This window comes from Salvia splendens, chromosome 7 (assembly GCF_004379255.2).
Source record: "Salvia splendens isolate huo1 chromosome 7, SspV2, whole genome shotgun sequence".
In the NCBI taxonomy this organism is placed as follows: domain Eukaryota; kingdom Viridiplantae; phylum Streptophyta; class Magnoliopsida; order Lamiales; family Lamiaceae; genus Salvia; species Salvia splendens.
Window position 1 is genome coordinate 16,833,407 of NC_056038.1, and position 71,943 is coordinate 16,905,349.

Below are 71,943 nucleotides of genomic sequence, written 5' to 3' on the forward strand. Positions count from 1 at the left end.
GCTTTTCAGTAACAAATTCGTGACTCTGCTCCGTCCTTGCGTCTCATGTATCAGCACGTGTCTCCTTCTAGAACATTGTCCTTGATAACAGAATGTTGCGCACCATCCAGCTCATAGCCTCGCGTGTCCTTCTTCTGACATCCAACGGTCCCCTCCTTAACTGCTTGATTACTCCCCTTGATCAACTTCCCCCGAAATCTGGCCTTTTTCACCTATTGTACTAGCTTGATCAGTTTGGCCTTGTTGCCTTGGTCAAGCGGCATTTCTGCACATTTAACACTTGTTTTGCGTGATAAAACCGATCAAGTAGCGTACATTTTACCCTTAAACCGATGCATGAAATGAGCCTTATCAAACTGCTCACGCTTAAAACATACTTGCCCTCAAGTATAAAGGAAAAAGAAAAGAAAAAGATAAGGCAAATTTCAGGGATGGTTTACTCATTTCAAAAATAAAAGAAGACAAAAAAAGGAGAACAGGTCTTGAAAACAAAAACACATATTCACATGTATGCATTAGACCGAATAAATTTCCAACAATCATACCCGAGGTCGAGGTCAATCCATTTGCCAGTAGCTTATGTTTCTTATCTTTCGCGTTTGCTTGATCAAGGTGTCAGTTCGTCAAGATTGCTCAATTTAAACCACTGTTGGATTCACTCAGTCACTCATTTCTCACCAGAGATGTTAGGACTGTTCACTCGGTATTGCCACAATTTCAATACCTCGAATCGGACTGCACAAGATAGTTCCTTAAGGTCTTTGTTTCGGGTGTAATGGGGCTAAAGGGTAGTAGTGCGTTGAGGTAGGGTCCTAGGGGTTCTAAGTTTAAAATTTTAAACTGACCTAAACACAGAAAAAACTTGGCTAAGAAAACAGACAGAAACCAGAAGACACCAAAAAAAATGTAAAAACACATAAGTGCATAAACTGGTATTTTTCCTAGCAGCCATCCCCACAAGTTTAAGGTCAATCCAAGCATCTACGGCCTCAGATTCTTCCCCCTCCCTTCTTCTATCTAGTCAAGTTGTCAGTTCGTCAAGATAGCCTTAATTTTTTTTACCATCTATTGGATTCACTCGATCACTCATTCCTCACCAGGGATGTTAGGATCATTCACTCTTTATTTTCCATACCACTGATGCCTTAAGATCGATGCCACAGAATAGTTCCTTAAGGTCTTTCATTCGGTTGTAATGGGGTTAGGGGATTACAGTGTATATCAGTGAGAATCCTAAGGGGCCTAAGTTCAAAAAGCTCAAGTGAAAACAAGATTCGGACATGTGAACTTAAGGACAAAACTTGGTAACAACCTCCCGTGTGTAATTTTATCTTTCCCAACATTTTGGAGATGTTTCCTAGCTACTTAGCCTTATTTTCCTACTTGATCTTCCCGGGGCCATAAAATTTTTTTGCTGCCCTTTTCTTTTTATCTCTTTTTTATATCTTTTTTGTTTTTATATCTGTTTTTTTTCTTGGATCAGGTAACAATTGTTCCTACCCATTTTCTTTTCTTTCTAATTTTTTTCCTGGGCCTGATAACACACACATATATATATATATCTATTTTTTTTGCCCATATTCTAACATTTTTCTCGGGTCAAGTTACAACTTTTCTTACCCGTTTCTTTTTCTAACTTTTTTCACATTTTTCCCTTGTTTCTCAATCTATCTTCTACCCCTACCATCGAGCTACTCCATCCCTGCCCCCTTGTTCACATGAAGGATAAAGGTTCCAAAAAAAATGGATTCAGTTTAGTACAGGCCCAAAGAGTTCACTAAGGGGCGCCCTTCCAATGAGGTAGGTTCAGTAAGTTCGAAAGAATTAAGCTAAAAATGGTTGTCCCTATTGCCTTTAGTCCTTACTATCTGTGTCACTTTTCCCTTAGTATCAATGGCAGCCACTCTATTCTTTTTTAATGTGTTTAGTAGAAAGTGTTCTACTCTAGGCTTATAACTCACTTTTTAAGAGAAAATATGCAAAAAAAAAAAAACTCACTTTTTAAGAGGGTTTCACAATTAATTTCAAATTTAGGCATTTTCTATCGTTCTTACTTCATCCAACTGACTTTGATTTATTAAGGAAAAGGGTTTCACAAATTGGCATGTATTCTCTCTTCAATTACTCTCCCTAAGGGGCTTTTGTTATTTATTATACCAGTTATGCATACACAAACACAAAACCTAAAAAAACTACAGACTCTTAGACCTAACAGATTATTTACATGCTCGACACTAACTGCTCTCCCCCTCCCACTTCATTCATGTTTGTCCCCAAGTAATCCCAATGAGGTGGAAAACAGGGCAGTTAGTGACTACACATATTAGGAATCACAAAAATAAAACACACACTTCTCACACTTAGACCAAGAATTGGACTAAGTGTAAGAAGGTAAAGACAAACAAGACATATATACATAACAGTCTCCTCACACTTAGGCCAAGCCATGGGCTAAGTGTGAGAAGATACACAAGAAACACAGAAAACAACACATGCTAAGCACACAAACTTCTCACACTTAGGCTAAGCCATGACCTAAGTGGGAGAAGGCATAGAAACAACAGAAAGAAACAGCCTAGCATGCATACTACCACACGAAATAGAAACTAAAAACTAAAACTGAAATTTAAAATTTACTTGGTTTATTGGAGGGTGGATCAATTCTGACCCTGGTTCCTTTGGGAGTCAGCCTTCCTGGGGGTGCTAGTGGTGCTTGCCTTCTTGGTCCTCTTGCTGATCATGGGGGTTGCATTCACATTTGCTGGTACATTAACATCAACAGTTCTGGAGTTTGTAGAGCAGATTTGGCCACTCCCTACTGGGCGGAATCCCCTGTTTCCCCTATTTCTGACTTGCCATTCTGCTGGGTCAGGTAGTCGTCTTCCTTATTTCCTGAATTGGGAGCTTCATCATTGGAATTCCTTGGAGGTCCCTTGTACTCTCTTCCCAACCTACGAAACTAAAACTTGAAATTCTTAAGCAAACTGGTCAAGTGGATGTAAGATCCAATTTTTTTTTTCATTTATAAACTTCTTTCCCAGATTTACTTAGAATTTCAATAATATTTTTGGGATTAAATTTTTTTCCTTGTTTTGATTTTAATAAGGAATTTCAGAAAAACATATTCACACTATGTACAACTTTTGCTCAAGTATTCTTGGGAGTATACTGGTTCAGTCCAAAAATTTTAAAATTCCTTCCTATCTACCTGACCTAGAAGATTCCCGAAGAGTACTTAGCAAACTGACCAGTTATGCAATAATAAGGTGCATGCGTAGTGGAGTTTCTTCCATTACGCGTAACTCCGAATTATCCCTAATTTTAATTTTTTTCTGAAAATAATTTTTTTTAAATAAACTTAATTAGAAAAAGGGATTTAAAAAAACTAAAAATCTTTTTGCAATTTTCTAAATTTTTAAATTTTTTTTAATTAATTTTTTTTAAATGTTTTTGGATTTTTCTTAGAAAACTATTTACAAGAATTAAAAGTCGACTAAAAGTATTTACAAAATGAGCTTCTAAAGTATCCAAGGATCATATATGCAACCATTAATCATAAAATTGAAAGAACAAGAAAACTCCCTGGCCCCATATGCATTCTTTCAGCCACATGTAATCGGAGAGCTTTCCTTCTCCACTTCAGCCTTGATTTTTTCAACCTTGGAAAACACCTTGGATAAGAAGTCATGTCTGGACAAAAGAAAGCGATCAAAAATAGAAAATTAAAGAAAGCCGAAAGCTATTTACAGTGTTAGAGAAACAAAATCAAGTAGATAACACCATAGTCCCCGGCAACGGCGGCATTTGAAGAGAGGGATTTGGCACGTGTGTCGTGTGCACGTGTCCCTCCTTTCAACAAGATTTATAATTTCCCACTAATGCAACAAATATTACAAAGTATAAGCGGCAAGAGCGGGGTCGGACCACAGAGACTAGGGACCTACTCGAGATTGTTTCTACGACACAATCGGAAAAGGGATCGGCTGCTGCCACGCATTCATTGAGTGGGTTAAGACTCTAATCTACTTGACCTGGGGAATTAAACGGGACTCTATCTAACTGACCTAGGAGACTGAAGAAGTACAGAGGGAAAATAAAACACGAAAACATTTTTGATCATTTTAATAAAACATGAAAGCAACTCAAGAAAACAATTGAAACTTACCAACCAAGCTAAAGACTTTCCTAAAATAGGCAGACAAAGATGCAAAGGCAAGTGTGGACCATTTTTCCTAAACTGGCTGGGGCTGGCAGAAAAGCTGTAAAAGCAAAAAGAGGACAAGCAGATACAGATCTGATCCTAACTACCAGAAAACTTCATCTTCTTCATGAATCCAACGGAAAATACAGAACAAAACAGAGCATTAAACACCATGAAAACATAGCATGCTTCAAAACGAGACGTAAACACGAAATTCAAGCTAGAACTGCCAGATATACTCTCCTGGGTCAAGCAGAAAGCGGAATAAACACAGATTAACCTTGCATGCATCACCTAAACTAACAAATCTCAGAAATCGAACACGTGAACAACTAGATCTCAACCTCTAAACTACTGGAAATCATGTAAACATCATGGATCTAAACATCTAAGCCACCAATTGCGAAAAGCATCCAAGAAACATGCGTAAATAGCACCATCAACATGAAAATAAACACCGAAGCTTCATAAAACCAGAAATAGGTCGAGATCCAAAGGCGGAGTCGTCAATTCCTCTGATGAAACTCAAGATCTAACTACATCGTCTCAAAAGCGGTAAAGAAAGCAAGGATCCAACGTCAGAGTCGTCAATTCCACCGTCGAAACCATTGAACTAAGCTAAGAAAGCAGTGAACTATATAAACTAACCTAAGAAATCAGCAACTCAACTAAACTAAGCTAAGAGAGCAGTGGCGTTAAGCGCCTATGAGAGTTTCCTACCTAAACTACGAGAATGGTAGCGTTAAGCGCTCCTAGGGCATGCTCTTCATGATTTGACGTTTGTACCCTTAAAATAGGATCTTTTAAATCTGCTCATTTCTTCACTTTTTCTGTTCCATTTTCCCCGCCCCGGGTAATTTGTGTACGTTCCTGGGTCCGACAGATTTTTCACGCACCTGCTCTCCTGTTAATTCTCTTTTGACCTAGCGGATTTTTGACACTTTTTACTCATTTTCTGCTCATTTTGCATCAGCTCGGTCAATTTACAGCATCTACTTGACCCAACAAATATCTGCACACTTAATCTCAAATTTGCGTATTATCTCCCAAAAAAAGCATGTAATATCACCCAAAACCAATGCATGAAACGAGCCTTATTAGAGTATATGAAAATGAGTCATGCAACCGAACAACACTTTAAAGATCTATTTATTGTTTTCTAAATTAGATATATTAATTTTTGAATTAATTTATAAATTCTGAGAACTAAAATTTTTGAAATATTCTTAGTGAGTCTATACCAAAAACATCACATAAATTATGGTCTAGTCACAATAGTTTATACGAACGTGAGACCCAAGGCCAAGGGGCACGCGACCACGACTCCTCTAAGGATGCCCGGAAGGCCCGTCATGAGATCTATGAGGTAAAAGCTTCGGGAAGACGTCTCACATACATGCGGAAAGCAATGGAGAAGAAACAAGAAACGCCCGGGTCGGGCGTTCCAATCGCCCAACCGAGCGTCTGCATGATGAGCACAGTTGGAGTTCCAGAGAGTTTGCCCGGCCGGGCGAATTCACCTCTCGAAATTGCCCAATCGGGCTTTTGAGAAGACCGACCGAGAGATACAGAAAGTTCACCCTTGCGGGAGAATTCATCTCTCGAAAACGCCTGACCGGGCGTTCTGGAAGACCTGCCGAGATACAGAGAGTTTGCCCGGGCGGGCGAATTCACTTCGCGAAACGCCTGACCGTCCATTTTACTGCTTTTAGAATTTTTTCACTTATTTTGGGCCCTTTTCTTGGGATCCCAACCATAGCTATAAATACTATTTGTAAGACCTTTATTTGCAGACTTTTGATAAATTATATTTTGAAAACTCCTTTGAGAGCATCTCCCTAGTGAGATTATTATTCAAATTCCTACTTGTAGGTTGCTTGATTTTGTCTATTAGACTAGGTCAAATATAGGTATGCATTTATGGTGGTGTATCCATAATTGTGGAGCCAATGGAGTGTTTGTCTTGGTGAAAGTAGCCTAGGTTTGCCCTCATTTTCTTGTGGGAGGTCTTAGGTCCCAAGGAGGATTCCTCCCTCTATACACTTCTTTCATTTTCTTCCCTCTCAACCCAAATCCCTTTTGAGTCTAGTTTTTAAAGCTAGGCTTACCTATCTATCATATCTTTCATTAAAATTGAGGGTCAAATACTATTTGTGGCATATCTTGGGAATATGGATGGTTCAATTATAAGAATCCTTATCAATAGTAATATCTCAAAGTGTGGGGTTGTCCAACACATATAATGAAATAAAAATCCAAGTAAATTAGATCGAGAGACGGATGTATGTTTATTTATTGGTTATACCTAAAATTTTCATTGCTTCAGAGAGTCTTCTAACTCAGTTTTCGGCCTAAACAAACTAGACCCATAGAATTTCAATGAGGCCATGCGCAACAAGGATCAACAGTCTTGAGAAGAGGTGATAATGTGAATCTTAAGGATTCAAGACACATATATTTGCCCCGGTCTTGTTCTTGCAAATTACCAACAACCCAAGTAAACCCAACAAGAAATGAAACAATAATAATGGCAGAAAAGGAAGAAGATGAAGGAGTTGTGATTTATATAGATGCTTGGAACCTATAGACCTTCTACAAATGAATGAAGACAACCCAAGGCAACTTTCACCAAAGCAAGAATCGAGTGGCTCCACAAAACTAGCAACACAAGAACTAGAATTGTATACCTTAACATTTAATCTAAGCCCGACTATAAATTAAGTGAAACCATAAGAAATTTTGATAAATCTTCAATGATGAAGAAGGATGCTCAATGTGAATACGTTGTTTGTTTACGTTCAAAGCTCCCTCAAATAATCTCTAGCAAAAGTATTTATACTAGAGGTAAAAAGGACTAAATAAAAGAGCCAAAAAGAGTTCAAAAATGCAAGTATCACAAATAGCCCAATCGGGTGTTTTCCCTCTTGCAGAAAAGCCCGGTCAAGCGAACCTACTGGAATTCGCGACCAAAAATAGTCAAAACGCTTGGTCGGACGTTTTCCCTTGAAAATTGCCCAGTCGGGTGTTCTTTCTGGAATCCTCCAAATACATTGTGTTTATCTTCGAAAGGGCTTTGCGTGAGTATATTAAACGCCCCAATCGGAGTCTGGATGAGAGAGTTATGACCATTATACGAAAGTCACGCAGTGAAGAGCGGATGACTCCAAATGAAACACCCGGACGGGCGTTGCTTCGCTCGGGTCGGGCATCGCTTCTGTTCCCTCCTCCCACGAGGCCTTGAGCACCATTTTTAGCTTCCGTTCGTCCCCCACTCGAGCACTCTCTTCAGAGGAGCTTATTCCACAGATGAATGTGCTTAAGTTGTCTTGCATCTTCTTTGTCATTCCCCTCGTCATTGATCGATGTATGTCCTTGGTGGGGTTGATCAAATGATGTGTGACTTGTGGATTCGCATCAGGTGATGTTAGCTGATTGCAATATATTCTTGTCAAAGAGGTTAAGACCTTGTAGTTCTACATGGGGCTGCAAAATCATTAGGAGCAAATCAGTCTACCAGATGGATGTGTACACGTCAAGGCTAGACTTCTAGTGAAAGGTAATACCCATAGTGAAGATATCGATTATGATTAGATCTTCTCCCCAGTAGCCATGTTAGAGGCTAGACTTCTAGTGAAAGGTAATACCCATAGTGAAGATATCGATTACGATTAAATCCTATATGAAATGGAATGTTTGGCAGTTGGATGTCAAATAAACTTTCTTTTCTTAAATGAAAGTATGAAGAAGACTATCTATATAGAACAAACTAATGAATTGAAAAGTCAAATATAAAGAATACCTACTATGATTTTGTTTTAAAAAGTCCATTTGTGGACTAAAACAAGCTCTAAGATATGGAACCTTTGTCTCTTTGGTAATCAAGTCCTTTGGATTTGAATAGTGCCCTGATCAAAGTTGGTAGTACAAGAAGTGTAATGAAAATACTGTGGTTGAAAACAACAAGAAGGTGTTGTTAGGCGTTATGACATGATTATCCAATCAGCTTGAGATGAAGTTTAGAGCATCCGCAGCGGTGGCGGTTGGCGCCACCGCCGTCCGTGCCAGCGGCAAGGCGAAAAACCGCCGCCGCTGCAACCGCGCCGCTGGCACGGCGCTGCTCGATGTATCGAGCACGTCCGTGCCAGCGGACGCACACGTGTCACTCTCCCATTCGCCAACGGCATAGCCGTTGGTTTCAAACAATTTTTTATTTTTTTTTTTAAAAAATCGGTTTTTTATTAAAAAAACCGATAAAAAATAAAAAAAAAAAATTTCACTTCCCCAAAAAATTATATCCGTTTATAACCGTTTTTCCCCACTTTTTAATTTTTTTTTTATTTTTTTACCCCAAAAATACACACTTTCATCTATAAATACCCCCAATTTCACTCCCAAAAATTCACACTTTCACTACACAATTCTCATCATCATTCTCTCATCTCCATTCTCATCTTCAATCTCTCATATCCATTTTCATCTTCCTCTCACACCCTACAACACCACTATGTCCGGTAACGACGACAACCCAAGCGGCTCTCACGGTTGGAACCCCGAATGGTTCGGTTCGCAACCGTTTCCTAGTCCGGAAACGGAATATTCGGCCCCTCCTCTCACCCAAGATTCGGGCGTTCCGAGTGGCTACCGGCCATACCCAATCGACGATCAAGGTGCCTCCGATGGGCGCTACGGGTGGACACCGGAGCCTAGGCCTCGCGCCCCTTCCCAAATGCCGAATCCTCCATCTCGCGCCGGTGTCCGCACACCGTACTCACCGGCGGAGATGGAAAGATTGTTCAAGGCGTACTTGGAAATCTCCGAAGATGCGGTGGTTGGAACGAACCAATCCGGCGATCACTTTTGGTGGCGCGTCTCTAGCCGGTACAATGCACACCGGCCGCCGGGAACGATCGAGCGCAACGAGAGTATGGTGCGCAACTGCATCGGCCGAGCCAACGAAGAAATTGGCAAGTTCAACGGCTATTTCATCCAGGAGTCCCGGAATGCCGGGAGCGGCCAAAGCGAGGTCGACATCATCACCGCCTCGCTGAGCACCTACCAATCCATGAACGGTAAGTCGTTCAAATATCTTAACGTTTGGCAGGAGACGCGGACGCACCCGAAGTATAAGGGAGGCATAACATCCTCCTCTAGCGGCTCCTCCAAACGCTCACGGTCAGTAGCACTATTCGACTCCGGCTCGGAAGAAGTGGCTAGCCAACTCGCCGGAGCTAACTTGGGTAGCCCCGATGCCGGACCAAGCGGTTCCCGACGCCGACCGCAAGGTAGGAAGAAGGCGGCGGCCGAACGACGTCGCGCCGCGACTCCATCTGCCCCTGCTCCCGAACCCGCACCCTATGTTCCACCTCCACCCCCGAACAACTCGTTGTGGGCCCTTTTGGCCCAACTCAATATGGCCGATAGGTCAACTATGACCCCCACGCAACTTCAAACGCACGAGTCCATGATATTGGGTCTCCAAAAACAATTGGGGTTGGTGCCGCCGGATGCGTAGTCTTCCTCGGGTTATATTAGCCAATAATTATGTAATTTTTAATTTTTAGGAGTTTAATTATGTAATTTTTAATTTTTAGTATTTTAATTATGTAATTTTTAATTTTTAGGATTTTAATTATGTCTTTTTATTTTATTTGTAATTTGTAATTTTTATTGTGGTTTTTTTAATGAATTTTAGTATTATGAAAATGTTGTTGTGTAATTGAATTTTATATTAATTGTGCTCGTCCTTGCGGAAGAGCACAGTTGTGGGTGTTGTGCTCTTGCCAGAGAGCAGGCATGAATAGTACCGCCCGGGCCCACAACCGTGCCGCTGGCAAGAGCACGGTTGTGGATGCTCTTATGGGCAAAGCAGGTCACATCTTTTGAATGAAGGTTATATAAGTTGTCAGGATAATATGTTAAGCTTATCTCAAGAATACATTGAGAATGTTAAGACATTTTCGCATGAAAAATTCTAAAAAAAATTATACACCCTTTCACATTTAAAATGTGTCCCAAAACAAATGAATATAAAAAATAAATGATATATAGACCATATACTTTAGTTGTGTGAACTGTGAAGCCTTATGTCTGATGTGATGTATAATAACCCCAACATATGTTTTGATATAAGCATGATAGCATCCATTTTCCTTAAATAGCACTCCTTCCATTGCATAAAAGATGTTACATTTATTTTTTTCACTCGTTTTGTAAAAATAATACTTAATAAATAGTTAAAATATAGAGAGTAAAGTAAAAGAGAAAATAATTTAGTGCAAAAAAAAGTGTGACATCTATTATGAAATGGAAGGAGTACTCTCCTTTGTCTTAATTTAGTTAAGTAGTTTCAAATCCAGAATAATCCAACTTAGTTGAGTAATTTCTGATAAAAAAACAAATACCAAGTTCAAAGTTCGTGGGAAAAAGTAATTTTTTTTGAAAGTGTTGTGATATTATGCACCAATATTCTATAGACAAAATACTCCATCTGGTTTTGAGCATGAGATTTTTATGTAGTATAGTTTTGTGAATTAATAAGGGAGAATAAAGTAAGAGAAATGTAAAAGTGGAGATAATGTTATTTCTATTTTAAAAAACATTTCATTTTTAATAAGAAACCAAAAAATGAAAACAGATGGAATATCTAATTATGTTAGTATTTTTCTATTTTATTCTATCTACTTTATTTTATCATAAATTTATTAATTTTCGTATAAAAAAAATGCCCAACTAAGTTGTGACATAGACAAGTAAACATGAAAAGAAAATGAAACACAATGTCTACAGTGTCCCGTGTGTTAAAGAGAGATCCTTGTTAGCGTGGCAAGGTTGGATTGATTTTGTTCCGGCAATCAATTCCTCCTCCGAGTTTGTGATTTCTTGAATCTAATCCCAAATTTTTTTCACGCCGACAACTGATATAGAATGGCGAAATCCTGGTCATCAAGATTTATCAGCCGTAGTTTTCATCAAATTGCATCAAAGCCCTCTTCAAGCGGCACTCCCACGACCAGCGCCATCTCCAATTTCATCGCTACCGCCCCTGCGGCAACTCAAAGCCCTAGTTTTTCCTCGTGGCTGTGGAATTCCCCAAAACCCCAATTATCGTCACCGGCTGGTGTTTTTGGGAGATTGTATCGGCATCACGAACTGTTGCAATGTAGGAATTCTCTAGGGTTTAGGTATTTTTCGCTTAATCGCGGTGAGATGGGTTCTAAGCTTTTCGCTTCAAAAATGGCGAAAAAGCCTGCTGTGGCTCTTAAGAGTGCGTTTGACCGGTACAAGGAGGCGGTGAGGCTGCAGATTGAAGCATTCTGGAAGAGGAATTATATGGTGGTGCTGGGCGCTGGGGGATTGGTTGTGTGCATTCTGCTATGGCGGCTGCTGTTCGGCATCGCAACAACGTTTATTGGTTTCTCGGAGGGTATGGCCAAGTATGGGTTTCTGGCTCTTTCGACCGCCATAGTTGCCTTTACTGTGAGTTACTCTTCGCTTGTTCTCGATGTCTCTAATGTATAAGCTTTGCAACTAGCTATGTGTATATGTTGCTGTTTGTTTTTAGTTGATTATTGCTTGATGATGGATAGTAATTTCTGGTTGGCTTTCTGCATTAACTACCGATTGTTTTAATTCGTTGCGTAGGTGTATGACTTAGAATGACATAGCTAGTTATTGGTGTGTATGATCTAGAATGACATAACTGCAGGCTCGATCTTATACCCTATTGATTGTGTATTTTCTGGAGCTATAAGTTATGGTGATATTATCTGATTTGCTTGATGTAGGCCTTTTTCTGTTATAGAAATGGCTAGCTCTAGCTGAATTGGAAGTGCTGATAACCTTATGAGTTATGACTCAAGTTTTCCGAACCCCCTCCTCAAGGTCTTTTTAGTTTCTAAGAAAAGTTTGAAATCTCAGGCACTATCTTTTAAGAGCTCAAGTTATTTGTTTACTTCAATAAATGTGAGCAGATTGTAAACAATCAGCATGTCTAGTGAGAAACACTGGGTTCACACTCATGATGTGTAGTCCTTATGTGTATCTTTAGTTAGACATTTTCAAAACAAGTGTGTATCTGTGATGATCCCTCATTCTACTTGCATGTGTGAGGCCTTGAAAATCGACAAGGAGAAAAAAGAGAACACATAATGATCAGATTGAGGCTTTATACACCCTGAGAAAGGAATTTTTAGCCAGGTGGCCGTAGTTGTCTGAAATAAGTTGTCTGGTTCTTTGCGTACTCTTTTTTTAAGTTGCTTATTTTGTCCCTGGGACATTCTTTGCTATTTTTGCTTAAATCTGATATTGACGAAGCTGTAATGCAATAGAAGGCTAGGTGCTACTTGGGGCTTGCATTTTCTTCATTGTTAGTTGTTATGTGGTTGTCTGTTTACCACATTTTCTGCTTCCCTGCCCTTACGACCTTAGTACATTTCTAAGTTGACTCATGGATGATGTGCTTGACTTTGCCAGAATAAATGGTTGATTTTTAAATTCAGTTAATATTTACAATGTGGGGTTTGGGCTAAGACTAGAAATTCTTCTTGTTTAGCATTTAGCAATAGGAAAGGTGAACAAGGAAGTCCAAGGGAGAGGTGAAATGAAGAGCATATATACAAATAACTTGATTAGGATATAGAAATTGAATCATTTGATGGTATTACTTATGATTATTTTTCTGATGATGTAATATGATCTTTCAGATTACTGTCCAATTTTCACTTTTTCCACCTGGTTATCAAACACGACCTTGAAAATGGACTTTCTGCCAAGACAACAATTTATATGTGATGACCTTTTTTCTTAAATTCATCTGGTTTTTTAGTTAAGAGCTGTTTTTGACGATCACACTACAAATTTTCTTATCTCTAGGGCCTGTATTTCCGTGCAAGATTTACTGTCAACCCTGACAAAGTTTACAGAATGGCCATGAGGAAGTTAAATACATCAGCTGGCATTCTTGAGGTAATGGGTGCACCACTCACGGGAACGGACTTGAGAGCCTATGTGATGTCAGGAGGGGGAATCACCCTGAAAAATTTCCGACCTAGGTTGGGAAGCAAACGATGTTTTCTTATTTTCCCTATTCATGGTTCAGAAAGGAAGGGATTAGTCAGTGTCGAAGTCAAGAAGAAGAAAGGCCAGGTTTCCTCCAATTCTAGCCAAGCCTGATATTCTTCTTGAAGTTATTGTTCATTATTTGTGTATAACTGCTTGTATGTCTTTATTGTCTAATTATCAACACAAGCACTTTGATCCTATGGGTTTAAGAAAGCGTTTTCTCTGCTGACAAAAGTTATTCATAGAGCTTCAAAATATAGATTGTGGGTTTCGGTTTGGTCCCAATTCCCTTAACTTGAGATACAGTAAAGCTTTTATTAACTAGGTATTCGTTGCAAGTCTAATGGTTCACGATTCTTCATATTTTACAAGTTATGACTTCAATTCTCCAGTCAAGTTTCTAGTTGTTTTTATGAAACAGAGGATTTGCTTCTGACTTGTATTAGTTGTCTACTTTTACTGTGAAGGAGAAGCAACCTTGAAAAATTTAGCTTATCTTACCTTTTATGGTTTTCTCGTTAGTCTGGATTGATTTTGAGAATTCAACTTTAATAGGAGCGAAAGAAAATATTTTCTCAATCTTATACTTACAGGATGTATAACTATTATGCAGTATGATATGAAATTATTGGCAGTGGATGTTCCTGTGGCAACTGGACCTGACCAACGCCTGTTCTTGATCGGGGATGAAGAAGAGTACAGAATAGGTGGTGGTTTAATCTCTGAACTGCGAGATCCAGTTGTCAAAGCTTTGGCAGCTGCTAAGGAGTTCGAAGCACGTGACGAGAAGGAGGATGAGGAGGACGATGCAAGGGAACTTGAAGAAGCAGAAAGAAAGCATCAAGAAGAAGTTGAAAAGCTCCAAAAAGAGCAATCCAAATAAGTGTTTGTGGACTCCCTCTCTTGAGTCTCTGGGATTCGTGTTTTTTTTGTTCACAAAATATTTCCCTTCAACCTTTTGTTCAATTGCTGCTGCTGAAATTGCCTTTGTAACATAATATCTCACATCATCGACATGATGAAAGGGATCATACTGTGAGGGAGAACCTTTCTTCACTTTGCCATTTCTTTCCTTCATTTTCCTATCTAAATAAACAGGATTTACCAATTTTTGAATAATTATAAAATGCTGTTTTTGGATATTGTATCCTAATTTTTACTAAGCGTTATGCACTTGTATTTAAAAATTAAAGATAGAATTATGTTAAAATCTATATTTGATAAGAGTTTATTTTCTTAAAAATACTTATTCGTCGATTAGTGTTCATAATAATGGATTAGAAAATTAATCAAATTACTTATAAAGAAATTCTGCGACTGAAAAATATAAAAAAAATTGGATAACATCTCATCTACCCATAGATACTCGTTGAACCTATATAAAGAGAACATTTATTTGTTCATTAAATTCTCAATTAAACACATTTATTCTTCCAGCTTTTGTTCTGTCATTCAATTCAAATCAAGACTCTTAACATCTCCTCCACGTGCTAAGAAAATATAATGATAATATTAAATGCATTTTGTTAACGTTGAATAATACTCAACCTCCCGGCTCATAATTGTATTTTCCCTTATATTTCATTAGCCAACGTTTAAAAATAGCATAATGTTTTCTCTATAACGAGGCATTTATTATAGAATTTATAGTAGTAGTATTATATATGATGGCCAACCCCTAAACTTCCTTTCAAGAATAGTGGACCGTTGAAACACAGTTTCAAATCTTCACATACAAATATACATGCATATTTGAAACACAAAAAAACAAGGTCTTGAGAGTTAGATCGTGTTGTTTCTTGAAGACTGATTGTCTACGGCGCAACAGCGGATTTGTAAGTTCTATAAAATATATAAATTAATGTTAATTTCTGTGACTCTCACTTTATGTAAAAGAGATAATAAACTATAGATTAGATTACAATCATCAAAATGCAAATTTTGTTTTGAATGATTAAGCACTACTTCTTGAATACTAGTTGTCTCTTTGTATGTGTCTGCGCCGGTAATTTCGGTGGGAAATGGTGTTTTTTTTTAATTATTAAAAGTAGAATCTATTTAATTGTTTTAAGCTAATACTAGAACCTTTCTTTTTGCTTGAGTGTGTGTATTCAACTAGTCCTCTTTTACATTTTATTTTTGGCTTATTTGAGTGTTGAAATCTCTCCGTCATACATATGATTAGTTTTGGGGCGTATTATTTAGAATTTAGGTTAATGTATAACTTAGAAAGACTAGACATACTACTCTCTAAACCAGCCTATCTTAGCTTTAGTAGCACCAAACCAAAGTGGCAACTATACTTTTGCTTTCGCTTTTACTTTATTTTTGAATTATTTCCTTCTTCTTTACTAGTATGGGTTTTTGATTCTTCCCTATTTTTTCTCAATCTCTTACCTGAAAATGCAAATAACCCTCAATTTAAAAACAGAACAAATTTGATTTGCATTATATAAAGCGACTTCTGCTTTTCCACCACTACACTTTTCCCAACTTTAGCTTTTTCACAAAAAAAGGGCTTCGCAATTAACTCTATAATTCAAATAATTGATGTCTTTCTCACTAAGCAAGCTCATAATCTTGCCGACGCCTCCCTTTTCCATTTCAGTACAGCACCAAATTACATTTTGTCCAATAATGAACATTCTCAAATTTCAAGTATAAAGTATTGCATAATTTTGTTAATCAATCAATCAATCCCATGCTAAGGAAATAGTAGTAAAATTGAATGTGAAGAACATCAAATAAAAGTGAAAACATAGTAGTGGTTTAGCTTTTGTAGTAGAATAAAAAAGCTTGCACAGAATCTGCAAAAGGTGAAATATCAAAATTTCCAACCATTTGATTCATCCATCATCACATCTCTCTCTCTCTCTTTCTCCCTTGCTCAACCTAGTATGCTTCACTAGTTATACTTATACATGCTTGTTTCAACAATCATGATGCTCTTCATGATTAACAGAATGATGATTTCCTGTTTTATTTCAATTGGTATGATTGTTTAAATTTGTTGCTCTTTCAGCTGAAGCAAAAAAAATCAAAGTCCAATGAAAAAACTCATCACCACCACCATTATTCTCTTGCTATCACTGGCCACACACATCAACTCCGACCTCAGCTCCGACGCAGCTGCCCTCCTCGATTTCGCGGGCAGCGTTCCACACGTTCGCGAGCTCAACTGGAATGCTAGCGCCGCGGGCACAATCTGCACTACATGGACAGGCATCACCTGCTCCAACGACAAAACCCGAGTGACGGGAGTCCATCTCCCGGCCCTCGGCCTCTTTGGCCGGATTCCGGCCAGCACGATCGGAAAGCTGGACGACCTCAAAGTCCTAAGCCTGAGATCAAACCACCTCAGCGGCGATCTCCCTTCCGACATCCTCTCCCTCCCTTCCCTCCAAGCTCTGTACCTACAACGCAACAACTTCTCCGGCCCCATCCCGGCCTCCCTCCCGCCCCGTCTCGCCCTCTTAGATCTCTCCTCCAACTCCCTCTCCGGCCTCATCCCGCCCTCCCTCGCTAACCTCACGAGGCTCGCCGTGCTCAACCTCCAATCCAACTCCTTCACCGGAAATCTGCCTGATTTAGACATTCCATCTCTCAATCTTTTCAATGTCAGCTACAATTCGCTAAACGGCACCATCCCTCAGTCCCTCCGCAGATTCCCCGCTTCCTGTTTCGTCGGAAACGCTAATCTCTCAACCTCATCGCCTTCTCCACCAACGAAAACAAGGAAGCTTAACGTGGGAGCCATTGTTGCTATAGCAATCGCTTGCGTAGCTCTGTTTTTACTAGCAATGATGTATCTCCTCTTCTGTATAAAGAAGAGGAGCGATGGCGAGAGGGCCTCGACGAGAGTGATCAAGGTGAAGACTTCATCATCGGACGGGGGAGTGGCGACGGAGAATCTGAAGTCGGATGATTTCGGGAGTGGAGTGCAAGGGGCGGAGAAGGTGAGGCTGACAGTGATGGAAGGAATCTCATTCGGCTTCGATCTGGAGGACTTGCTCCGGGCGTCGGCGGAGGTGTTGGGGAAGGGGAGCCACGGCACCACCTACAAAGCCATCCTAGACGAGTCCACCACCGTCGCTGTTAAGAGACTCAAAGAGGTCGGAGTTGCCAAGAAGGAGTTCGATCAGTACATGGAGCACGTAGGCCGCCTCGGACGCCACCCCAACGTTGTCCCCTTGCTTGCTTACTATTGCTCCAACGACGAGAAGCTTCTCGTCTATGAGTATATGCCTTCGGGTAGCCTCTCTGCTGCCCTGCACGGTATGTTTCTTTGAAAATCCTCATTCTTGTCCCATATCATCTTGTTAATGATTTTGTGTATATTCTTGCATAGGGATGTAATCAACTGCAAAATCAATATATTGTACGAACTTGAAACTATGATCTGGACCGTTATATTTTAAGATTTGATAATGTCAACACAATGTTGACATTTTCTGTTGATGTTATTTGTCCTCTGTTGATATCAAATCTTGCAATCTAACAATCCAGATCATAGTTTGGAATTTGTAGAGAAGATACAGTTTGCTGTTTGCATTTTATGTTGGAGTTTGAAGAAAACATACAGTTTGCATTTTATGTTGGAGTTTGAAGAAAACATACAGTTTGCATTTTATCGCTACTCTTCTTGTATAACCCTCTGCCCTTATGTGCAGGAAATCGAGATGTAGGGGGAGGATTGGACTGGGAGTCGAGGCTAAATGTGGCGATCGGAGCAGCAAGAGGTGTGGCACACATTCACTCAGAAGGTGGGGCGAAGTTCATCCATGGCAACATAAAGTCCTCCAACATACTCTTAAGAGGAGGTCTCGACGGCTGCATCTCCGACTTGGGGTTGAGCCCTATGCTAACAGGCTACAGTGACGTCAAGTATCGTGTAGCCGGATACAGAGCACCAGAGGTGATTGAGGCCAAGAAGGCCGCCACACACAAGTCGGATGTGTATAGCTTTGGTGTGGTGCTTCTTGAGATGCTGACGGGGAAGAGCCCGGTGAGGTACCCCGGGTACGAGGAGGTGGTTGATCTGCCGAGGTGGGTGAGGTCCGTGGTCCGGGAGGAGTGGACGGCTGAGGTTTTCGACGTGGAGCTGATCAAGCATGGCGGGGTCGAGGAGGAGCTAGTGCAGATGCTGCAGATCGCGTTCTGCTGCGTGACCAAGGTGGCGGAGGCGAGGCCGTCGATGGATGAGGTGGTGGGGATGATGGAGAGGGTACGACATCCCGACGTCGATAATAGGCCGTCGTCCGAGGACAACGCGCAGACGCCGTAAGACAGGGGAGGGAAATTGTAGTATCCAACATGTATATCAACTAGTACTACTACTAGACAATATTATTATTTGGATTTTGTGTTTGTTGGTTGTGATGTGATTTGCAGTGTAGTTTGTATTGTGTAGCGACCATTTTTCATTTCCTAAAGAGGGATGCTAGCTTCCCAACATCCCTTTCATTTGCATGCCTTGTTTCATTTATCTTTAGAGAATTAGAGTAGATTAATAATAGATATGTACTCTACATCATGATTGCGTTTTTGCTTCTTAGATAAGAGTCGGAGCATTCACATAAATTTCTAAAACTCAAACCCCGGTTCCTCCATGCATACTCGTGGAAAGGAATATCAAAGTATTGATTTTTTTTAACAAATTAATTATTCCAGTTGGACTTATCTAAAGATTCGGGCCCACCAAAATTTGGGCATGCACTTCTTCCTTTTTAATTCGTCTCACAAAAATATACACTTTCCAATTTTGAAACTTTTTTTTTATCTCTATTGAGGTGGGACCCCCTTCTACACTAATAATATTTTTAATAACTTTTTATTTCTATCTCTCTTATTTTCACCAATTGTGCATTAAAACTCGTGTCTAACCCAAAGTGCTCTTGTGGGACGGAGGGAGTATTGATTTGGTGTTCGATATACCATGATATAAAGTCGTTTATTATTTATGTCTGCTTGATAATGTTGATTTGGAACAAGGATTTAACCTACATTGACCATTTTATGCATTGTCATAAAATTGCGATTCCTGTCTTTGTTAAATTTTTTTTGAACTTGATTTATGCATTGTCTAATATCTATAGTTCAAATTTTATTTGTAGTTAAAGTTAAAAACCGGCTCAAAACTGCCTAAACCAGCACAAACCTGATGAGTTTGAACCGGAGAACCGTCTGGTTATGGTTCATACTAACGTGGAACCGGAACCAATCGCAACCATCGGTTCTGACCCATGAGATGAGCATCACTATTAGTATTGTCCAATCTTCTTTATAAGTAATTTGTTTAATAAAATAAGGTATTAACTTGAATTCAAAAGCAAATTGTGTCAACATTAAAGGTGGTTATAAACTTGATCTCATAGGAAAAAAAGTAAAACCAGTTATCATTCAATGAACCAAAAAAATAAATCTGATTAAATTGTTTTTGTTTCCTAGATGCTCCATGCACGGAGTTCTATTATATGAAGTAGGTCTCCTCCTTTTTTCAATTTGGGCATCTCGTTGTCCGATCACCTTTTTTAATGTTGATCAATTCTAAGGTAACTTTTAATCCTTACGTGCGTTATGATTCTATTATGATTCTCGACATAAAGGAAGATGATTCTTTAAGATTCTTGACATCAACGACAATGATTCTTTTATTCTGCCTATTTTCCCTAAAATTGGTCATGATCTTTGTAATATAATTTTCCAGACATATTTGTGTCAATGAGAATTATTTATACAGTTATATTATGTCGTGGGTAGAGAAATAACAATCAGAATTTTTGAAGGTACATTTTATCAAATGAAATTGGAATTTTGTGCTTCATCAACATTCAAGAAGTTGGAGCGGAGGGTATACTCCGGAGGATTTTATCGAGGCGCCGTAAGGTCTCTTCGTCCACTGCGGGAGGTGGAGCGGCGGCGCTGATTTATGGTGGAAGTTGAGAGGATGGGCTGGGGTTTTCAACTTGGGCCTGGAACGAGGTTTCCCGGTCGCCACTCTCGGCGCCGGCATCCGAGGATGAGGATGAAGTTGGAATTATATTGGATTTGATTTAAATTGGAAGAGAGTGTATTGGATTATTCTTTTTTATAGTTACACATTCTTGAATGTGCTACTCTTTCTTTCAATGTGGGATAAAAGTCATTATTTATAAGTATATGATAGATCGTCCATCATTCTTCGTCTATATTAATACTATATCTTCTATTATTATAAATTAATAACAAATATTATTACATAAACTATTATTCATTAGTTATTTATCATTAATGATTTGCTTATATTTATAAATTTATATATATGTTAACTAATAAATAATATTATACACATTAAAAGAATAATTCTTATACAAATTGTATAAACCTAACAATAATTATTATACAAATAAATATTTTCTATATACAAATTATATTTCTCAATAATTCTTTATTTTTATCAATCAAGAATATATTTGAATAATAATTTTGTTTATATATTATACAAAACATGAAGAAAATTAGAAGTCAAAAGAAAATTTTGTATCCCACATTGGAAAAAGATGAATGAATGCTCTAAACATGTAGTTATAAAAGAAAATACTTCAACATATTTTGTCCCACATCGAAAGTGAAACATAAAACATTCAAGGATGTCTCTATAAAAGAGAAACAACCAAGAATGATTTTGTCCCACATCGAAAGTGAAACATAAAACATTCAAGGGTGTCTCTATAAAAGAGAAACAACCAAGAATGACTTTGTCCCTCATCGAAAGTGAAACATAAAACATTCAAGGATGTCTCTATAAAAGATAAACAACCAAGAATGGTTTCATAAATTCGCAAGCCCATCAAATATATATGGGCTATTATGAATTTCTTGTATTCATTTATTTGTAAAAGTTGTTTTTAAATATAAAAATCAATTTTAATAAATAAATAATTTTTTTTAAAATTTCGGTTGAACCGCCGGTTCATGAACCGAAACCGGCGGTTCAGGCAAAAAACTGGCAGTTTTGAACCGCCTCGTGAACCGGCGGTTTTTTGAACCGGAACCGGAACCGCCGGGATCCTTGGCGGGCCAGTTCCGGTTCATGCATATGATGAACCGTGAACCGCCGGTTCATGAACCGGAACCGGCGGTTCGGAACCGTTGTGCATGCCTAGGCAGGATCAGTGGAATTTCTTCCATTGTGTCCGCCTCGGTCTTGTCTCTGTAGGGCTCAACCCGATGACTCTTGACCACGATGGAGAACGAATTGGGGGGGGTCTCCTGGGAGTATGTTTGCCTCTTGTGTGTGCGTTGTCATGATGGTACGAGGGTCCGCCCATTTTGAATTTCGCCTCCTGGGTATCAGTTTGAGTTGACACTGGAAGAGTAGCTCTTTCTGCCCCACTATGAGCTCTTCCTTTCTCAAAGCGGGGTCGAGTCTGCGTTGTCGATCAAGGTGGGGTGTCACTCCTTCTTCTAACCTGGCGGGATACATGCACAGATCTGGGTCAATCTTTATCGCGTCTGCTGTTTTCCACTTGACCACCTCTTGACCCAGCCTCAGTTCTTCCATCAATTGTCCTCCATGTCCTTGCAGATTTGGTTTGGATGGTTTTTGATACGTCTGGTTGGACAGATTCTTGAGGGTAACTGGCGATGCAGGTAAAGGCAATAGTTGCCTTGTAGGCGAGGGACCTTCCTTCAAAAGAATGTCCGTACGCCTTCCTGGAGGAATTTTGCTGATACTGTGATATCCAGCCCGTACCGACTGGATCTACGTCTGAAGATTATAGGCTAAAGGCCATCCCCTTCGTCTTGAAGGGTGATGCTGGAGTATGGCTGTCGAGACTGCCAAAAGGGTCCATCAAAACATGGGCCGAGTTCCGAATGATATTCCTTGATCGATTCTTTCCAACGTCAAAAACGAGTGCCCTCAAGCGGGAGATTACAGAAGCCAGACAGGAGTACGATGAGCCCATCGGCCAATACTGGGATAGATTCCAAGGGCTGCTTCAAGCATGCCCCAACCACAAGCTGGGGGAGCGGGAGATCTACTCGATCTTCTACGGTGGACTGACAGTCGACAACAAGAACGACCTCAACCTCGCAGCTCAGGGGGATTTCTCAAAGACCCATTCAGCCAAGCCAAAAACATCCTGGAAAGGCTTATCGAGGCTAAGCGCTCGTACAAGACATCCCGTAGCCAGTACAGAAGGGGTGCGGTGCACGCAGCCGAGGCGCGCAATGACGAAAAGCTGGAGGCTCGATTTGAGCAGATGGAGAAGAAGCTGCTAGAGGCAGTAGAGAAATCCAGAGCACCTCCGCCACCTGCACCCAAAGAACAGCAGTATGTGCCGCCGCCGCCACCACCAGAAGAGCATCACTATTACTATTGCGAGTTTCCCCCTGAGGTGGAGCCGCAAGCCCAAGTGAATGCCGTCGGCCACTGGAATGCGAATGGCAACTGGATCCAGGGTAAACAGAGAGACGCTCCATGGAGAGACCACCCGAACTTTAGGTGGAGTGATTCAAATCAAAGCCAACCACCGCAACCAGCGCAACAGTACTTACAATTCATCGAAGGACAGCCCAATTGGCCCGCACGCATTCATGAAAGACCACAGGATGGAGGCAACAAGATAAAAGGCGGTCAGGGGACCTGGTTAGCAGGACAGCAGGGCAACTGGTCAAGTGGAGGACAACCTAACTGGTTAAGTCGACAACAGGAAGGGAATTGGGGGTTCCAACACCAAGGCCCTCAGTCAAACAACCAGGGAAGAAAACCAAATAATCAAGTGGTCAATTATGTTCCGCCGCACCCGAGAGGAAACCAGCAATCCCAAGGGAACCCACAGTACTTCCAAGAGAGCCAACAGAATCATTTACCCCAGAACCAGCCAGAACAGTATGGACCTTCCGGCTACTATCTACAAGGCCATGGAGGAGGTCGTTTTAATCAGAGGTATAACAAACAGCAAAATGAAGGTCCAGGAGATATGATGATCCCACATCAGCCCCACGATGCAATGCGAAAAATACCAGAAGCCCAGAGAGAACAGAGGGCTGCACTAGATATGCTTACAAAGCAGTTATCTCAGGTCGCCATGTCACTGGCGAGCTGAGGGGAAATGAAGGAAAAATTCCGGCTACAGTGCAGCCACCACCTGGGCGAGAGAATGTCAATGCAGTATCTCTAAAATCAGAAAAGTTTATCAAAGCCCATCTGCGAGTTCTCCAGCACCCACAGACGGACCCAATCATGAAGAAGACCATGAGTCCAACGCCTTTGGTCAAGTCACAAAAGAAGGAGAGTCTAGTGCCCTTGAACAAGTCACTGAGAAAGGAAGGATGGTCGAAGCAGAAAATGTAGCCGTGGTGATCCATCCTAGTGATCTTCCACCAAAGAAGACTGACCCAGGGGTGTTCACACTCCCAATTTCCATCAGAGACGTTCAAATGGAGCACACAATGTGCGACCTAGGGGCTTCCATCAATATTATGCCGTATTCTATATACGAGAAGCTAGGAGAAGCTAAGCTTGTCAAAACCGATATGGTGATACAGCTAGCAGACGGGTCTTACATTCACCCAGATGGAGTTCTAGAAGATGAAATCGTCAAGATAAACAAATTCATGTACCCCGCCGACTTCTTCGTCATAAAGATGACAGAGCCAGGAGCGGAGGAATCTATTAGAGTCCTTTTGTGATGGCCATTCCTATCTACAGCCAGTGCAGTCATAGACGTCCGCCATGAGACGATGAATCTGGGTTTTAATAGAGAACAGCTTACATTCGATATTGATAAAGCTGTGAGAAAGCCACATGATAGTGAGAGCATACAATCGGTAGATACTATCAGACCTTGGGAGAAAAAGGAATTCTTCAAAAGACCTTCCACTGATTCCATTGAAGATGAACAGCTTAAGAAGGAAGCAGCTGAATGGTTCGATGCAACGATGACTGGGGAAATGGATGATCAAGCCATTGAAAGGGCAATTATGGATTTCTGTAAGCCGCCACAACTAGCTGAGTCAGAAGAGATCACTCAACCGGTAAAATTCCTCTAGGAAGGCGTACGGGCATTCTTTTGAAAGGCCGTAAAAATGGGATAAAACGGCCAGTACTCCTGACTTGATCGCGATGGTTCGCATCCCAGGAGTAACGGCAATGACATTTGTGGGATCCTTCTTTTCATGAGCATGCAGAGAACCTATTCCATAGTCATTGTCGACGAGGGCCATCTCTGCTTCTGCTTGTTCAAGTGGTGGTGGTTTAGGTTGCGCGTTCTGCTCTCCTTCTTCTTCGCTGGTCAGTTGGTCAACGACTACTGCTGCTGCTAGTGCGACTCTGTAACGAGTGGTAACTACGCCGGCTTCTTGGACTCTCCAATGAGCGTTAGTGCCTCTGTATATAAGAGGGTGATTCCAGTGGTCGCCGCGGTGGTACCTTCTCATCAACAGAAGAAAAAACAAATGAGAAAAGAAAGAAACAAAATTATATACACCTATGTGCTACACACAAACATAAAATAACACCATGCTTCCCCGGCAACGGCGCCATTTTGGAAAGCCTCGAGAATGGGCGCGAATAGAGTATGGATCAAGTTATATGGAAGATAACTGAACCGGTTGGATCAGTTAGCAAATGTCGTTGCCATTTGATCAATGCAATCTCGCTCTCACTCGTTTCCTACCAAAGTAATTTATAAACTCCCAATCTCGCGCTACTTTAACAGTAAAGCGGCAAGTTCGGGGTCGATCCCACAGAGAAGCTAGTGTATCAAGTGTGTGAGTAGTGAACAGGGGGTTGGCTGCTGCCACGTTTTAACTTTGAGAGTTTTTAACTACTGATTTTAACTTAGACAGAAAGTAACTAACTACTTGCTCAAGGGAAATTTAACTACTGGGTCAAGTGAATTTCAGACTAGAATGAAAATTAACTACTTAGAACAGTAAGCATAATGATGAAAACAAAAGCAACTTTGATTAAAGCTAAAACTCAGAACAGTACAGCGTGAAATTTAAACTAAGCTAACACTTCGGAACTACGAAAGCAAGTAAACCGAGAAGATCCTCGGCGGGAAACTTTAGAATACGCCGACAGATATCAAGTATTCTGCAGCGCTTCTTCAATCACCCTTTCTAACTAAGCATTACTTTATCTAAGCTATCTAGAGAACTGAACTAACTAGAGAGCTAAACTAAACTAAACTAAACTAAAGACGGAAAGTAAAGGATCAGATTCTTTTTGCGTGGTGGCACATCCTCTATTTATAGGCTCGGCACGACCTCCAGCTGGATAACGATCTTGGCAGGGAATATTCGCTCATGCTGAGAGTGAGCGACTCGTTGATTGCTATGTGCTTTCCTTCTAGAATGACGACGCTTTTCTGTAACAGATTCATGACTCAGCTCCGTCCTTGCATCTCATATATCAACATGTGTCCCATTCTAGAACGTTGTCCTTGCTAACAGAATGATGCGCACCATCCAGCTCATTGCCTCACATGTCTTTCTTCTGGAAGCCAGTGGTCCCCTCCTTAGCTGCTTGATTACTTCCCTTGATCAATTCCCCCGCTTTCTGGCCTTTTTCGCCTATTGTACTTGCTTGATCAGTTTGGCCTGGTTGCCTTGGTCAAGCGGCATTTCTGCACATTTAACACTTGCTTTGCGCGATAAAACCGATCAAGTAGCGTACATTTTACCCCTAAACCGATGCATGAAATGAGCCTTATCAGTATTACACTAAGGTAATCCGTGCATCCTCACTGCATCCTTTTTCTTTACGAGAGTGTTTATTCTGATAAATTATCAATCTTTGTTATGATTTATAGTTAGACTAATTGTAGGCTTTGGGTCTACTCAAGTCGTACAAACGAAATGGTGATCACGATGGCAAGGCAGCACTTGCTGGGGAAACAATGTCCATCTTGTAACTACAATGGACAAGTGGGAAGAAGAGACACCAGAAGCCAAACGAGAAGGCAAAGTTGTAGGATATTGACCTTATTTAAGTAAGATAGACAGGGAAAAATGAAATTGGAAGTATACATTTGGAAATATGTTTTGCAAATTGGTTGTTAGTTAAGGAGTTTATTTTCTTATACTACCTTGTGTTGTGGGAACAGGTGGTTGTGAACTTCAGTGCGCATCATGGTGCGGTCCTTGTAGAGCGATAGCACCTGCTTGTTCCGAACTTGCTGATAAATATACATCGGTTGTGTTATTAACAGTTGATGTCGATGACTTGGATGTAAGTTTCCTCTCCCATTCATATTTTGGAGCTCCTTTCCCATTCCGAACTTGTAAATGATGGTGCAGGAATTGAGTGCTGAATGGAATGTCGAGGCCACTCCGATGTTCTTTTTCCTGAAAGACGGGCGACAGCTGGACAAGCTCGTGGGATCTAACAAGTCGGACCTTCAGAAGAAAGTTGCATCCGTTTGTGGTTCCAACGCAAGCTGGCCGCATTGAATTGCTTGTTTTTGCTTGACAAAGCTAAGTAGCTAGAGCATCATGCAAGAACTCAACCAATGTTTGTTGTATTAATTATGGTTGTTTTTAACCATGTTTAGATTTATAGCTCTTTGTTTAGTTACATTGATAACTTTTTAGCTTACCTATTTTGGTTGTAAGATATGTATAGTTGTTTCTCATCTTACGGCAAATCTACGCAAAGTGCTCGAGGAAGCAGTTTGTTTGTAAATGCACCAATGACACATTTGCTTTACCTTATAAAGATCATTACCATACTCATTAACTAGTCAAACTAGGGGTTGTTCGGTTTGGAAGATTATATATCGGGAGTAAATATGTATTGTGTAATTAGTTCATAAGATTGAATCTCACAACTCAATCTTAGATGGATAATCATGTGATAATTAGTCATAGTCACTCCCCTTCAACTAAAATAATCTTAGACCACATCTCTGTTGGATAAAGGACTTTAGAGTTCCTAGAATAGTTGGTAACAACTTTACAAGATAAAACATTTATTGTGTTTAGTTCCAAGAGAGCATTGTTCCAAGAAACACTCATTGAAAAGAGTATCCACCACCCCTATAAATACAAGGGTGTTAGATATCATCTTCATTCAACAATAATATAACAATCATTTTCTCTACAATCCTTTCAACATGGTATCACGAGCAAGAGTTCGATCTTCATATTTTTGGAAATCAGAAAATTATCATCACTGTTCCACAACCCATCTCAACCCTTTGGCCAATTCAAGGCAATAAACAATCCTTACCATACCTATTCCCAACCTGAAACAAAGACCGGATCAAGTGAGCACCAAATTAGGGCTGGCAATTTTCGACACGACACGATAATCTGACACGAATCAGCACGAAATTATTGGGTTGGGGTCAAGTCTTATTGGATCCGTGTCCTTATCGGGTTGACCCATTAAGAACCCGATAATTTCGGGTTGGGTTCGGGTCGGATATGGGTAACCCATTAAGAAATAATATTATTATTTTTATTATTATTTAAAATATATATATTACTTTAATTTTTTAATTTCTTATAAATTAGGTTTAAATAGTATAAAATGAATTTTAATTGTGTAAATTAGGTTAAAAATGAATGTTTAATCGTGTAATAATAGGTTTTAATCGTGTAATATCAGGTTCGGGTTGTTATCTTGTCGTGTCAACCCATATTATATCGTGTCGATAACGGGTTCGTGTCGGGTGTGGGTCGTGTTCGGATTTGAAGGTAGCAGGTCGGGTTCGTGTTCGGATTTACAGTTTCCTTAACATGTCGGGTTCAGGTTAGGCCTTATTGGGTTGGGTCATTATCAGGTTGACCCGATAACGACTCAATCCGCACGATTTGCCAACCCTACACCAAATACACGAATCCAAATGGCTAAAACAGAGTCAGTTTTAATAGGGATCAAACTAGATGGGAAAAACTTCCCTGTTTGATCTCGGCTATGCGCATAACTATTGGTTGCCGAGAGAGGCTCGACCACATCGAGGGAGACACCGATCCGCCCAAACCCGACGACCCAAAGTTCAAGGAATGGCAGGCGACTGACTTCATGGTGTTCTCCTGGAACATGGAATCGCGCCTTGTGGTTCAGTTCACTCAAACATCAAACCGCCAAGGCAATGTGGTGAAGCATCACAACAACGTTAATAGCCCGAGCAGATCCTGTCCAAGTCTACGACCTTGAGACCAGAACCAACAAACTCGCCCAAGGGAATGAATCACTTGAAACATATTGGGAGAATTACATAATCTGTGGGTGGGTATCGACACCTGAAAGCCGTGTCCATACACCTGTTGCGACAAAGCCGTCAACACATACAAAAAATAAACAGAAACAAGGAGGCTGTACCAATTCCTCTCTGGATTGGATGGCAAATATGACGGCCTCCGACATGAGCTCCTCAAGGCAACACCCTAACCCACAGCCGAAGACGTATTCGGGATTCTCAAACAAGAGGATAGTAGGAACAGGAGATCTAGAAACCCACGCCCCAACCCCTAGCCCTAGATTCTGGAATTGGGGCAGGGTTCGCACCTGAACGGCACAGCCGCCGCCACCGTGACACCGGAAACTGACCTCGCGTGGCCCTCCTTCCAATCGACCCAGAATCGACAAAAGCAAGCTTTTTTACACTCATTGTGGGATGAAAAAACACACTAAAGAATCGTGCTTTCAAGTAGTCGCATACCCGGAGTGGTGGGAGAACGGCTGATAAGTCGTGTCTTAAGCCTTGGTTACAGGTCAGAATGATATGCTTTAACGAATATCATGTGCAAGAAAGTTGCGGAAGTGTGCAGATTAAAGTTCAAATCAACCAGAAGGGAGTCAAAATTAATTCAAGTGAAAATGACATTAGAAGGGTGCAATATTAGCATCCAGAGCTTGAGCGAAGAGTGAATGGATTGCCAGGAAATGGTTAACTATTGAAGAGGGGCAGAACTGTCATTTCTGAAGAAGAAAGCCCAAAGCAAGCCACCCAATGAATAGAAAACTAAATGAAGAAGGAAGATATACTTGGAGACTAGCTCCATTCACTCTGATTCCTCACTCTTAGTCCAGTGTTTACTTGAAGCTTCCGGCCACCTGTCGGAAGGAGGAGTTCGTCTTCCGTGCCAGCCAGTTTGCTACCGTAGTTCCAGAAGATTATCCGTTCTATTGCTCCGAGGAGCCCAAACAATCTTTAGTCGCGTTGTTTTCATGAATGCTTAAGTTTTAGTACTTATTTGCCTTGCTTTTGACATCGATCTTAGTTAATCTGTCGTAGAAACATCTTTTGGCTTGAATACCGTGAATGCAATGGATTTCTTTTGGTTTGTTTCGAATTCTAGCTCACTTATGATTTCTTTACGCCTAGTTAGATAGATCTAGTAGTTTTACGTTGATTTATGTTGTTTACATGCTCGAATCTTCCTAGTTAAGTTAGATCTAGTGTTTCTTCAAGTTTTTCTAAGTTTCAATCGGTCATTTCTTCTGAAGATGCATGGATCTGTGTTCTGTTCATTTCAGCCACCTTGCATGTTAGCCAGTTTAGGTATCTATTCCTTTCTGCATGATTTAGTTGCCGTAGTTAAATTTCTAGTTTAGATCTGGATTTTACGACATGATTTTGTGTTAGACCTGAGTCGTTTGAGTTTGATTCCGAGCATTCATCAATGGAGCTTTAATTTTCAGATCATTTTCTTTGCTTGGTGAAGAAGACAATGTCACAATCTAAGTTGGAACCACTTTGTTGCTTTATGCTTTTTGTCCTTCCACCTTTTCAGCTTTTCTGCATGTTTAGGTAGTTAGTTAGCTATCTGTGTCTGTTATTCCTCTTTGCTTTTGTCTATCCATTTATAGTAAGATTTCACTTTTCACATGTTCACCAGTAGTCCAGTTCACCCGTTTACATACACATACCACGAGCATGAATCCAGAGTCTTACTGATCACCCGTTTAGGTAGTCTTACTGATCATGATAGGTGTAGGTCCCAATTTATTCTACGCCTATTTAAAACTCAACCCCAAGCGTGGTAGTTGACATACTTGGATTTTGCATGGTTTTAAAAGGTAGTTTTATATGAATCCAGTCACATTTCGTCTATTATTAGGTGTGTTTATATCTACTTCTCTATTATGTTGGTACTTTGATCATTTTGTGTAGAATGTGTAGAAAAAGGTAAAAAAAATATGTGGATGTGCAGTAGCCTTGGTTAGAGACTCTTTTCTCTAGCGATTTTCAAGTCCAATTAGTTCAAAATGCATATCATTCTCTTCGTCTTTGAAAGAGCTTCGTGTGGGTATCTTGTACATCTCAATCGGAATTATGTAGAGAAAGTTATACCATTTTACGAAGATTGCATGCTGTCTAGGAACATTGGAGCGGCCCGCTCCACCTCCGCGCTAAACCGGAGCGGCTCGCTCAGGAAAGGAGGAAACACAGATTTTTTTACCTTTTTGAGGGATTTTGATGCCTAATCATGTTTGGAAAGTTAGGGCACTAAACATATAATTTATTGGGCAATTTTCAGATCATTATTCACCATTCCTACAATCCAAGAGAGAAAGACAACTTTGAGAGCAAGAATTCAAGATTGAACTTCCCCAATTCATTCCAAGGTTTGAAGAATGAGCTTCCAATCAAGATTTCACAACTCAAGGGTGTAGTTAGTTTAGTTTTATGATGTTTCATCCCTTTTGTTATTTGACTTTCGTGATGAACATGTGCGGCTAAACCCTCTGTAGAGTTCTACGAGAGAGATACAATGATTCTTATGTTTAATTGAATTCTTATTTTTTATGTCTTGGCTCATGTGATTATTTTCACTTCTCTTGTGCTTATACATTTATTTGACCGTTCACCTTATTAATGCATGTGGATTCTACTACAATAATCGGGAGATGAGTAGTTTAATTTGAAAGAAAAGAAGTTGACGTCTTTGCCAATATAATCGGGATATTTGAGTCTTTGAATGAAGCTAAGTATCTTAGGAGTTTTCAGTAGTTCTTGCCTTAGTTCTTGGAAGGACACTTCGGTTCTAGGTAGTAATCTACAAACTGTATGCTTCGGGAGAAGATATAGATTTAGCTTAGTGATAGCTTAATAACCCTTGAGACCCTTGCTGGCATAGTTTGGAATTTAGTTGAGCATAGGATAGTTGTTATCAAACTCGTAGGATTCTACTTCTCCAATTTGATCTACATCCATTATCTTTTATTTGCTTTTATTTGTCCAAGTTGTCTCTATTTGCGTTAGTTATTGCTTATGCTTTTGCTTTTAAGTAGATTTAGAAAAACAAAACCGAATTGATTTATCTAGATAGTAGTTGATGTTGGTTCATGGTAATAAGGTTGACACTTATTGTCTACGTGGATGTGATATTCTTGCTTGTTGTTTGCTACATTAGCCTCGTATACTTGTGGGTATACTTGTGTTAAAAATAAGTTGAGTCAGTAGCAAACCAAACCCTTCCAAAACAGGGGCGGACGCAGAAAATAATTGCAGTAGGGGCTGCACTACACTATGTATATATATATATATATATATATATATATAGAGAGAGAGAGAGGTGTGATCAAATACAAACATCTATATATAATACAAACTACAAACTTTAATCCTAATCACTCTTGGTAAATAATCAACAGTTAACAATTGGATTCACCTATCGATGTCAACACCTAATACAAGTTACGTCACTAGGGTTGTATATGGAATTCATGCCATGCATCGGTTACTTCATCCCTAATTTCACTCCACCCTTCCATAACATGCTAACTAAATAGTGTAACTGCTTAGTTGACGTGAATTGTCAAAGTTAAGTCCCTAATTTATCTCCAATCTAACAAACTACCATTATTTTCAATTTTAGAAAGAGATTTAATTTAGAAAGAAGCATCTCTCTCTCATTCAGCCATCAAAATTATCCGGTGGTAATTAATCTCATAAATCTTCTCCCGCATTCTTCTACAGAGTATATTTGTCCGGCGTACGCTCAAAGTTCACGTTTGTGTTGAAATGGAGATGTTTGACGACGCTCATGGTATTTTTCATGCTTATTTGAACTAGAGGGGTATCATAATGTTGAAACCAATGAAGACTATGTTTGATGTTTCTGCGTTAGTTGATGAATGAGGTTGAGTTGTAGGCTATATATCGAATTGGTTGTTGTTGCCTTCTTTGTTATCGGCTATTATGTTTGTGTGTCACCCAGATGGTGTTTTTGGAGAGATTAATGTTGCTGTTGTAATCACCCACGATTTTGTGTTCTGCATCAATTTTGATTGCTGTTGGCTGTTGACATTGTGCATAGATACCGAGTACTTAACTGATATTTTGATGTTGATGTTGGCTGAAATCTTGTTGATGTGTGTTGTTGACATTGCTCTGATTTTCTGATTTGGTGTGTGTTATTTGTTTGTTATATTCATTTCTTTTCCGTTGTCATGTTGACACTTATTTGTTTTGTCTATAGATGCAGTTAACCCAGATTGCAGACCCGACATGAAACCTTACATTGGTCAGGTGTTTGAAACATTAGACGAAGGAATTTCTTTTTATGAAGCATACGCCAAGGAATGCCATTTTGATACTCTTAGATTCGGACACAAATACTCAAATGGTGTCAAAACCTGGCAGACTATAGTATGCAGCCGGCAAGGTGAAAAGTGGGATGTTGACGAAGAGGGGAGTTCTACCAAACGTAGACGCCGTTCTAGCAGGTGTCATTGCAATGCCAAACTTACGTTGAAGTATTCAACCAATCCTGGCAGTCCTTGCTATGTTGTCAGCAACTTGTAGACCAACACAATCACAAGATGGTCGATAAAAAGCATGTCCGATACATGAAATCCAACCGCAACCTTGGGGATATCCATTATAAATTCATGCAGGACTGCTCAAAGGCCAACATTGGACCTACAATGACTTTCAATTTATTGAAGGAGTTCTTGGGTGGCTACGATGTGGTGGGTTGCACCGTTACTGACATACGGAATGGCAAGCGCGACATATTGCAAGAAATGAAAGGCGCTGACGTCCAAATGATTTTAAATCAAATGGAGGAGAAGAACACCTGTGATGGTTTCCATTACAAATTCCAGCAAGGTAGTGATGGAAAGTTAATTAGCCTTTTTTGGTGTGACGTTGTGTCACGAAAGAACTACAAGATGTTCGGTGACATTGTATCATTCGATACTACCTACTCAACAAACAGGTAATCACACGTGTCTGACATTATCTTTAATCTTTTTATTAGGCTTGCAATTAAGGTGTTGTGTTGAGTTCTTGTTGACAGTTTGCTAATGTTCGTTGCTTGATATGCTTGTTGAATAGGTATTGCATGGTGTTTGGGCCATTCACTGGAAAAGGCAACCACGTATGCCCTGTTACGTTTGGTGCCAGATTCGTGTCAAATGAGGGAGCTGACACATTTTCTTGGTTGCTCAGTGAGTTTGTCGATTGTATGGGTTTTGCGCCTAAGTTGATAATTACCGACCAGGATCGGGGGATGAAACTTGCTATAGAACGAGTTCTAACTAGTACCGTGCATCGTTGGTGCATGTGGCACATAATGATGAAGCTTCCTGAAAAGGTTCCCAAAAGAATACTTGCTAACGAAGAGTTGAAGAAGGATTTGGACTCTTGTATATGGTCTGAATTGTTGGAGCCAGAGGAATTTGAAGAAACTTGGATGACCATTGTGGACCAATATGGTTTACAAAATGAATCTTGGTTCACTACCATGTTCACACAACGAGAGTATTGGATTCCAGCATATTTTAGGGATTTCCCAATGGGGTCGTTGTTGAAGACAACATCATTCTCTAAGTCCGAGAATAGCTTTTTCAAAAGGTACACAAAACCGCATTTTAATCTCGCTGACCTTGTGATGCACTACGATAGCGCGTTGGATGCTCAGCGTAACATAACTGAAAGGCTCGATTTTTGTGATGCTTCAAAAGTCCCCATCCTGTCAACAGAGCTTTTATTTGAGAAACACGATGCGGCTATGTATACAGATCGCATCTTTCAGCAAGTTTAAGATGAGGTCGTCCAGGCTCATCGTCGTTGCAGAATGTCTCACTTTGAGATGGAGGACAATACTGAGATTTACACAATAATGGACAGCCATCGAAACAAAGGTGTCGTCCATCATGAAGTTGGCACCGAATCGTACCACTGCGATTGCAAGTTGTTTCTGCGGCGTGGAATATTATGTTCCCACATTTTTTGGTTGTTCAAAAACCATGACGTGAAAGAAATACCAGGAATATATATTGGTACAAGGTGGTTAAAGACGCCTTTGTTGAAATCAGTACACAATGATCCGAGTGAGGAGGCATCGACATCTGCAGGTTCGTATTCAACGTCATTCAGTTTTTTTTTCAAATGCTTCGTTCATATGTAATGTCATCATATTGCTATACTACTGATGTTGGGGTTACGCAGATTCCCAAGTCGATGATAAACATGTTGTAGCAACCAAACTACATTCGTTATACTTTCATTTATTTCAACGAGCACAGAGCAATGGCGACGACATTTTTGCATTATTCGACGGAATGGAAGAATTAAGTCATAAACTCTTCGGTGATACAGTACCTTCCGTGTCTTCCATGGGTAAAGCACAGAGGATTGTGAACCTGTATGGGTTAGCTCGACCAAATGTTGTTAGCGTGCACCCTCCTAATGTAGTGAGTACAAAGGGATCCGACAACACTTCTGGAAGAAAAATTCAATCATCAGTAGAGAAGGCTATCATACTACACAACAAACCTAAGAGGCGATGTGCAAAGTGTCGAGAAATGGGTCATCACAATGCAAGGAAATGTGGCAGGGAGAAAGGAAAGTCCAATATGTAGCTTTAATGGATTTGCTGTTCATTTGTTACTCGTTTTTATGATTAATCTGCATTTTTTATAACAGTAGTGCATTTTTATGTAAGCCATTTTTTCAGAATTGAAAGTCAGTACATGTGTACGTATGTAGTTTGGTTTCAGTTTGAAGTATTCAGTCTCAAGTTTTAAGTATCACATTGTCACCCTTCTTTGTTTTAATCGTGTGAGATGCACGCATTTTTCATACTGACACCATTCATTCCAAATGTCAACACCCCTGTTTAAATTAACTTCATATTACACACTTTTTCATACTGACACAAATCATTCCTAATGTCAACACCCCTATTTAAATTGGCTTCATATTTGTTGTAATACGATGAGGCTGACTTGAACCCAGACCTCTTTTAATATTCCATGTCTTCAATTTATGGTGAAACCTGTTGAAAAAGTAACAGAGAAACTGGACAAAAAATAATGCAATACCAATATAAACCAGAGAGGACATAAATAACATGTTTCATTAACTGAAAGATATTCTTAATGTTGATGCTTCACTAAACAAAAAAGACCTCCACAAGCCAAAATAGCAATTACCAGTATCCCACAACTAACATTAGCATCTAAAGGTGAATACCAATATCCAAACAACTACCATTATCATTTAAACAGCAACTAGTGAATTCCAAATTTACTCAAGTTATCTTGCTTTTCTTCCTTGCCGGCTTATTGGGTTGCTCGTTGCGGGGCGCCATGTTCAACATTCCATTAACTTGCCTCGCATAATCTGTCCGGAAGTTGGGAGTCACGTTGATGTAATGACTAATGTAAGACGAGAAAATTTCTCTGCAATCGTTGAACGGTGCAAGGAGCATGTCCTTGCAATATCTTCCCCTCAGAATCTGCAGAAGCCTTACACTAACTCCTTGAAGACCCATTGTCATTAAAATGGCCGGGTTTCCCAAGTAAGTCTCCATGTGTCGCATTAGGAATACACCCGAGTCATTAGTGGCTTGAGTCGTCTTCCATGGCAATTCCAGCAAGCGCATACTACACTCCTTAATTATGATCTCAGACAGTTTGTCGAATCCCTTTGACTTGAGATAAAAAAAACCAAGACAATCCCTCTGCAAAACAGTTCAGGGGTTAAGTAAGATCCTTTATGTCAGACTTGGCCGATTAAAAAATTATGTAAAGACAAATGTCAATGTAATCCAAATGTAAATAGCCAATGACAACAAACGTACAAATGTAAGCAGATGTAAGCAAATGTCACCACATATTGCATTTCACACGTTCACACTGCCGATATGCAGATTTCAGCAGATTTATATACCGATATATATCAACAAAAAATGTCAACATGTCAAGGCCGTGTCAAGGAGTGCCAAACACATCCGACCATTTCCATACCAACAAATACCACCACATGTTGCATTTCACAAGTTCGCACAACAGATATGCAGATTTCAGCAGATGTATATCCCGATAAATTTCAACAAAAAATGTCACGGTATGCATCCAAGTTTCGGTACTTCAACAGTGCTATGTAATTAAATGTCATACCACAGGCCCACATTACACTAACGGCAATATAAACGCTAATTTATCATAAAAAACAACGAACACATCCGAGTTTCAATCCAGTTCACACAGTAAACTTACTAGTAGATCCTAGTCCCTCCCATATTTGGCCCGATCTGGAATACCGTCCTCGGGCACAACCTGGTCTAGCACATCCACAACCCCAGTCTTCAATGAAAAGCACCCCAAATAGTAATTCCTCTTTGAATATATAGGGAAAAAAATCTGCACACCAATACAATTGATAAGTTTTTCATTTTTCAGGGAGTTCGCTTTTGGTTAAACAAGAGAACAAGTACCAAATCATAATGTGTGATGTCAAAAGTTCCAGCGCCGTTGAATTGACCATCTATTTCAACGCAGAATGTTAATTCTGCTTCAGATTTTTCCCAACTAGCTCTCCGTTCAACTACATTGTATGTCTGCAATCGTTACATATTGTCATTAGACAAAAATAAAAGTACATTATATTAACAGTACACTCACTGTCCCAGCCGTTGTGACAGTCAATCTGTTGGGCTTCTGTGTTGGTTTATGCACCTCCATGCCATTCAGATAAGAAGCCCAAACATCGATAACTTCAGCGTCAACAGCCTCATGTGGCTTCAACGAGCTAAATTTCTTTTTAGTAACTTCCACAACATCGTCAGCGTAAATAACATGATCCCTAGATTTCAACCATAAGTTATTCACGTCGGTCACTTTGATTAAAACAACAAAAGTTAATAAGATTTTTTTCTTACGTCCACATGTAGGGTGTCGCAAGAAGGAATTGGTAACAATCCCTCTCTTCTCGAGTCCATGTTGGGCTGATACGCGTTGATGCTACACCCTCTCTTCTCCCTGTAGGCAGTCTGAGTCTCCTTGCTGGAGCAGGTTGTATTTCAGCATACGTGCTCTGTTCACGAGTCATCTCTGCATCTCGACGTACAGGTAATATACATGTGAGGATAAAAGGGAAAAATAAAATTTGGGTGAGGGCTTAAGCCCTACCCTAACTCCACGTGTGTCCACCCTTGTTCCAAAATATCATCACAAGTGTTTAACGCCTACATCCGTCTCTATGGGATCGATCCTTTACTCCACTATATAGCAAGTAGAAGTGGGTTGAGGTTTTTGATAGGGAAAGTTAGATGCAGGCCCAACGACACAACTAGGTCTAGGCACCTTCCTAACTAGTTGGAAGCATTCACTTACGAATCTGATCAGCAGCCAATTAACCCTCATCAAATGGCGCCGTTACCGGGGATGGATAGTGTGTTTGCGTACAATTGTTGCATGATACTTTGGTGTATATATTGTTAATAGTTTTTCTTTTCTTGCGTTTTTTCTGTTTATGAGAAGAGGCTTGAATTTCGAGCATTGGTGACCGACGATACTTCTACGAGGAACTATACTAAGTTGGGTGAGAAGAGAAGTGATAGAACCTGTTACCACCCGTTCTGGAATGTCAACTGCCTTACCTATTGATCTAGGTTCAAGCAGTGATGAGGATAGAGGCACACCAGTAAAGAAGGAGCCCGAGTCAACAACTGATTCAGAGGAAGAGCCAACCAGTATGGCTGACAATATTGAGGATGATCCAGAGATTGGGTCGTTGAATGCTCATTCAGACGGCGAGCCCCCTCAGGCTATCGTGGTAACAGCCGGGCAAGCCGCGTGTGATGTCAAGCCGCATGTCATTGCAGTGTTACCTTCATTTCATGGGAAAAGCTATGAATGTCCTTACGAGTTTCTCCATGAATTTTGCAAAATCTACAAGGCACAAAAAAGGCCAGCAGGGTCAAGCGAGGATGATTATCGTTTGAAGGCCCTACCCTTCGTTTTGAAGGGAGAAGCCAACACATGGTTTATGAAACTGCCGCCCAACTCCATCAGGACATGGGTCGATTTCAAGCTAGCTTTCCTCTCATAATTATTTTATCCAACAACCGAACAATCATCTAGTGTATTTTTTTTAGTGCATGGGAACCTTTACAAAGACATTAGTAAAATTCGAAAACGTGACATTTGGCTTCTAAAATACTTATACAAGACCTTGGTTTTTTCTTCAAATATTGCATTCGCATTAGTTATCTTTATGGTACTACTAATTTTTTGATTTAAGTTTTGCAATGAGATTAATTGTGTTTTAGATGTAGCTGGATGCAGTGACATATACAAAAACTATCTCAGTGTCGGACTTATTAATAGAAACTATCCTGGTGTCGGAGTATATATATTTGGAAGCGAAATCGGCAGCTAACCGAAGTTTTTCTATTTAACCATTGATTTTAGGGTTTCGAGCACCGTAGACGAGGTGGCGAGTGTAGGGTTGGAGTGTCAGCCGTAATCCTGCTTTTATCAAAATCAACATCTTGACGGAAAACATGTCTAATTTGAATTTTTTTAAAAAAAACAAATTCAAATGTTTTCCCTCAATTTTATCTATAAATACACCTCTTCATATGACTTCTACTCATTCCATTCTTGTATTGACAAGAATTGCTCTTTTTAATCTCCCATGTTCTCTCTACTTGTTGTTTTGCTTAGAGTGTTCACAATAAGGCGGAATAGCCACGCCACAGCCGCAAAAACTTGTCCAGCCCAATACTGTCGCGCCACAGTCACACCACAACCACAAATCACATTATTTTTCAATTGTTGGTATATTCTAATTGGACTAGAATAAAATTAATTAGACAAAAATAATTAGAAAAACACACATAATATATTAAAAAAATAAACCAAATCTTTGTTGTATTATAAATAGGGTAAAATTATACCACAAAAATTATCTAAAAACACTAAAAAAAACACCGGCGCCGCTCACTCGGTGTCATCCCCGGAATCCGCCGATTCATCTCCATCCCCATCTCCATCATCGTCTCCATCCCCAGCAGTCGCCGCCCCCGCCTCGTCATCCTCCGTCAACCCCAGCTGACCTTTCAGTCGTCGCATGAGGGCCCTGTACACCCCCCCTTGGCGACCGAGTAAATGGCATCCTAGTACCTTCCTACGGCCTTGATCAGCTGCCTCGTCTTCTGAATCTCCATGTTCTTGTCCAGCACCGGCGGGGGAGGCTCTAGCGCCGGATAGTGGATTGCTGGCCTTGGGGACGTCGGCGGTGGGAGAATGTGGTGGGAGGCTCCTCCTCGACCTCTTAGTTGAGGTCGATAAAATGTGAGTCGATGCTGCTGCTGTAGTTCCTGGCTATGCCGAGTCTCGTCCGCTTCGCCGCAGACCCACCCGCTCCCTCGCAGATAGCCTTGAATTTCAGAGAATCCTGGAAAACGAGATACTCTTCCTAGTAGTTGAATCTAGGGTTCCCACCGGCTCGATGCATCTCGTACGGCATAGCCTTTATGTCGGCTTCGCTGCTGCCGCTCTCAGCTGTGCGGAGGTTGTTCTCGTAGATGCCCGAGAACCTCTTAACGGCGGCCGAAATCCTCCCCCATTTTTTGCGGATCTGATCTTCATTCCGCTCCGGGTGAATGGACTTCTGTCTGATCTGTTTCAACCACTGCATCCGTCGTGATGGTCTCCCACGCCTTTGCCACAGCAATGGACTCCTCTCCCGAGTAGTACGCCCCCGCCCCTCCGCCACTACCGCTTCCACCTCAGCCTCTCCCGCCATCTTTGCCACTGCGACCGCGGCCTCCACCTCTTTGGCGCCGATGACGGGGGCGGTACAGGGGGCTCCCACCGCCCCGGACTCAAACCCATCTGCTCGAAGGTGAAAGTATCAAAATCACCCAAAGATTGAGTGGGTAGGACGATGGGAGTAGTGGTATTCGTGTGTGGATTGTTGACCGCGTCCATGTTGGGCCGGTACTCCCCGTACGGCGATTGGGGACGACCCACAGTCTTCTGATAGGAGGACTGACCCTGCAACTGGGGTGGATGGGAAGGGGCAACCCACGTCTGGGATGCGTGGGGAGGGCCACTCCACATCTGGGATGGAGAGGAAGGGGCACTCCACGGCTGGGATGGAGGGGGAACGTGACTAGACCAATAACCCCCATAGCCGGCGTTTGCCCCCGCGTCGACAACGGAGGTGCTGGTGCTGGTACTCGCAGCACCACCACCGCTACTATAGTACCTACTGCTCGGGTACCCGGATTCTCTATTGCCGGGGAATCACTCTCGTGGCTTTGCATTTTGAGTAAATAAAAATCTAGAGAGATGAAAATATGGTTGTGGAATTGTAGTGCAAATGTGGATGTGTGAAGTAAAAAATGAGAGGAAAATGTTGTATTTATAAAAATAAATTAAGAAATAAAAAATAAAAATCCAATAGGCTGTTGCGGCTGCGCCCCGAAGACCGCCGCTACCGCCCTGTCCACGCGGCGCTCCCCCGGGCAGCAATAGGCGCCGCAGCGCCTCTATTGTGGTCACTCTTAAAGTATTCAATATAAATCTCTAGCCAACAATCACAATCACAATCACTTGTCATTTCAAAACATCATCATGCACATCATAATCACTTAAAATTGAGAAACTTCGCATTTTGTGTGAATCATCGAATTAATCTCATGCTTACTTCTTGAAGGAGACTTCCTGTTTATTGGATGCTGACTCTCAATTTTGTTCACACTAATCACTAGCTAGCATTGAAAATGGATAACACCACAAGTTGACTATTCTCTAATCACTACTATATAATTGTATGTATCCGTCAAATAATAGAAAAATATAATATGACAAATCATACTCTTATACTTGGAGTATCAATTTAAAGTACTAGTAGTACTTACCAAAGATTAATAGCACCTCCGTCCCTGAAAAATATGAATTCTTTCTTTTTTAGTTAATTCCTGAAAAATATGAACTCTCTAATTTTAGAGACTCATTTCTCTCTAATGGGGTGTAACCCATTATCCACTAACAATACTTTAAAAAAAACTTCATTCTATATCTCTCTTATTTTCCTATTATGCATTAAAACTGATGCTGAAATAAATATTCATACTTTTCAGAGAGACGGGGGAGTATGAAACTTATATAATAAATTTAATATATGCCCACGTATGAACATATGTTTATTTGTTTAATTTTATTATCACTAAAGAAAACCCACCGTAAAGACTAAAGACTTAAAGGATAAGTTTGACAAGTTTGAAAATGACATGAAAGCACAATGTGAACACTTATAAAATTAAGAGATATTAACATCTAATATTACATAACTTTAAAAAAGTTGGGGTTTTTCCACAAACTTTTAATTTGACAAATAATATCACGAACTTATCCGAGTTTGTTATTTTCCACCAACGAAAAAAATCCGGCTATATTAATGGATTAAAGAACAATTTTGGAGGGTGTACTTCAAGAAAATCTATCCTCAAAGATTGAAGAACTTGAAGCAACCGAAGTTGTTGTCAAGAAATTACGAAAAAATAATCTGTATCATAATATTATTTGTTGTAATTTTTTTACAGGTGGGAAATAACAAACTTGAATAAAGTTCGTGATATTATTTGTTAAGTTTAAAGTTCGTGGGAAAAACCCAACTTTTCTGAAAGTTCTATAATATTAGGGACCAATATCCCTAAAATTAATAGTGTCAAACTTAATTGTGTTCGTGTCATTATCGACGAGGAAAGAAACATTTACACATCGGGTCATGCAACCGATTATCACTAATAATACTACTATTTCTTCATTATTTATCTAATAGTATGATACGTTTATTATTTCATATATCTTTCATATCTTGCATTATTATTTAGTTGCATTATTTAGTTAGATATTTATGGAGTGGATATCTTTTTCATATCTTTTGTCTTGCTCATTAAGTTAGTATCCTTATTATAAATAGGACTATTGTTATTCTCTTTGTTCAATCAAGAAATATCAATTATCCTTCTATTTTATTTTCACGCTTTTATTTCAATTCCGTATTGTTCTTGGTTTGATCGACGGGCAAAGCTCCCGCGACTACCTTTTATCCCTCCGACGATTGCAATCGCGACGCCGGAATCTTGTTAAGAACTCATGGCCGAAGTCAATCTTCGTTCATGGCCGGAGATATCGCAAGCATTCGAAGGTTTGCAACTGAATTCAACAACAACAACGTTGGAGTATATCCACGCTTGGCTCGCCCGACTCGAGACCCGATTGGTCATGAGCGCAGGGTAGCAGCAACGCACTCTCCGCTCTGGCCCGAACCTGATTCACCCGACGCAGCCACGTTGTACACCGCCGCACAACCGCCATTCCAGGCCACCACCCACCAGCCCTGCTACACCGCCGAACCAAGCCGGACGCTGCATCCCCTGCTACAATACCCAACAACTTGTTGGAACCCACCCATCCAACACCGGCAGCTCGGACTTCAGCAATACGGCCAGCCCTCATGTTGGGATCAACCAGACTACCAACCTGCTCGACAGCCAGATAATGGTTGGGATCTAGTCGCGTAGCCGCGATATTCGACCTTCGGGTACCCCCCATGGCAGCCCGAGTATAAGCCCTCGCGCCTGCCTTATAGTGGCACGAATCTTCACATACAGCAACGTATCCCCGAAGCTTGTTATCATCCATGGCAGCCGGAATATCGACCAGCACAACCGCTGCCGTTTTCCAACCATTCGCTGCACCCACCGCTGCCGCCAACACTGCCACGCTCAACCTTGAGTTGGTGGTTGTCGAGTCACTGCCGCTCAGCAGCAACAGCGACGCTGCTCGCTGCTGCCCCGCCGCCATCACCGCTACCCGCTGATAATACTCCCACGATGGTATTTGGTGAGGATGTTTCTGACGGCATAGTTCCCAACAACGCTACTCACAATGTTGGCGCTACTCTTGATTTTCCAAACGATAAGGTCCTTGAAGAGATCATCAAGAACGTCGAGGAGTCGCCGCAAGTGCTCGTCGAGGAAACGGCCGAGAAAAATATGGTGTATGATGATAAGAATCTGCCGCAGGTTTCTATTTTGCTGCCCTTGTTGAATCGAGGCTTAGGTTCACTACCCATATGAAAGGAAGTCATGGAAATCTTATTCCAGGATGGATTTATCATGTTTGGGTAGATATCTGGTGGGGAGTATATACAATCAAGCAGCCAAGCTGGTCGTCGAGGAATTGGTGAAGGGAGACGCTTAACCATTCGTTGTGCGTTTGATCCAGGAGGGGAGAACTCGCCAAAGCTTCTATTCGCGTCGCTCTTCGTTGTGTCGTGATTCCCACCTTGAGGACAAGGTGGATTTTAACCGCGGAGGAGTTGATAGGTTTATTATTTCATATATCTTGCATTATTATTTAGTTGCATTATTTAGTTAGATATTTAGGGAGTGCATATTTTTTTCATATCTTTGTCTTGCTCATTAAGTTAGTATCCTTATTATAAATAGGGCTATTGGTATTCTCTTTATTCAATCATGAAATATCAATTATCCTTCTATTTTATTTTCACTTTATTTCAATTCCGAATTGTTCTTGGTTTGATCGACGGGCAAAGCTCCCGCGACTACCTTTTATCCCTCCGACGATTGCAATCGCGACGCCGGAATCTTGTTAAGAGAAATCATCTCTTAACATAGTATTAAGTTTTCTATTATACTAGCATGAGTATTAGTCTTTAAACATAGAGAATTTAGACTGTATGAGTATCGTATTCTACGAAATCAAGTTTTTATCATATTGTATATAGTAGTATATCGGATATTATCGGGTCGTGTGTGGAGGCCGAGTTCTTGTTTGAATAAAGTGACTCATGTCCCAGTTAGTGTCGAGGATTTCCTTAGGTTGTGTAAATTTGAGCCTATCATATTACGTCGGCACGATGACGACCTATTCCGCACAATTTGCCGGGATCCATTAATGAACTCAATGCATGTTAGAAAAAGTCGAAGTTCAAATCATAATCAATAAATTTAATGAAAATAAATGAAGTAAAACGAAAAGGGTAAAATGCTTCTATTTTGGAGTGTACAAAACCTAATTATGGAGTGCACAAAATTATTTACTGAATCACTGAAATAAGTTTGAGTCAAAATAAATACTACATTGTAAACGCTAATTCCTATCAATTTAATTTGTGCAGCCTTAATTTACATTCATCATTTTAAAGTGCAACTTTAATAACTCAAGAAAAAATATTGATATTGAATAATACTTCTTCCGTCCCACAAGAATATGTACTCTTTCCTTTTTAGTCCGTTTCACAAAAATATGAACTTTTCAATTTTGGAAACTCTTTTATCTCTAATGAGGTGAGACTCATTCCCCACTAACAATACTTTAAATATTTTCTCTCTACATCTCTCTTACTTTACCAACTTTGTATTAAAACTCGTGCCGAACTTAAAGTGCATATTCTTTGGGGACGAGAGAGTATAATTACTTAGTAATATTTTATTGTTATTATTTTTAGTTAGTCGCTATTTGCGGTCGACTACATTGGAAGGCGGAGGCCCTACAACAAATAGTTATCCCCATAAACAAATGGGGCAGGTTTACTCACTAATTAACCTACTGATTATCCTTCGAGTTGAACACCTATTAATTGAGTAATTAATCATATTCTGGTAAAGTCTATAATTAATACAGTATGAAAAGATATGATAAAAAATTCCTATCAATGAGAGCGATAGGTAAGTACTAGTAATAAACATTGATATCATGGAGTACATAATTAATATTTTCTACAAGTGCACATAATTTCCAGTTGAGTAAGCCAACATTTATTACACAACAAAGTAGTACTAATATTTAGCAGTATGTACTATAAACAATAAAAAAAGAAGAAGCAGCAGCTAATCAAGTGAAGGGGTAAAAACTTAATGACAAAATCAAGCTCAATACATGTGATCATCAAAATAGTGGAAATTCTGTATGCCACAAAGCTGGTTAACCTCCATATGAAGCCCATCCAAACTAGCAGATTCTACTTCATCTTGATAGGGAGTCCAGACCGGCTTGTACCCCAACGTGTCTAGCCCAGTGATCTCGTTCCATGGGTCCTCCAACGTCGATTTGGCCTCATGGGATGCGTCCTCGCTCACACATATCTCGTGTTTCACTGATGAAACAATCAAGGGTTTTTTGGATGAGTGATTGCAATGCTGATCTTGTTCCAATGTGATGCTTGTCTGAAAGCTGATTAGGTTCGGGTCAATCGGGTCTGAGTCCACGATGAGTGGTCTAGTCCTTAGCGTCTCGTTGCATGTATGGTGGATCAAGTATGTGGTCTGGTACATGATTTCATCTCCTCTGATTCTTTGCACTTGTTTTAAGGCTTTGCAGCCATCTTGCTTGTGAGTGCACCTAAAGTAGCTCCTGGTACAAAGAAAGAGAAATTTTGTTTGCTTTAGTGTTGTACCAATCTTTGATATAGGTCAAGATCAAGTAATTAGTTGTGCTTAGAGAAGTTGATAAAGTATGATAGAAACTAACTAATATTGAAGATTTTTTCAATCCTTATTGTAAACTTCTTATCTCATAATCATTTCTCTCATTCCCTTTCGAAAATAGTACTAATTCAATTGATGATTGAAAGAATATGAGGAATTACCTGGGATAGTCGGAATTCAAGATGGACTTCTGTCCATATTTCCTCCAAGCATAATTATCTTCCATAGATGGAGAAAGAGTCACCCATGAATCTGAGGTCCTTCTGAATCCAATATAGATATTCATAATTAATAAGAAGAAAAAAATCATGAAGAAGTAAAGGATCACAAGAGTATACAATGATAATAATTACTTCTTCCAAATAATAATCACAATTTTATTTTAGGAATGCACAAAATATATATAGTTAATTAGAGATCCTGATAAGTTTAAACAAATAAAATTTCAAGTTGATAGATACATCTGCTTTGTAGTATTAAGACAACAGGAATTACCGAAATTAGTAAGAACATTCACTGTGCAAGAACAACTTCTTTGGTTAGTGCAGGGTAAAAGATCTAGTGAAAAGTGGCAAAAAAAGAGCAGAAAGCAAACAGCGACCTCCTTTTTTGTTGTAATCTATCAAGTTGCACACTGTATATGTAATGATGAGCTACTGATCAAGTTGATGTACGCACAATCAACGTGTAATAAATAGATAGATAAATTAAATGTGTGGATTACTTTTAAACATTGATATCTTATTATAAAGGCGAAAAAGAAGAGATTTTATGTGTTCATCAATTATAGCTCTAGCTCAAAATTTATGGAAAAGAAAACCATTTAATCACAGCCCTAGTGTTTAAAACCTGGAATTAAATAAAGCACAATATAGTACTCCTATGGTACATAATCAAATGCAAACAACATCTTTCCTACAAACTCCATGATCTAGATTGTTAAATTTTAAGATTTGATGTCAACAGACAAACAATTAACGTCAACAGAAAATATCAATATTGAGTTCACATTTTCTATTAACGTATTTGATCTGATGACATTAAATCTTGAAATCTAACGATCCAGATAATTGTTCTAAATTTGTAGAAAAAGATGCGGTTTGCATTTTATCACCAAACTCATATTATATTATTTCCTAAATAAATAATTATGATTATTTTAAGAATATCCTCACCTCCGCTTGTAACAACCCCTCAGATCTTTGACCCCGCGCTTCTTCTTCATCTTCTTCTTCCTGGTGTCGTCGGAGGAGGAGGCGGAGGCGCCGCCTTCAACGGCCGGGATCTGGGTAGTGCAGGAGCTGAGCTCAGAGAGAGTATCGGAGAAAGATCTGTAGATTTGGAAGGCGAGTTGCTGCTCCGTAACCGGTTCGCTATTTTCGTGGAGAAGGGTTTGAAGCTGGACAGCGATTTCCTTACCCTTCATCAGCTTCACCATAGCTTTTCTTTTCCTTGCATGAAAATTATCCAAACTCAAACTCCCCATTTTCAATAACACACACAGACACAGTGCGTGTTTTTCTTTAAAAAGAGGGTTTGGGTTGGAGGAGGAAAGAGAGACGAAATGAGATGGGGATTAACCCTCGAAATTTTCAAGGGTTTTGATATACAAATAGGGAGTAAATGGGAGAGGAGAAAAAGGGCGTGGAATCGGGAGTGACGTCACCTTTCCGACGTCACGTGCTTGCGTGCTTGGAAGTGAACTGTTTTGGGATTGGCTGCTGTCATGGTCGGCAGTTGTCTGCCGTTGAGTGCAGCTGTGGGGACTAAATCAACGGTGGAGATGTGGCATTGGTGGACCTTGTTTCTAGATCTGCGATTTATTAAACATTGTATGGTGGCAATTGTTAACTAGGTTTGAGTTTTCTTGTTTTTTTGTTTTCACTTGATCTTATCGGAAAATGATGAATGTAAAAATTGATCCCAATATAAAATTCTGATCATGAGATTTGATAATCTAATGATCAATAACTAAATAAAAATATAGAGGGTCATTATAAAGCAGTTTTAGGTTATATTATCAAATTTGGGGTTAAGATCGTGTTAAGATCATTTTAGGTCATATTTACTAAAATAACCTAAAAATAAGCTAACAATGACCTAAACATGACCTTTGTATGCTTAGTTCTGTGTTTTTGTATTAAGAATGAGTTTTGCATAGATCAAAATTGTGATCTTATATTATTATATCTTATGTACTACTCTCTCCGTCCCACAAAAATATGCACTTTAGGTCATGCATGAGTTTTAATGCACAATTGATAAAGTAAGAGAGAAGTAGAAAGAAAAAATAATTCAAGTATTATTAGTGGAGAATGGGCCCCACCTCATTAGAGAGGAAATTTTTTCTAAATTTAGAAATGAAGGGATTGACAACAGAAGCGCATACAAATAAATCACATAATAATTTCAATCTATTCAGCAGATTATTTAGACAAAATATATTCACGTAATGATCACATGTATCATGCTCATAACTTGAATTAAAATTTGCTTTAAGATTAATTGAAACCTAAAACATGCTTTTCTGCGGAGTAGGAATTATACCTTTTTGATTCTCGAAAGAATCAACGATGGTTTGCTACTTCTCCATGTGAAGGCGTCAAGTACTAGACCACAGATTGTCTGACTAGTTCCCGAACTGTATTCTGATATCAGTATGGGCTGATCTCACCGAGATACTAGGACTTAAATAAGTAAGACAGAAATCCCTCACGGAGTAGAAGAGAAAAATTCGACCACTCCTCTGTAAGGGGGAGGAGGGACGAAAATTTTAGAAAATAAATGTGTATTTTCTGTCTCACTTATTCTCCTATTTATATTAAGTTCATATTGAGCCCAGTAAGTGATCTATGGAAGGTTTTGGATATGGTATCACCCAATTATTTTTTTACTAGTTAAATTGAATCCACAATATAATATAAGCTTATATTGGAATATTATCAGCAGCCACTACAGAAATAATATTGCTCTGCCCATCCAAATCCGAAATTACAAGTAATCCGGGTTTCCGTTGTTTGTCGTTTATATCCCGCGCTTAAGATATAAATGTCCATTAATTAATTAATGTCTGCTATGGACTTAATCAATTAACATCTTATTAATTCCAAGAGTGGACTTAGCATGAAACGCTTATTTATTATCCATAGAATAATCAAACCCCAACTAGCTAGGTTCAGAATAATAAAACCTTGTTTCGCGCTCCTCTTGAGGACATTATCAAACGAAACTCACCTCGCACACGACTTAGTATAATAGCAATCCTAGCACCGCTAGATATTAATCACCACTACCCAATATATCAGGATTATTGGGTTGCGAAAAACCCGCACCATATGATAAGTCAAAGTAGTGCATAATCAATACCGTATGCTCAATGCTAACATATATTGATTAAGAAACAAAATATTTATCAAGACCTCATCTTTTAGTAAATAACATAAACACACGTCTCGCTGTTAGATTCGTTCAGTGTTGTACCACACCAATGTCATCTTATTTCACTAAGACTTAGAAATATGCGGACTGACATTGCAACCTTTCACGATAGGTGGTGTAGGCCTATCTGGGTTGTAAAATAAGAGTTTTTATAGTATTCAATCACTCGAAAGGTGATTTCTAATATACAAACTCTAACAAGAAAGTGTATATATATTTCTTGTGGGAAGAACTAAAGATGAAAGTGTGCACATTCATTGGGGACGGAGGGAGTACATTTTAAAATATATTCATAAAAATATATTATTGTCATGTTTATCGTCAATTATTCATAAAAAATATTCTATTTTTCTTTATAAATTTTACATTTTAGGTAAAATAGTTCAATATATCCTTCACAACAATCAATCATCCAAACACAATACTAGTATTAATAGTGCAATCGTACACCCCTATGCTTTCAATCTTATACTCTCAACGTTGACAAAAATTTGTCTCACTCGTGGACGACACGAGTTTTAATGTGTAATTGGTAAAGTACGAGAGATAAAGAAAAATAATGGTTGTAGTTTGAGTGATTAATGTATGAGAAATAAAAACAAAAAATAGTGAGAAAAATTTTTAGACTAAAACCTAATTAAACATCCCTTAACTAATTAAAAAGAAAAACGTGTCATCTTATGCGGGACAGAGGTAGTAGTATTTTTTATATCTGAAAAGTGAAATTTTGAATTCATCCCATAAAGAACGTGTCTTGTCCCATTCATCTTTTTTCTTTCTCATTCAATCCAAGAACACTCCACGAACCTTAGTTCTCACTACAAAAAACACGCAATTTAGTGACATAATTATCCGTCACTAATCCACGAAATATAGGCTCTAACAGATTTGGTAACAGGTTAAGTATCAACAGATCCGTCAATACAAAGCTTGTCAAGAAAAAATATTAGCGACGGAAAAATCCGTCACTAAAGTTACGATGACGGAATTCAAAGGAGGCCACCATGGTAAATTAGTGATTGAAGCTTCATCCGTCACTACTTCTTGAAATTTTCGCTGCCGTCACTAATTTGCGTTTTTTTTATAGCGTCTCTCTGTTTTGTGAATTAATTTTATTGAACCTAATTGTCAATCGTTAGCTAGAATTGTCTTCTTCATGAGATGGGAGTCGCCGCTCCCCTTTTACCATTCCCATGGCGACACACGTGACAAAGTTCAAACACTGCAGAAGTCATCCCTCGATTAAAAATAAAGAAGGTTAGCTAGTGTTGATTCTCATTTATTTTTACATTCATGAGAAGTTTTTGTGGTCCCATTTTGAAGTCATCCCCCAATTTCAAAGAGTGAGTACGGTCCCCTTTTTTCTAGAATATAGTGGTCCAAATACTCGATATTTTTCCCTATATTGTTATTTTGTATAATTGTTGGGTTGTGCAGCGAAAAAATGCAAAAACAAACGGATCCCTAATGATCTATTTAGGTGGTTATGAGATTAATTCTGTTTTTGTGTAAACAAATAGATCTATGATATCACGTAGAATACATAAATTAGATGTGATATGATGAATATCTTGTAATCCTCCAAAGGATTGACGTAGCTCACGCCTTCTCTACATGTCGTGTTGGTACTTGATGAGATCATTTCATGCCTTGGCTTTTGGCTGTTTTACTCGCTTTTGGAAGAGATAATGCACGAATTTTGAGCTTAATGTGCATGATTACAACTACACCAGTTACAGACTTGACCGAGTGGAAGAAAAAGAAGTAATTTGTCGCAAAAATGCAGCTAAAAGCCCACAAACTGATCAAGTTGAGCATAATCGAGTTCGCCGCAACGTGAGCGTAACAAAGCCAATCGGAGGCAAAACAAACGGAAGGCATGATGCATACTGGGCGAAGGACTACGCCATGAAGTTGAAGTGGAGAAGAGATTTGAGCTGAAATATCCTAAGAGCAGAATTGTCAAGTCAAAGAAGGAGCAACCCTAGGGATTTGTGTCATACCGCCCTATAAATAGATGTTGGAATTGAAGGTTAAAAATGATGTGACCGTTGAAATTGAGTGAGTTGATAACCGAATGCAGGTTGTTGCATGGAGTTTCAAGAAGTATAAAAGGCGTTGGAACTCAAGATATTTTCAACAGATTCATCATCAACACTTAGCCATTGAAAGTCGAGTTTCTTTCAAGTTCTATACACATAACACTTGAGAGTTTTAATAGTTCTGTAATCTTGAGTGTAGTTGAATTGTGTAGCTCGTTTCTGAGTTTGTCTACGAGTGATTAGTGTTGTACAAGAGTGATCAGTAAAGTGTTTCCATTCTTCTCTCCCGTGGACGTAGGCTTGCAAAGGCCGAACCACGTTAAATCCTCGAGTCCTTATTGCTATCTTTCGTTCTTGCATTGGGGGTGGTTTCTTATTGGGATCTTGTTTGCATCTTCTGATAGAAACTGAGAATCCGATATCTTGGATTCACAATAGAAGAATCAGCATGAAGAAAAGAGACTGGCACCCTACCATTTTACCATTCTCACTCCAGTTCACAACCTTTGGCGACCAACCGAAGGACTAATCCAGCCATGCCGTTTCCATTCCAGCCCACGTAGTCAGTCAAGCAGCAATTCCACCTCTCAGAAGAAGAACCCTTTCGTTTACTAGTTTTCGTTTTCCATTCCTAGTTTAATTCTCTCGTTTTAGTTTAGTTTTTCAGATCTTATAGCTAAGACTTGAAGTTGATCTTACTCCGTGCTTTAATTGTGTTTTCTTTTCTTGCAATCGTTAATCTTGTCCGATTCGAGTTATGAAGCTTTGTTGGGTTTATGTTGCGTTGATTTTAGCTTAGATCTAGTTGTTTGTTTCGCTTACGCCTAGTTTTACGATCTTTTCCAACTCAAGTCATTTAGTTGTTTCGTGTAGTTTGTTTTCAAGTAGATCTACTGTTTTCTTATGTGTTTGCATGTCTTACTCGATTTAGGGATCCATGGAGGTTGGATTTGAGGCAACCTATTGCATATGTCTTAATTAAATTAGTTAAACCTATAATTTAATACATATCTAATGGAATATTATTTTGTACCAAAGTCCAATCCCAAAATTACGAGTAATCTGGATTCTATTTTGATTTATAATAGTTCTCGTGTCTAAAATGTCAATATCTATTAAATTAATTTTTTTGTCTGCTATAGACATGAATTAAATTTCATATATTTTCCTAGGATTTTCTAATTGGAACCTTATTTATTGTACATGGAATCAAATTCCAACTGTCTAGTTTTACTGAATAATAAATTCATTTTCCAAACATCTCTTGGGGATATTATCATACCATGGAGGAACACAAATCAATGGCTATTAACATTCCTGATATAAGGTAGCAGTTATTTACCACTACCTAAGATATCATGTTTCTTGAAGGCTGTGAATTGATGTCGAATCCATGTGAATTGTGTGCAGCTGTAATGCATTGACACATTCCTTCATTTTGCATTAAAAGCTTTCTTCACGTAAGTTTTTTTACAAAAGATACACATGCTGCTATAGCACTTTTACAAAAAATTGACATGTTGGTACAACATGTTTACGTAATTCACATGTTGCTACAACATCTCTACAAAATATTTTTGCCCAAAAGATTCACATCTTTACAAAATATTTATGCCCAAAAGATTTTCATCTTCCCAAAAGATGCACTGCTCTTTGCATAGTAAGTTCTGATTCCAAATCTTGCACAATTCATCCAATTTGATCATTATACCCTTGTGCTTATCAACAACTAGCTTAATTGTAATTTCTATATTATGAAGTAGTTGGTCTTATCTTCTTAGAGCACTTTTCCTCATATGGGGAATCTTGTACCTGTTGTGTCCCCTTGAACTTCATGATCTCAATCATGCATCCTTGTATGACATGAAAACATTGTCCAAGGTTATAGGACATAGGTCATGAAATGATTTGTCCACATCATTCAATAGATCATCCAATATATTGCATGCAGTTTGTGCTTGAAGTGATTGTATTGCTTGAAACCACCAAGTCATTTACATTAGTATGAGGTGAGTTAGGAGGTTGTTGCACTAGCTTCATATTGAATCCATTTTGATTTGCAGCGGCTATAAAATCCACATCTTCGTCTGTGATGTGTGACTTTGCATTGTCTTGTTGTGTGTTGATTTGCTTACTTGTTCCCTTGTTGATTTGTTTACTTGTTCCCTATGGCCATTTTAACATGATGGTTGTAATAATCTGTATGTTTCCATTCAAATCTTGCATTAATTATATTGTATAGACTTACTTTTCATCGTAAACTGAATGTATAACTTGAATGCATACTTTAAATGCATGCATCAGATAACCATTGGCAGTATGTGTTTCAGTAGCGCATTAAAAGAGTTGTTATCATGTAATGCATTAAAACACTGCCGACATTAAATGTTGTTTAGAAAACCATACCTTACTTATCAAATAGTACTTTATCACCTGCTTTGTGATGCTTTCGATTGGTTTGGTTTTCATATTTCCCGCTCTTTGTTTTTGCTATTCCTCTTTGACGGAACCCTCTTTATGAATGAAAATATACCTATGTTACCAACAAACAAAACCTCTCCATTTCCTCCAAATAATGGTCTTGCAACAACGCACATAAACATAATTTTAGAAATAAACTTCTTATTTTGGCCTGGTCTATGTGGCTCATCCTTTCTCGATGCCAAATATAACCTGTGTGTACCTCTTTTGTTATAGAACCACTTTTCATCTATGTGGATTGTGTTGTGCATATCTTTGAACTTGATTATCTTTAAAATCCTATCCAACCTAAGGCTTCTAGTTGAATCTCATCCTCAACAATTTGTTGGGGGTGTGAGATCGGGCCTAATAGTTGATGTATGAGATCTAATAAGCCATGTTTTCATCCATCTTCCTACTATGCTCTTAGTGCATCGTAATCCAACACCAATGTTCTGAAACTTGTCTCTTTTGGTGTAGTGTAAAGTAAAGTAAGATCAACATGAATACATTTGCTATATGCTCTGCTCTTCCTATGATTGATTACCTGCATTATTTCTCCTCTTGCTCTTTGTTTTTTAGTTACTGGCCAATACCTTGTGTAGGTAGATCTTGATATGGTAAACTTCTCTCGAGCTTCCTTCATCATGCCTCGCGATGGTCTGCCGTTCATGCAACTTTCTAGATGAACTTCACAACCTTTTGCTGATGTTTCTAGATGAACTTCACAACCTTTTGCTGATGTTGATGTTTTGTGAAAAAGTTTGCATTTTGAATATGTTTTATGTTTTAGAATGTAAACTACTGCCGAATCCTTTATAACAAATGTATGCTAGTCAACGTATATATAGGGAATTATATGGCACCACTCTATAGTGAATTGAACGAAAATTTCATACGGCGGCTGGAAAGTGTGGCGCCAACTTTCGGTGTGAATTAAAAAAATCATTTTACTTTTTGTTTTCCAAATTTTGAGTCTTTAATTATTTAATGTTAGCTATACATATTGTTTGATAGTACCAATTTAGCCTTCATTAAATATGCCTAATTTGAAATATAGTAAAGCCAATTTGAAATAAGTAAAGCTAAATACATAATGTTAAAAACAGTACAACACATCACTTAATCTAATTTATTAGTAACCTCTCTTACACCACTAAACAATACTTCTTTAATTCATGTGCCTAAAAAAAGCGCTTCGCTTGTGCTTGGGACAGAGGGAATATGAAATTACATGTTTTTCGAAACACTAGTTTTTACACACAATTTTTGAAAATTTCAAACAATTAAACACATAATCAATGCCTGAAAATTGGCTCTTATACCAATTGTTGGGGTTGCGCCCGGAAATTTGCATTTAACAAACGGATCACAAAACAGATCTATTTAGGTGATTATGTGATTAAAATCATTTTCATGTAAAAACATAGATCTATGAATATATCACATAAATTCACACAAAAACAAATTAGATGTGATATGAATGTGTACATTTTGATTCTTCAAAGAATCGACGTGGCTTGCACCTCTGCACGTGTCATATCGGTACTCAATCTTGAATATTCTAACCTATTCCCAAACTCGATATTCTAAATTTGTGTGGGAAAATCTTAGAAAATACTACAAGGTATCGATAAATCTAGAGACAATGAATCATACACAATGAAGAACTTGATAATTAAACCTAGATATGCTCCTATGAATTAGGAGAGATGTATAAAAAAATTTCTTCTTCATTCCCACAAGTAGGAGGCACCAATTTTGAGTGAGAGTAACGTTAGGATTAGGTTTTCACGTCTCATTTGATCTCTTTATATGTTCGAGTTGGGTAGTGTGCAAGGTTAGAGAGTTAGAGATCCATGAAGATTAGAGTTGGCCAACTCATTGGATAAGTCCTTTAATAAATTAAATAAATCCAGAATTTAATATATATCCAATTGAACATTATTTTGTATTTTCAGCCTTCTTTCCAAACCCAAATTCCATCTTCTTTCATCATTTGTCTACCTTAGAATTGTTTTGATAATTCTGCAGTTTTTGTTGAAGTGATTTTGATTGGATTTGACTTGAATTGTTGTTTGGATTTTTGAAATATGGATAAATTAAGTAAATCGAGTGCATTTTTGTTAGAGATTTAAGTTTTTATTTTTCTTTTTTATGTAATTGGGATTGAGAATTGTTTAGACCATCTCCAATCATTTACAACAAACTCAAACTCATTTTTTGGTATATGTTAACACCAAAAGTAATTTTACTCCAATCATTTACACCAAACTCAAACCTAAAAGAATATTTCATATCCACCTACTTTTTATACATTTTCAATTACACCTACATACTTATATAAATTACACATTAATCCCACAATATTATAGTGTAACAAATTTAAATTAATTTAAATAATAAAATAAATTTTTTGTAATAAATTAAATATACTTTTTATTAAAAAAATACACTAACTTGAAAATTAATATACACTTCACATGCTATGATAAAATTGAAACATATTTAAAAGTACCACAATTACAAAAAAAATACCACAATATGGATATAAAATTGAAAAAAATCAAGACTCGAAATTTGTGTTTGTTCCCACAACTGATCAACTAGTGCAAGTCTGGAGGACCATTTTATTCTTTTTGCGTCATTACAAGTCAAATACTTTTAAAATCGAGTATCTTCATTTGTTATTGTAATTTTTTTCCATGTTTTAATTCACATAATCAAATAATAATTGACCGATTTGCAATATCACATAAATTTTTGCAATAACACCATATTTGGTGTAAATATGTAGAAAACATAAAAAATGGATTTGAGTTTGGTGTATGGTTGAAGATGATGTTTACACTAAATATGGGTTTTAGTGTATGGTTAGAGTTTCACAAAAAAATGAAAAATGAGTTTGAGTGTGATGTATGATCGGAGAAGATTTCTACATCAAAACTTATTTTTAGTGTATGGTTGGAAAGAATACAGAAGTTATCATTATTTTATTATCGAGAGGAATAAAGTTGGAGCTGGTGTCAGAGACTTAGTGGTGGAAGGCAAAAATTTGCTGCTACTGGTGGAGTAGCGGCGGAAGAAGATAAAAAAGGTCGAGAAAGAGAAAAGAATTGAGAGTCATAGGTGTGGTCGAATTTTAATTTTTTAATTAAATAAATCAAATAAATAGCTTTCTATGCCATATAAGTTTCAATTTACCTCATAAGTTTTGATTTTTTTTGTTTAAGGGAAAAATCAGAAAAAGTACTACTTATAAAGTTTTGTGTATTTATTTATATTCAAAAAATAAAATTTAAGAAAAAACCCAAAAAAATTAACCCTTTTTTAAATTATGAGTTATGAAACCCGTGGGTGTTCGGTTTGCTATTTTGCTATTTTGCATATTCTTACTTTGCTATTTTGCATTAAAACCCTTGTCAAACCCAAAGTGCATATTCTTTGGGGGTGTTTGGTTTGCAACATTGTATCTGGATTAAATTTATAATGTGTTTGGTTCATGAAAATCAATCTCACAATTCAATAGATGGATAATCATGAGATAATTAGTCATAATCCATGTGACTAAATATAATCTCACAACTCTATCCTATATTTTTATCTTGCTACTCCCTTCGTCCCACAAAGATTGTTCCATTTTTCCATTTCCATCTGTTCTACAAAATTTGTCCCATTTAACTTTTTACCATATTTGGTAGTGGATGACATATTCCACTAATTCATTCCTACTCACATTTATTATAAAACTAATATATAAAAATAGGATCCACGTTCCATTCTATCAAAATGAGACAATCTCTATGAGACGGAGGGAGTATTATTTTATCTAAAAAACCGACCATCATTAAAACGAACCATTTTGATACAATTGGATTGAATGGATGTGATACGAGTCTTATACTATTATTATTTAGTTTAGATATATTAGGGATTTGCATACCTTTTTCTATATCTTTATTTTCTTGTTCATTAAGTCAGTAGCATTATAAATAGGAGTTATTGTTATCACTTTATTCATTCAATCAATATATGAAATTATAATTCTTTTGGCTCAATTGAGTAGCAAACAAGAAACATCTCCTAAGGTTGCCGACGAGGCTGATCTCGCGCTCAACCGCCCCTTTTTGCCGTCCAAGTCACGACCCAACGTTGGGCGCTCGATATCTCGTTTCTTGATTTTGTGTGGAAATCGACGTTAAGGAGGACAGTCCTTAACAACTGGTGCTTTCATCCAGAGCTCAGCATCCTCCGTCTGCGTTCATCCATATCCCTAAATAAATCACAACCATTTCCACCGCAACCACGATTCAGTCCGTCAACATGTCATACGACTACGCCGGCTATCGTCGTCGTCAATACGACTTCCCTCAGGCCACACAGCCATTCCGTCCCTACCAGCCGGCCCAACCTCGCCGTGTAACCAGTTGGGACCCTCCGAGCAGCCGGGTGGAAGTACTCCGCCCGCCGTCGTGGCCTAATCCAGAATCACCATACGTCTCACACCACTTGGATCCACCTGATCGTCGCCCACGACCGAGATACCAGGCCATCGGGTGTCGCGATCGCGCGCAAGACGCTTGGCCCCGACACCGTGGTGGCTACGTCGAGGGGGGTGGCCACCTACCTGATCGCGGAGATCATCAGACCCAATTAGGGTTTGATCGCTACCCGACAACCGCAACGCAACGGCACCGCCCAACGTGCTGGGACCCACCTGCGCAACAGCAGGACCGCGGCTACCCGACCGTTGACCGGGCCCGACGCTCGGAGACGTGCTGGGACCGACCTCGCCCTCGGGAGGAGGTAAGAGCGCGAGTCCAGCCCGCCTCCCACCAGCCCTGCTACTTAACCGAAAAGCCAACGCGGGACCTGTACAGTCAGCCCGCACGTGTGACCACTCAAACTCCGGAGCAGCCACGCCTGCCGCTAATACGGGTCTCCCAGGCGGAGAAGTCAGAACGGTCCAGGTTGGGTCTCTGCTGGCACTGTCCCGAGAAATGGGTGATGGGACATGTGTGTAAACAACACATTCTCTGTTATGCGTATGATGGGGAGGAGTTTGAGGAGAAAATTCAAGATGAGAATTTAGCCGAAGAGAAAACTGATAATACTCCCACGATAGTATTCGGTGATGATGTTCCCAATGACATTACCGATGTTCACAATGATGGCGCTCCTCTTGATGTTCCTAACAACGAGTCCCCTGGAGAGTTCATCAAGAACAAATGGATTGTCATGAACGACAATAAGTCACCGCAAGTGCTCGTTGGGGTATATGATGAGAAGATTGGTAAAAAGGAAGAGACATTGCTAGAAGATAAAGAGGAGGATGGTTCTATTGGTGAAGTGGAGAAGATAATCGCATCGTTCAGTGTTGCTCAAATGTCATCGACGGAGGTTACGAATTGTTGGTTTAAGAGAGGAAGTGTTTGCACTGGTGTAAGGATAACTGCCTATTTCTACGTGGATTTCTTTGATGGCAATGTCCCAAGTATTGTTCATCGTTCGACATCACTCGACGTCGATACACGATTCATCCCTCCGTGCAATGACACGCCATATTTGAGCATTCTTGGAGGTGATAAAGGGAGACATTCAGCTGTTCGATATGTGTTTGATGCAGGAGGAGACGTCTAGCTAAAGCTTTTGCTTTCAACTCTCGTCCTTGGTTCGTGGTTCCCACCTTGAGGACTAGGTGGATTTTAACCGTGGGGGAGTTGATACGAGTCTTATACTATTATTATTTAGTTTAGATATATTAGGGATTTGCATATCTTTTTCTATATCTTTGTTTTCTTGTTCATTAAGTCAGTAGCATTATAAATAGGAGTTATTGTTATCACTTTATTCATTCAATCAATATAAGAAATTATCATTCTTTTGGCTCAATTGAGTAGCAAACAAGAAACATCTTCTAAGGTTGCCGACGAGGCTGATCTCGCGCTCAACCGCCCCTTTTTGCCGTCCAAGTCACGACCCAACGTTGGGCGCTCGACAACGACGACATCTCGTTTCTTGATTTTGTGTGGAAATCGACGTTAAGGAGGATGGTCCTTAACAGGATGAATTGATGATTATGAATCGGCGCTTAAGAACAAACCGTAGTGTCCAGCTCTTCCACTTCTCCCGCAAATCTCCCCTCGGATCAATTCTCTCTCTCGATTGCGCCGGGAGGATGTTCAAGTTTCTCAAAGGAGTCGTCGCCGGAGCGGGCGCCGGCCTCAAGGATCTTCCCTATAACATCGGCGAGCCCTACTCTTCTGCGTGGGGCTCCTGGGTGCACTATCGTGGAACCTCTAAGGTGCCCCATTTCATCCTTTGAATTTGCGTTGTTTTGCTAGTTGGTCCACCTTCTCTTTCACTGGGTTTTCATATGCTCTGATTCCTTGAGATCAAAGTTGCTTGTGCCAAGCTGAATAGTTTTTCTAAGGACGGCTTTACTTGTTTTGGTGGAAATTTATGACTTGAGGATGGCTGTCGAGCTGGAAATATGGAAAAAGTTGATAGTTGATTAGATCGGATTTGCATTGCCATAAAATGAAGTTTGTGGTTCTCTGGATGTCTTATATATGTATTTTTCTGAAGTACTAAGATCAATTGCAAAACAATATTAGAGACTTGTAGTCTCTTGTGGAAATTTTCATCTTCACCGTGCATGACGATAAATATTTGGACTGAGTACATTTTTAGCTCCATAAGATCTGAAAATGCTTCAGCCTATTTTGTCTGGATCATTCTAATTTGTTGCAGTTCACTTGTTGTTCCTCCAATAAGTGTACAAGGCTTGCTCACTTGAGTGTATGTCATTAGTTCAACTTCCTTATGCTTGTAACTGGAAGTTTACGGTCTCTGATGAAACTAGAGTAGCTTGATACAATAGAATTACCCTTTTGCTGTACCATAGTTTATCAAGGGCGAAAAATTAATGCTGAGGCTAGATAAATACAATTGCCATTAAAAATCAATGGCGTATGTCGGCTTAGACCAAAAAACCACCATAGAGTGTCTAAGTAAATGAGATTAGTGATAGTAATATCCTTATCTTTGCGATTTAGAGGGGTTCAATAGTTCCCTCTGTACCTTCTGCTGATGTCTTCACCTTCACATACTTTTATTTATTTGAATGTAATTTTTACATGGCACTGTAGCATTCTTAATAACCATCATGGAAACCAAAATAAAATCATGTCCCTTGAAATTAATATTGAAAGTGGTTGTTGTTTAGTCAGGCCTGCTGATTCTCCCTACAAATAGACGACAAAGTGTTCTGAGTTTAGGGTCCCCAATCAAGACCACCAAAATATGGTCTGGACTAACTGTGTAACATGCAAAACTCAATGGACACAGACCTACTTACCTATTCAGATCTTGTAGATAAGTTAAAAGATTTCTTAATCCCCTCAGGGCCAACTGTAGTAAATTGATGACGGTATTGCATCTTCAGTATGCAGAGAGAACCTTAATATAGATGGGGTGACAATGATGATTTCTTGGTGCTTGATGGATGCAAAGGAGTTGCATTAAGTTATTTGGTCTTGCACCTCGAATTTAATACACCCAAATTGGATACCAGTACGTCAGATTAATTCTTGTCAGCTTATATGCATAAATGCTGCGAGAGCAGTTTTATTTCTGAAATGAGCCACACATCTTATCTTCCGATTCTTATTGTTGAAGCGTGTGCTTTTCCTTGATGAGGACACGGATACATACACATACAAAATGAACAAAAACAATAAGAAAAATATGTTGAAAAATACTCCCTCCGTCCACCATTTAAAGAACCCTTTTGCCATTTTGGTTTGTCCACGATTTATAGAACCATTTACTTTATTCCACTTTTATTATGCGGACCCCACATCCCACCAACTTTTTACACTCACAATCCAATATAAAACTAATACTTTAAATGGGTCTCACATTTCACTCACTTTCTCCCTTTACTTTTTCTTCACAAAGTCAAACAATTTCTTAAAACCCGTGCCAAGTCAAAATGGCTCTTTAAATGATGGACGGAGGGAGTATTTTTTTTCTGAAGATGACAGAAAATGACCAAAAGTTATCACTTTGCTGATCAAACTTTATTATCTTGATCATAATCACTTGCTTCAGAAACTACTTTACTTTTGCACCTCCAGTACAGCAGATGTAAATGATTAAACACTCATATAGTTTGCACAAAATTTAACGTTGATGTGTGCCTTTGTTTCGGAATTCGTGCATATTCTTGTTGAAAATTTGTTGGCACTTCTTAATTAGCATTTGCATTAACTATTCAGATCGTCTCTTACTATTTTCTTTTCTTTTCTCTTTTTTTTTTTGTTTTCTTTTTCTGCTCTATTTATTTTACTGGATGATGGAGCACCTGTCTCAATATTTTCTCTTTCAGGGAGCAGTGCAAACGATGGACATTTGGTTGCTGGCCGTAATGGTGTTAAACGCTTGCGAACGGTAAGCTTCTGGTGGGTGTTTCTATTTGATGTTTCTTCTTTTTGCACTATTGTGGTATGACTACCTTCGTTTATTGTTCAAGTGTGAATCCATGATCCATAGCAGGTGTCTTTGTAATCATTTAATTAAATTCCTATTCGAAATTTAATCCTTTTGTAGTTTGATTTAACTAAATTCTTTGGCTACTTATTATACATTGCCAGCCTCTCAAAATGACCTAGTACTAGTGTGTAGAACACTGCCGATTTCTTCACTTGCTGTAAATTTGCCACGGGCAATATATTCAAGTAACTAAGAGCTAAGATTAAATGGATCTGGACAGTTTGGATGATATGTATGCAAAATTCTTAATTACAAATGAAAGATAGATGATCTCCTGCTTGAAATTTGACTTGAAAATTTATCTTCCTTTGTTAATGATATACAGTGTATTATTTAACCCAGATTGTTGAGACCTTTCCAAATAGAGCAAAAAGGGGTATTTAGCTGAGCTTATAAGCTCTTTGAAACAACTTATAAGTTGTTTAGGTTTAGGAGCTCATAATCTCTTGAAAAGTGTTTGGCAAAATAAGCTACTAGGAAACTTATAAGATCTAAAATTAAGTTCCAACAGCGCATACGCTCCCATATAAAACAAGTCCCTATCTTATTTTTTTGTGATCTTATAAGCCGCAATTAGTTTACAAGAACTTAAAAATAACCCTATTATGTTTTGTTTCTTCAAACATAATATACCCTCCTAAATGAAACCCATGATAAAAAGATACCTTAAATACCTATACTTGGTATACTTTGAATTTGGAGCCTTTACTTATGATGTTGTTTCTCAACAGAGGATCATGCAACTGCTCACATTTTTTTCTTGACAACACTGCCTTTGTTTTCTATAATATCATTCCAGTTCTGGGATTGGAATGCAATCTAGTTTCCTCAGGCACTAATCTGACTTTCTACTATTCTCACAGTTTATGTAAATTTTCTTTCAGGTTAGACATCCAAATATTTTGTCATTTCTACACAGTACAGAGGCTGAATCTTTAGATGGTTCTACTACTAAGTTGACCATTTATATTGTGACTGAACCTGTTATGCCTCTTTCGGAAAAGATTAAGGAACTGGGGCTGGAAGGCAGCCAAAGGTGAATTGAATCATTCTTGTTAGTTGCAGTTTCAAGAGTCTTTTTATTGACATGAATTCTTTTGTTTAAAATGATGATACATAAATCGTGTATACTCTGATCTGATGTACCTTGTGCCAAGATTTTGGGAAAGTGGAAAACTGTAGCCAGATAGATGGTTAACGTTTTTATTGTTAATTGTTTATATCACTGGCCTTATTATAACATTTCAGAATTGCTGAGAACCTATTTCCAAGTCTAGAAATGTCTATTCTTTACAATCCACCACCTCACACTCACAACTCAAAACACAAAGCTCAACTTGTATTTAGCACCCAAATAGTAGCAAGGTCTATTGATGAGGCTAAAATTAGGCTTATTTAAGTAGCTAAGTGTTTGGCTAAGTGTTTACACAAAGAATAGGGAATTAAGCTCAACGTGGCATCTAGGGGATCATTTGATGGACTAGGCATGTGATCATTTGGCCATAGAGTTCATCCTAGTGCCTTATCCTCCCAAATCGTTAACACAAACGAACGCAAGCACTTCACTCGATAAAGCAAATCAATCCAAGATAATTTCCACAAGTCATGCGATTTTCATACTCTCCTCAACTCAAGAAATCGGATGTAATCACAACATGCTCTTTCAAATAAATCATGCACAAATTCCATTCATCCTAGGCTTCAAAGATCAAGAAAAATCAAGTAAGAATTCCCAACCAGAAAGCCGAAGATCTAGCATGCATCCGTCAATTTCATGATTCACAACACTTTAGCAAACAATACACCCAAAAACATGCATCATGCATAAAAATGATTCAACTTCAAACAACCCCCCCAAACTTGAATGCGTCATTGTCCTCAATGCATGCAAAGAAGAACATAAAAAGTAAAGGGACAGAGTACTCCCCCAAACTTGGCATGATATCCATAGTGCATTCGGGTGGGTGGATGGGTGTAAAAATTCCTTTGCAGGTGTGCTTCCTCCTAAGCTCCAATCCTAACTCCCAGTTGCTCCTACAAAAAAAACAAAAACTACAAAAAGAAACTCTCAATTCAAAACTTGATGTGTAATTTTAGAGCTTTTAAGTCAAAGGAAATTTAACACTCAAGTTTAAAATAATAACTCTAAAACTACAACTTAACTGCAAGAATACAGTTGTAGTTGTAATACTTAGGGTGTCGAACCACAGGGAGGCGTACGATTATCTAATTCCAAAACAAACAAAAGACAAACTAAAAGGGATTTTGATTTGAAGGTTTTGCTTTCCAAAAGTTATCGACAAAATAAAGCTACAAGTTAACTAAAGGAAGACTATTCGAACGGGAAAATATGTCACTCCAAGTTACTCACTAGGCTTGTATTGTTTTACACCTTTAACAATGAAACATAAGAAGGGATTAAAAATCAACCTAATCGCGTGCACTGAACATGTTTGCGACGTATAGTTCACAGTCAGCTAAACACTTGTTCCATGAACTAATTTTCAATGTCTATACACTCCTGCGGAAGCGCGGGAGAAATAAACATCTACTATGATCACCTACTTAATCCACTATCAAATTATCCTCTGAACAATTATAATTCGATAGCAATCCAACAATCAAACATTCCTAAACTATGTTAAAGAGACAATAGCAAGGAAATAACAACACTACATTATTAGCCAAAAACATAGTGAATAATATTAAGCACATTGTTGGACACAAACATATGAGTTCATTGGTGTAAAAACATCCATACAAAGCCTAGATTACAACTTGGAGTAACATAGAGAGCTTAGCCTAGAAACATGGTGAAATATGCAATAAAAACCGTAGGAAGCTTGCTCTCGTTGAGTGAAATTGGGATATGGAGACGGATCGTCGGAATGTTGGACGGAATTTCTTCCTCTCCTTCTTCCTCCTCTCTTTCTCCCTTTTCTCTCTCCTTTTCCTCCCTGAATTCGTCCCCCCAACTCTCTCTCTCTACTCTAATTAATTCTGCCACCCCCCAACTGCCGTCCCATCCGTCTCCTTTTTCTTTTCTTTTCTCAGCAAACGGCTTCACAAAACTGCAATATTGCAGTTACGTAACATTCACCCGGCCGGGTCCATTATTAGGCCTAAAATTCACCCGGCCGGGTGGCCAATTTTGAGAGCTTTCTGTCCAGCTTTTCACCCTCCGAGCTTCATTCTTTGTTTCACCATTTACTCCTCTTCCTACACCACAAAACATACTTTTGCAAGCATCAAACTATATAAATAATGTAAAGTTAGGGGAATAAAAATGTATAATTTGATTCACATCAAATACCCCCAAACTTATTTGCTTGCTCGTCCTCGAGCAAGATCACATCCAACACAAAACTTTAACGCTCAGCTCACAAAAGTTTTTCCAACAGTTTTCATAAGAGTGAATCACATAAAGACATGAATGACAAAGTCAAACCCCCAACAATTCCAATCAAGATTTCTCACTCTCATGAACCATCACTTATCAACTTGGAACTTCAAGTCAAGGTGCATTTCAAAGTAAGTCCAAGCATAGGATCATACAACTCAAACCGTCATCATTGACTCATCAAGCATTACTTACCACATAGACTCGCGGATTTCAAATCAAACTTCATTAACTCTACCAAGTTATTTATAAAACATCCATAAGCATCAACAATAAGGTCCAAGGTCTTAATTCAAGGTTGTAATGGGGCTAGGGATGAGGTAGGATAAATATGGATAGTGAGCTCAAAAGCTACACATTTGAGTGCCAAATTCTTCCCTCCTACAACTTCCTTCCAAAGATCAAACAACAAAATTTTACAACCAAACTCTCACTCCCCCAAACTTGAGATCAAATCTAGACAAGATTACATATTACACAAACAAACATAGAAGCTCTATCTTTATTTCATTAACTTATTCTTTTTTTCTGTTTTTGTAAAGACCTCGACTTTTGTGAATTTGGAGGTCGTCTTTTTCTTGTTTTTTTTTCCTTAGAACTTCATTCTTTTCACCTTCTATCAAGTCTAGAAATGTCTATTCTTTACAATCCACCACCTCACACTCACAACTCAAAACACAAAGCTCAACTTGTATTTAGCACCCAAATAGTAGCAAGGTCTATTGATGAGGCTAAAATTAGGCTTATTTAAGTAGCTAAGTGTTTGGCTAAGTGTTTACACAAAGAATAGGGAATTAAGCTCAACGTGGCATCTAGGGGATCATTTGATGGACTAGGCATGTGATCATTTGGCCATAGAGTTCATCCTAGTGCCTTATCCTCCCAAATCGTTAACACAAACGAACGCAAGCACTTCACTCGATAAAGCAAATCAATCCAAGATAATTTCCACAAGTCATGCGATTTTCATACTCTCCTCAACTCAAGAAATCGGATGTAATCACAACATGCTCTTTCAAATAAATCATGCACAAATTCCATTCATCCTAGGCTTCAAAGATCAAGAAAAATCAAGTAAGAATTCCCAACCAGAAAGCCGAAGATCTAGCATGCATCCGTCAATTTCATGATTCACAACACTTTAGCAAACAATACACCCAAAAACATGCATCATGCATAAAAATGATTCAACTTCAAACAACCCCCCCAAACTTGAATGCGTCATTGTCCTCAATGCATGCAAAGAAGAACATAAAAAGTAAAGGGACAGAGTACTCCCCCAAACTTGGCATGATATCCATAGTGCATTCGGGTGGGTGGATGGGTGTAAAAATTCCTTTGCAGGTGTGCTTCCTCCTAAGCTCCAATCCTAACTCCCAGTTGCTCCTACAAAAAAAACAAAAACTACAAAAAGAAACTCTCAATTCAAAACTTGATGTGTAATTTTAGAGCTTTTAAGTCAAAGGAAATTTAACACTCAAGTTTAAAATAATAACTCTAAAACTACAACTTAACTGCAAGAATACAGTTGTAGTTGTAATACTTAGGGTGTCGAACCACAGGGAGGCGTACGATTATCTAATTCCAAAACAAACAAAAGACAAACTAAAAGGGATTTTGATTTGAAGGTTTTGCTTTCCAAAAGTTATCGACAAAATAAAGCTACAAGTTAACTAAAGGAAGACTATTCGAACGGGAAAATATGTCACTCCAAGTTACTCACTAGGCTTGTATTGTTTTACACCTTTAACAATGAAACATAAGAAGGGATTAAAAATCAACCTAATCGCGTGCACTGAACATGTTTGCGACGTATAGTTCACAGTCAGCTAAACACTTGTTCCATGAACTAATTTTCAATGTCTATACACTCCTGCGGAAGCGCGGGAGAAATAAACATCTACTATGATCACCTACTTAATCCACTATCAAATTATCCTCTGAACAATTATAATTCGATAGCAATCCAACAATCAAACATTCCTAAACTATGTTAAAGAGACAATAGCAAGGAAATAACAACACTACATTATTAGCCAAAAACATAGTGAATAATATTAAGCACATTGTTGGACACAAACATATGAGTTCATTGGTGTAAAAACATCCATACAAAGCCTAGATTACAACTTGGAGTAACATAGAGAGCTTAGCCTAGAAACATGGTGAAATATGCAATAAAAACCGTAGGAAGCTTGCTCTCGTTGAGTGAAATTGGGATATGGAGACGGATCGTCGGAATGTTGGACGGAATTTCTTCCTCTCCTTCTTCCTCCTCTCTTTCTCCCTTTTCTCTCTCCTTTTCCTCCCTGAATTCGTCCCCCCAACTCTCTCTCTCTACTCTAATTAATTCTGCCACCCCCCAACTGCCGTCCCATCCGTCTCCTTTTTCTTTTCTTTTCTCAGCAAACGGCTTCACAAAACTGCAATATTGCAGTTACGTAACATTCACCCGGCCGGGTCCATTATTAGGCCTAAAATTCACCCGGCCGGGTGGCCAATTTTGAGAGCTTTCTGTCCAGCTTTTCACCCTCCGAGCTTCATTCTTTGTTTCACCATTTACTCCTCTTCCTACACCACAAAACATACTTTTGCAAGCATCAAACTATATAAATAATGTAAAGTTAGGGGAATAAAAATGTATAATTTGATTCACATCAAATACCCCCAAACTTATTTGCTTGCTCGTCCTCGAGCAAGATCACATCCAACACAAAACTTTAACGCTCAGCTCACAAAAGTTTTTCCAACAGTTTTCATAAGAGTGAATCACATAAAGACATGAATGACAAAGTCAAACCCCCAACAATTCCAATCAAGATTTCTCACTCTCATGAACCATCACTTATCAACTTGGAACTTCAAGTCAAGGTGCATTTCAAAGTAAGTCCAAGCATAGGATCATACAACTCAAACCGTCATCATTGACTCATCAAGCATTACTTACCACATAGACTCGCGGATTTCAAATCAAACTTCATTAACTCTACCAAGTTATTTATAAAACATCCATAAGCATCAACAATAAGGTCCAAGGTCTTAATTCAAGGTTGTAATGGGGCTAGGGATGAGGTAGGATAAATATGGATAGTGAGCTCAAAAGCTACACATTTGAGTGCCAAATTCTTCCCTCCTACAACTTCCTTCCAAAGATCAAACAACAAAATTTTACAACCAAACTCTCACTCCCCCAAACTTGAGATCAAATCTAGACAAGATTACATATTACACAAACAAACATAGAAGCTCTATCTTTATTTCATTAACTTATTCTTTTTTTCTGTTTTTGTAAAGACCTCGACTTTTGTGAATTTGGAGGTCGTCTTTTTCTTGTTTTTTTTTCCTTAGAACTTCATTCTTTTCACCTTCTATCAAGTCTAGAAATGTCTATTCTTTACAATCCACCACCTCACACTCACAACTCAAAACACAAAGCTCAACTTGTATTTAGCACCCAAATAGTAGCAAGGTCTATTGATGAGGCTAAAATTAGGCTTATTTAAGTAGCTAAGTGTTTGGCTAAGTGTTTACACAAAGAATAGGGAATTAAGCTCAACGTGGCATCTAGGGGATCATTTGATGGACTAGGCATGTGATCATTTGGCCATAGAGTTCATCCTAGTGCCTTATCCTCCCAAATCGTTAACACAAACGAACGCAAGCACTTCACTCGATAAAGCAAATCAATCCAAGATAATTTCCACAAGTCATGCGATTTTCATACTCTCCTCAACTCAAGAAATCGGATGTAATCACAACATGCTCTTTCAAATAAATCATGCACAAATTCCATTCATCCTAGGCTTCAAAGATCAAGAAAAATCAAGTAAGAATTCCCAACCAGAAAGCCGAAGATCTAGCATGCATCCGTCAATTTCATGATTCACAACACTTTAGCAAACAATACACCCAAAAACATGCATCATGCATAAAAATGATTCAACTTCAAACAACCCCCCCAAACTTGAATGCGTCATTGTCCTCAATGCATGCAAAGAAGAACATAAAAAGTAAAGGGACAGAGTACTCCCCCAAACTTGGCATGATATCCATAGTGCATTCGGGTGGGTGGATGGGTGTAAAAATTCCTTTGCAGGTGTGCTTCCTCCTAAGCTCCAATCCTAACTCCCAGTTGCTCCTACAAAAAAAACAAAAACTACAAAAAGAAACTCTCAATTCAAAACTTGATGTGTAATTTTAGAGCTTTTAAGTCAAAGGAAATTTAACACTCAAGTTTAAAATAATAACTCTAAAACTACAACTTAACTGCAAGAATACAGTTGTAGTTGTAATACTTAGGGTGTCGAACCACAGGGAGGCGTACGATTATCTAATTCCAAAACAAACAAAAGACAAACTAAAAGGGATTTTGATTTGAAGGTTTTGCTTTCCAAAAGTTATCGACAAAATAAAGCTACAAGTTAACTAAAGGAAGACTATTCGAACGGGAAAATATGTCACTCCAAGTTACTCACTAGGCTTGTATTGTTTTACACCTTTAACAATGAAACATAAGAAGGGATTAAAAATCAACCTAATCGCGTGCACTGAACATGTTTGCGACGTATAGTTCACAGTCAGCTAAACACTTGTTCCATGAACTAATTTTCAATGTCTATACACTCCTGCGGAAGCGCGGGAGAAATAAACATCTACTATGATCACCTACTTAATCCACTATCAAATTATCCTCTGAACAATTATAATTCGATAGCAATCCAACAATCAAACATTCCTAAACTATGTTAAAGAGACAATAGCAAGGAAATAACAACACTACATTATTAGCCAAAAACATAGTGAATAATATTAAGCACATTGTTGGACACAAACATATGAGTTCATTGGTGTAAAAACATCCATACAAAGCCTAGATTACAACTTGGAGTAACATAGAGAGCTTAGCCTAGAAACATGGTGAAATATGCAATAAAAACCGTAGGAAGCTTGCTCTCGTTGAGTGAAATTGGGATATGGAGACGGATCGTCGGAATGTTGGACGGAATTTCTTCCTCTCCTTCTTCCTCCTCTCTTTCTCCCTTTTCTCTCTCCTTTTCCTCCCTGAATTCGTCCCCCCAACTCTCTCTCTCTACTCTAATTAATTCTGCCACCCCCCAACTGCCGTCCCATCCGTCTCCTTTTTCTTTTCTTTTCTCAGCAAACGGCTTCACAAAACTGCAATATTGCAGTTACGTAACATTCACCCGGCCGGGTCCATTATTAGGCCTAAAATTCACCCGGCCGGGTGGCCAATTTTGAGAGCTTTCTGTCCAGCTTTTCACCCTCCGAGCTTCATTCTTTGTTTCACCATTTACTCCTCTTCCTACACCACAAAACATACTTTTGCAAGCATCAAACTATATAAATAATGTAAAGTTAGGGGAATAAAAATGTATAATTTGATTCACATCAAATACCCCCAAACTTATTTGCTTGCTCGTCCTCGAGCAAGATCACATCCAACACAAAACTTTAACGCTCAGCTCACAAAAGTTTTTCCAACAGTTTTCATAAGAGTGAATCACATAAAGACATGAATGACAAAGTCAAACCCCCAACAATTCCAATCAAGATTTCTCACTCTCATGAACCATCACTTATCAACTTGGAACTTCAAGTCAAGGTGCATTTCAAAGTAAGTCCAAGCATAGGATCATACAACTCAAACCGTCATCATTGACTCATCAAGCATTACTTACCACATAGACTCGCGGATTTCAAATCAAACTTCATTAACTCTACCAAGTTATTTATAAAACATCCATAAGCATCAACAATAAGGTCCAAGGTCTTAATTCAAGGTTGTAATGGGGCTAGGGATGAGGTAGGATAAATATGGATAGTGAGCTCAAAAGCTACACATTTGAGTGCCAAATTCTTCCCTCCTACAACTTCCTTCCAAAGATCAAACAACAAAATTTTACAACCAAACTCTCACTCCCCCAAACTTGAGATCAAATCTAGACAAGATTACATATTACACAAACAAACATAGAAGCTCTATCTTTATTTCATTAACTTATTCTTTTTTTTCTGTTTTTGTAAAGACCTCGACTTTTGTGAATTTGGAGGTCATC

General features: G+C 38.9%; 5 protein-coding genes and 1 pseudogene across 6 annotated transcripts; 5 read left to right on the top strand and 1 right to left on the bottom strand.

The window, feature by feature from the left end:
* The first annotated feature begins 10,958 nt into the window (after window positions 1-10,958).
* Window positions 10,959-14,401, top strand: LOC121741133. The gene is made up of 3 exons (XM_042133834.1): window positions 10,959-11,677; window positions 13,073-13,345; window positions 13,875-14,401. Exons 1-3 carry the CDS (start codon window positions 11,126-11,128, stop codon window positions 14,142-14,144), a joined length of 1,095 nt encoding a protein of 364 aa, XP_041989768.1. The 5' UTR covers window positions 10,959-11,125; the 3' UTR covers window positions 14,145-14,401.
* Window positions 14,402-15,950: 1,549 nt separating this feature from the next.
* On the top strand, window positions 15,951-18,815 carry LOC121741132 (probable inactive receptor kinase At3g08680). Of its 2 annotated transcripts, XM_042133833.1 has the most exons (3): window positions 15,951-16,077; window positions 16,284-17,536; window positions 17,932-18,815. In XM_042133833.1, the coding sequence occupies exons 2-3, from the start codon at window positions 16,309-16,311 to the stop codon at window positions 18,543-18,545; spliced, it is 1,842 nt and encodes a 613-aa protein (XP_041989767.1). In that variant the 5' UTR covers window positions 15,951-16,077; window positions 16,284-16,308; the 3' UTR covers window positions 18,546-18,815. The 2 variants fall into 2 exon arrangements, with proteins under 2 accessions (XP_041989767.1, XP_041989766.1); XM_042133832.1 differs by lacking the exon at window positions 15,951-16,077 and having other exon boundaries at window positions 16,084-17,536.
* Window positions 18,816-23,989: 5,174 nt separating this feature from the next.
* Window positions 23,990-26,704, top strand: LOC121810498 (annotated as a pseudogene).
* Window positions 26,705-33,029: 6,325 nt separating this feature from the next.
* On the top strand, window positions 33,030-34,255 carry LOC121810499 (protein FAR1-RELATED SEQUENCE 5-like). The gene is made up of 2 exons (XM_042211262.1): window positions 33,030-33,427; window positions 33,547-34,255. Exons 1-2 carry the CDS (start codon window positions 33,030-33,032, stop codon window positions 34,253-34,255), a joined length of 1,107 nt encoding a protein of 368 aa, XP_042067196.1.
* Window positions 34,256-45,278: 11,023 nt separating this feature from the next.
* LOC121741176 (WRKY DNA-binding transcription factor 70-like) lies at window positions 45,279-47,505 on the bottom strand. The gene is made up of 3 exons (XM_042133868.1): window positions 47,146-47,505; window positions 46,132-46,233; window positions 45,279-45,896 (listed from the first exon to the last, which is right to left on the bottom strand). The coding sequence occupies exons 1-3, from the start codon at window positions 47,454-47,456 to the stop codon at window positions 45,416-45,418; spliced, it is 894 nt and encodes a 297-aa protein (XP_041989802.1). The 5' UTR covers window positions 47,457-47,505; the 3' UTR covers window positions 45,279-45,415.
* Window positions 47,506-60,058: 12,553 nt separating this feature from the next.
* Window positions 60,059-63,706, top strand: LOC121741433 (probable inactive serine/threonine-protein kinase scy1). The gene is made up of 3 exons (XM_042134176.1): window positions 60,059-60,214; window positions 62,266-62,364; window positions 63,351-63,706. The coding sequence occupies exons 1-3, from the start codon at window positions 60,089-60,091 to the stop codon at window positions 63,504-63,506; spliced, it is 381 nt and encodes a 126-aa protein (XP_041990110.1). The 5' UTR covers window positions 60,059-60,088; the 3' UTR covers window positions 63,507-63,706.
* Window positions 63,707-71,943: the final 8,237 nt, after the last annotated feature.

Excerpts from the sequence above, each read along its gene's own strand:
- LOC121741133 (XM_042133834.1), top strand. The coding sequence starts at position 11,126 with ATGGCGAAATCCTGGTCATCAAGATTTATCAGCCGTAGTTTTCATCAA. Across the intron at positions 11,678-13,072 it reads CCGCCATAGTTGCCTTTACT|GGCCTGTATTTCCGTGCAAG; the intron begins GTGAGTTACTCT and ends TCTTATCTCTAG. Across the intron at positions 13,346-13,874 it reads TCAAGAAGAAGAAAGGCCAG|TATGATATGAAATTATTGGC; the intron begins GTTTCCTCCAAT and ends ACTATTATGCAG.
- LOC121741132 (XM_042133833.1), top strand. The coding sequence starts at position 16,309 with ATGAAAAAACTCATCACCACCACCATTATTCTCTTGCTATCACTGGCC. Across the intron at positions 17,537-17,931 it reads CCTCTCTGCTGCCCTGCACG|GAAATCGAGATGTAGGGGGA; the intron begins GTATGTTTCTTT and ends CCTTATGTGCAG.
- LOC121810499 (XM_042211262.1), top strand. The coding sequence starts at position 33,030 with ATGGTCGATAAAAAGCATGTCCGATACATGAAATCCAACCGCAACCTT. Across the intron at positions 33,428-33,546 it reads ACTACCTACTCAACAAACAG|GTATTGCATGGTGTTTGGGC; the intron begins GTAATCACACGT and ends CTTGTTGAATAG.
- LOC121741176 (XM_042133868.1), bottom strand. The coding sequence starts at position 47,456 with ATGGGGAGTTTGAGTTTGGATAATTTTCATGCAAGGAAAAGAAAAGCT. Across the intron at positions 46,234-47,145 it reads AGGGGTTGTTACAAGCGGAG|AAGGACCTCAGATTCATGGG; the intron begins GTGAGGATATTC and ends TATTGGATTCAG. Across the intron at positions 45,897-46,131 it reads TTGAATTCCGACTATCCCAG|GAGCTACTTTAGGTGCACTC; the intron begins GTAATTCCTCAT and ends TCTTTGTACCAG.
- LOC121741433 (XM_042134176.1), top strand. The coding sequence starts at position 60,089 with ATGTTCAAGTTTCTCAAAGGAGTCGTCGCCGGAGCGGGCGCCGGCCTC. Across the intron at positions 60,215-62,265 it reads ACTATCGTGGAACCTCTAAG|GATGATGGAGCACCTGTCTC; the intron begins GTGCCCCATTTC and ends TTTATTTTACTG. Across the intron at positions 62,365-63,350 it reads GTGTTAAACGCTTGCGAACG|GTTAGACATCCAAATATTTT; the intron begins GTAAGCTTCTGG and ends ATTTTCTTTCAG.